Genomic DNA, 72,089 nt, shown 5'->3' with positions numbered 1-72,089 from the left:
TTTTATTTTTAACAAGTAATGCACAGAATGCCATATGATTATATATGGCAAATGTTTGCTTGCAACTTTTGCAATTTTAGTAAAACCACCATTATATCTACTCGACTAAACATTGTCCATACTGATAACTTGGGTTTGTGGGTATGGTCCTTCGCAAGGCAATCTGATAACAACAGAAAGCTGCATACACATCTCAGTTATAGCAATTAACCTCAAATGTATATTTTTGGAATGTGGGACAAAACTGAACAAATCCCATACATGCGCAGTCAAAACATGCAAAGTCCACATACAAAGGCTCCCAAGTTGAAATCTAGCTATGTGGGAATGCTAACGACCACAGTACACCTCTTCTTAATGTCTTATTGAGAATATATTTTAATTAAGGCAGTGTCTCCCAAGTAAACCACAAGTGAAATACAGCAAAACACATTGAATATAACTCTTACGCTGTATATATTCACTGTGGTTACATCCAGTCTTGTGTATATTTTGTGTTTCAATGTTTCTACTCGAGATGTTTCTTGGCAGAGCTGCTCAAACTTTATTTACACACATATGATACTCAAAATCCCAATTGAAATTGATACAGAGGAAACTATTTTAGATGACCCAACCTGGGGTATTGGGTGGTTGGGGGATACACAGATATCCTCTCATGGTGGTGGGCTGTGTATGTGTATATACTGTTTTATCAGTGACCCGTATCCTGTTTACCTGATAGAGGCAAAAGCTCAGTGTCGAAACTCCTTAAAAGTCAAAGCCAAAGGGGAGGGAGGGTGGAGGGGTGGAGGAGCGCATCCAAACGTATACCACATGTTGTCACGCACACACATGCACACAACACACACAGGAACACACATCGCGCCGACACGCACATGCATGCACACCCACACACACTCCAGCAGCCGCAGGGCGCCATGGTTACCTTGGAACTTTAACGTGGACCAGCTGGTGTACTTGGGTTGTGAAATTGCATTGCACATGCACGCACACCCGCGTGCGCGCGCACGCGCGCAGACACACACACACACACACACACGTACGTGCGCAGGATCAAAGGGAGTTGGAGCCCTGCACAGCAGCCCTTCTGCTCCTGCCCTTGGCTAAATGGACGACCAAACATTCCAGGCTGTCCAGCCCAGTAATATCTGGCCCGGAGCCTAATGAAGATGGACTGTGTTTATAATTCTCATGTTTGCTCTGATCACTAACATAATCCTTTCTATACACACAACACAGAGATAGAAAACACTCTCTCTGTTTTAAGTCACATTAAGTCAAAGTGCAGAAGAAGAAAAGAAAAATGAGAGAGGTGCATGAAAGCGAAATACAAGCCCCTGTTTCAGCAGACTTTGTAGCTCTTTGCATTTTCACACAGGGCATCACATGATCTCAAACAAAGGAGAAGGCACCAAGGGATGTTTTTCTGCCTGCTTGAGACTTTGACACCTGCCTCGCCGCAGCAAATTGGAATGGCTCACTCTCAAATGAGATTTCTGCCTGCCGCATGGGGAGAGGAAAAAAGGTCACCCATTACAACTATTCTACATGATTCACAGAGTTATCACATCTCTGTTCGCCTACCTTCCCTTTAATTAGCTTCGGGGACCTGGGCAAAGTGTGTGTGCACACCTTGTGTGTGTGTGTCTGTGTGTTTGTGTATGTGTGCATCTGAATGAAATGCATGAAGGCTCTGTTTCTGTCTTGATTTCTCTGCTGTCTGTGCTGTTGTCAAAATTAAAATCCTGTTTTGCTTTTCAGGGACATACTGTATTTCTTTCACAGCACATTTACTGACCCGTGAAATTTGCCCTTATTTAGCCCATGCTGCAAATCATAGATTATTCTTATCACTGAGATACATGCTACACTGACTAACTGCTGTTGTGGTGCAGTGTATTGCTTATATGAAGGTGGATTTTTATTTGTAGTAACTAAAGCGATCACAAGATAAATTCATTGATTGTCTTTTCTTTCTTTCTTTCTTTCTTTCTTTCTTTCTTTCTTTCTTTCTTTCTTTCTTTCTTTAGATATCCTTAGATCTCAATACCTCCAAAAATACTTGCATTTTATGCAACAAAGACTGAGCAAACTAGCAAAAAGCTTTGTTTTGATTTTTGACTTCCAACACAAAGATTGCACTTATACTTACTGATGAATACATAATGTAAAATGTTGAACGAGTAATGTTCAAGAGATACTGTATATAGCGTGAGCTATGGTAGAAGAGGACAGTGAGTCCCTTTCTGTTTCACATTGACGTTTGTTAAATGTTGAAACCCAGCAGAGTGAATAATTCTGTTGTAGGCAAGTAATTAGAAATAGCAAAATTGAATTTTGTTTTGCATTAAAATCTCTGTATGAAATGTCATACATTCTCCATATCAATAATTTATAGTGACAAATAATGGTGCCAGTTTTGTGGACATGACGGTTTTCTTCTTCTCATTTTCATGCATATACATCAATGTCAATCTAAAATAGCTGAGGTCATATTCAGTATTCCTTCATACGTAAATAACCAAACAACGCGTCAGTTTGAAGAGAACAACAAGTATGTTGTGTGCATAAGTTAATATTGCAATATTTGGTCACTTCACGGTTAATGATGTATATTTTCTACCAATTAATACACACTCAATATCACTTTTTTATCATTTTGTAACTATACACCTTTTTTTCCCTGACGTTCAATCTCCTTACTTTCAATTTTATTGTTCTTCTCCATACATACAAAAACCTGCACTGCTTTTACTACCATTACTAAATCTATTATTACTGCTTGTCCTGCTATAATATTGATGACAAAAGCATTAAGTCACCAAGCACAACTTGGCAGTCAATGTCACTGTCAGAGCCAAGTGTGTTTGAAATTCTGCTTCAGGAGTGACGGCTAATATACTGACTGGCTTAGCATTGATTGGGGAAAGGGAGAAGTGTGGTGAGGAGAACAGAGAGCCGGGTGAATGTGACTTGACTTAAGGCGAGATAAACCCTGAGCTTGAAGGCCCTGCGTCCACGATCCTCCAGTCAGGGTTCTAGATCACACGGCACTGACGCTGCGGCTTTCTGTAATGCCTTTATCAATGAATGAATGCATGCATGTACACAAACTGTCTTTGCCGTCTCGGCCGTACACTTTCTGCCTCTCACTAACACTCGCACACACTCGCAGCCCCAGCGCATCAATACCAAAAGGGTTTAATCAACTCTCGGAGGAAGACATCATTGCATTTAGAATCAAACCTTTGGAATCGATAGCTGTGTTACACTTAAAATGACAAAGTGCTTAGGCAGTGCTCATGCAGTCACACAGCCCCAGGGTGAGTTTTGAATGTATAGATGGATGTGCAGATCGTTTATGGTTGTGATTTTGGTTGTGCGATAGATCCCGGCAAATCTCAGCCCCTCGGGCATTGAGATTTCCACTAGTGAAATATTGGAAGCCCAACAAACAAACACGATACAATGACTGAAGTAGGCTCCTCTGAAATAATGCACCACAGACATTTGCAGCCCATCCAGCTGCTCGTGGGATGCAATTAAATCACCAGTGATGTGATCAATCTATTTGTGCGTGCTGATATTACGTTTTGGATTTTAATTACTTTACGCTATTTCTATATATTATGGCCAACCTGAAAAAGTCAATGTAATTGCTATTTTACAAAACCTATCAGCAGAGCACTTCGCTTTGAATTAGAAAAAGGCAACTCAATAATGAAAAGGACAAGTTCACACAAAATAATTTTTTTTGTAGGGTTTGTGAATTTAATAATATATACATTAACTCTTCAGCTGTCCTCATTTTGTTGTATGTTACTGGTGATTACGCCTCCATATCTAGCAATTTAGTTTGCCTCATCTCTGAATATTCCCCATAGGAGCATATTATTCAAATAGAGTGAAATGCAGTTAAAACTTTATTCATACAGGTAGCAGATACTGAATTTCTATGTTGTGTATGCTCACATAAAATGGATAATAGGTAGGCAGACATACATGGATATAATAAAAGCAATTTGAAAGGAAAAAATGCAATATTGTTAAAATTGAATATAATAAAAGAGAGATACAATATGACATGGCCTGATTTTATGAGAAAACCAAAGACATATTTCCATTTTATGGATTCTTAAGTTTTTGTATGTGCAACAGTATATACCTTTTGAACAAGAATGAATTGTGCTTCAACTGAATAGACAAAATATATATGGAAAATAGTGCAGAAAAATGTCCTTAAACCCTGTATACATTGTATTCTTTTATACTAAAATGAGTGGGCTGCCTCTGATGTCGACTGTTTGAAAGTTCACCTTGATCCAGAAGGAAATAATTGTAGTCGTTGAAGAAAAAACAGTGAACACAATCTCAGGAAACAAAATTGAAACTGAACTATTGAAAGTACGCCTGCAAATTATGCTTTTCCTATGCACCTCTCCATCACATTACCAATTTAATAATGAACTTTTGACTTAAGTGGTGTGCAAGTATGACGTCAGGGGACCTTTACTTTAAGTCAATATGTCAATATCAACTTAAGTGAGGTAGTGGCTTGAAAGCTAACCACAGAATCAGACTAAGTGTGAATTTCCATTTCTCTGGCGTGGTTAGTAATTACAGCTGCACTCCTTTATCCTCATTCACTCAAACTATCTCTGCTCGCTGTGTGTGCACATGTAAGTATGTATAAGACAGAGAAAGGGGGGCAGAGAGGGAGAGAGCAGGAGAATGAGCCTTATATATTATTTCAGTCACGCTGGCCACGTCTGAAAACATTTCACAGGCAGTGCAAAGGAAATGTAAATCTGAGTTTGCTGAATCTAACACACACATGCCCACGCAAGGAGGGGAAAAAAAAAAAAAAGCCTCATCTCCCCTCTCTCCCTTATACACACATAATGCATTAAAATGGAAAACAGCTCACACTGGCCACAGCATTGAAGGGGGCCTTAATATTTGTTTTTCCCTCCCCTGTAGTGTCCTCATTGCCAATGACCAAATTTATAATAATCTCTGGCTCAGAGTCCGGTGCTGCTTTCAGAATCCATAATCACCTCTGCAATGGTTTCTTCAGCCTGGCCGTGGCCCGGCTACTAACCCCGTTCCCTCCAGCTTTGCTTCAGTGATGCTGCAGTGATTCTCAACCCCCTAAAACCTGCCTGGAGGTTAGATTGTCTAAATGTGTGGTCTGATTTCACAAGGACAATTTCAGTAAGGTATTGCATGCAGTTGTCTGGCTTATCACTGAGATTTACCTCGGTCACCCAAATAACAGCGGTATGACAGAGAGGACTATTTGCACACATGTGAGTGATCTGCTCATGGCCATCTCGCCACCTTGTTGCTCGGTTTGTATCTCAGAGCTAAACCACCTATCAGACAAGTTTGCAACCGGCTGGCCACAGTGCTTTAGTTAAGTGCAGAGAATAGCCTGTATGTACAGCGCCATCAAGTTCGGGGGTTTTTGACAGGGACAAGTGCATAAGCTCACCTGAATACACCACTGACCCTTATACTGTCCGTCAATGCATGTGCTCGAAGTTACAAACACAAACACTCATTTCATGCAATTAAGCGGACACAAAAATGGCTGTATGATGGCAGTTGAGAGAGGACTCGAACATTTGTTGTGTTACACACTGTAAGACTTCATTTAAAAGATACTACAGGGGAGTAGTTCTAGCCTCTATATATCCATCATCTGTATCGTTGTTATCCAACACAGGGTCGAGGGAAGGTAGAACCAATCTCAAGTGACTATAGGTGAAGGCAGAGCACACCCTGGACAGGCCACCAGTCCATCACAGGAGAAGCACACACACTCACAACTATTGGAGTCACCAATCTACCCTAAAACATGTTTTTTTTTGGAGCCAGACTTGCAGACAATCCATACAAAGGCAGGACAAGCTAACTACACACTGAAAGCACCCACAAGTCCAATCCAGACTCGAAGTGGGGACTTTCTCAGTATCAGTCAAGAGATTTACCGGCTGCCCATCCCAAACTCAAGCCAATGAGATTTTTGGGGGGAAACTGAGTTTTAGTCTCCAAGATATTGAACCACTGTTTTATTAAAATTGGTATTGCAGCAGCTCGCTTCCGGGATCACCCCAGTGGCTGATGTGAGCCGCATGTTTGATTTGGCACAAGTTTTATTTTTACACTGGATGCCCTTCCTGATGCAACCTGAGCTGTGAGGCGTTCAGGGAGTGGAGACCTACCTTCAGTGGGCTTCCAGCCAGAGAACTTCCACTCGCAACTTCACTTACCTAAACTCTCGGTTGGTTGCCTGCAATTTAATTTTTCTATTTATTGAAAATTCAATGAAAACTATTTCAGCTTTATAGCAAATAATATTTAATTTCATCTTACTTTGTTTGAGACTTTCTGTTTTATTGTGCATTTTGTGTTGTTTTTTGGCCACTATTTTGTCCTGGCATGTACAATTTATTTGTAAATAAAACTCTCTAAATTTCCTGATATTCATTGTTGCAATGATGTCAAGCTTGTAGGCGATGGCTATGGCTTGTAGGCTTTGTTACTCCACCACACACACACACACACACACACACACACACACACACACACACACACACACACACACACACACACACACACACACACACACACACACACACACACACACACACACACACACACGCACTTAAAGGTGCAATTTTTGTAGAATTTCTTGTGAACCTTTCTATGTTAGGGCCTGGCTCCCTTTCTGCTGTTTCTTTTTTCTTTTTTCTTTTTTTTACCAAACCTTCCTTGCTGCAAAGTTGCATCACCAAATCAGTTTTCCAGGAACAGACAGACACCCGCACGCCCATTCAGATTCAGACACATGATAAACACACACTGGTGTTTGCAATCTAAGCACATATACATATGAAGTACTCCCACATATGACCAGTCGTGATTGATCAATTGGCTAAAACAAATTTTCCTGACTCCTCCATGGGCGTCACCTCAGGCGTGGTACACTCTACATAAATCATAAATCAGACCAATCAGATGATTGCAGCAGTGATAGCCCCTGCCTTGGCTGGGTCTAATGCTACTTCCCTCCCTCAAAATGTATAATAACAGTAATGATAATAATAATTTGCATGTCAAGGCCTGCTCAATCTCACTCAATAGATGGTGCACATATATTGAAAAACTACTCTTACAAAGGGCAAGTGACTGCACAGTGCTTGTAGTAGGACAAGAGAGAACAACAAATGGACTTGTCTTCAGAAATAAGCTGAGGGACCCCTTATATGTCCGTTCTCCTCATTATGTTTGTGCGACTGTGTCCCTGCACATGTTTTTGTGTCCTCCGATTGTGCATGAGTGATGACTTCAAGCAACTGTGACCCCACACGTCACCTCTCCATGCATATGAAAACAGCCTCCTGCTTTAATATCCTCATTTAATGACTAGCCCCAGTGAAAGACCATTAAGGTAATGACATCACACAGGCTATGTCGTGTGCACGCGCACACACACACACACACACACACACACACACACACACACACACATGCACACGCGCACGCACGCACACACACACACACACACACACACACACACACACACACACACACACACACACACACACACACACACACACACACACACACACACACACAGTGGTGACATTCAGTTCCTTCACTAATGAACAATGAATTAGCTGGAGAAGTAAAATGTTTTTCAATATTATGCGTTTGTGAGTCCAGCCACCGCTATTTCGTAGCTTACAGCTAAATCTATACAATTGTTTGACTGGGCATAGGCTGCTATATCATTGTGTGTGTGTGTCTGTGTTGGAATTAGTCTGTGTGTAACTGCATAGTTTGAGGGGTTTGGGGGTGGGGTGGGGGCCCTGCAGTTTCATCTTATTAATTCAAGGACAGTTCCTAATCATGCAGAGTGAATACATGGAGACATTAAAGGGAACATATGCATTAACCTCGTGAATATTTACGTGACGGGTACACAAGCACGCAAACACTCACTCAACCACGTACGCTGGCTTCACACACAAGCAATTTGTAATATTGAATAGCTGACACAGTAAGATTTCATAATCTATTGACAGTGTCACAGCACAGTCATGCAAGGTGGTAGAGCTATTGATAAACACAGTATTGGCCTGTCACTCGTGTTCCTTAATCCGGTCTGATGTAAGTTAGTGCAAACAGCCCATCCAAGGCCACCACGGATGACGTCATCGCACCCATTAGTGTTGAGGACTTCCCCAAAGTCGAGCTTGTGCACTGTGTTCGAATACGTCAGCAAGTAATGAAAATATTATTGTAACACCACAAAATGACTCACAGAGATCAAGAAGGATATTAAACTATTTTTATTATACAGATAGGTAACAATTCATTTATTGCACATATGCAAAATTAAACAACATTGTTATTGAAACGTCTTTAAAAATGCATGAATGTTTGTTCCGAGAAAATAAAACAAGGAAAATTCACAGAAAATGATCTTATTATCAAAACTTTTGAAAAACTTTGGCATTATAAAGAAAGCTTTCACACTTATACATCAATTCTTAAAAGTGATACAGATTTTCCCGCAGCTAGCGATTCAAATGACGTCTTCTCAAAATGTCGAAGGTTGTGGTCATGCCATTCAGTGAAACAGAAAGATGAACTACTCCTTGCAATTACTACATTACATGGTTGACAGTTCGTAATCCTCATCAGTAAATTAATACAATATAATATGATATACTCTACCTGCGGGCGTAATTCCCACATTTATAGACGAAATTCTCGAGAACAACATCCCTCCACAAAGTCGCGCATCATCCATATTATTTTTGTTCCTCCAATTAGACTTTTTAATATCCTGTTCAGCGTTAATGGAGATTAATGGCCAATCGCTATGGTGAATTCCAATGTCATCTATTATCATTCCAGCCTTGGTCCCAGTCCGCTCTAATTACATCCTCAAAATGCCCTCTGCTCCACAACCCCCAGCATCCTAAGATCAATCAATAATTTTAATTTTCGGGTGCCCCCCAACCTCGCTCCAATCCCTACCCGCGTCCTTTGCGTTTGCTCCTTTCTTCCTTCTCCCCGTGTGTCGATTCGTTCCCCCCAAAAAATCAAATGCCGTGGAATAAAGCCTGATGGGGAATTAATTACCCATCTCGTCTTTAGCTCCCTTTAATTCCCTCGTTTGTTTGTCCGTTTGTTGGGCGCTCGTCCCCCTCGTTTCCTCTCGAGTCCGCCTTGTCTTTCCTCGCGCACCCTCTCTCTGTCTGGCGCTTGGGGGGCGCTTTCCACTCTTTCCCCACTTCTTGTCACATAATTAGCATGCAGATATGCATCGCCTGATTCGCAAGTCAAATCGCCTCGCTATTTCTCTCTCTCGGCGTCTGCGCTCCATTTCGGGGCTGTGATTGTTCTTATTCAAATAAGGTGTTTGATTTGGGTAGCCCCCCACCCCCATCTTCATCTCGTCAACTCAAACACAAACCTATGAACACACAGCAAATGATAACATTTGTCTTTATCTGCAGACGACAGCTTTGCCCAATCTCCTCCTCCACTGTCCACTGATGGTGATCATGCAAATCCAGTTTATAAAAAATTAAACAGATCTTCCAGTCTTATGAGCATTTCCTGACACCTTACATGTCCTACAACCTGTCTGAGCCCCTTTTTATGCATGTTCTCAGAGCACGCACCCATGGCAGGTTTCATTAGATGCATGCTTTTCTTTTTGGCATAAAAACATCTTCCTTCATTGGCACACTTTCACACCGACAAGAATACAGTGCAGTATGTGTTTTGCTCTCACCCCCACCCACAAAACACTACACAAGTACAACACTCCCCCTCCCTCCCTCCCTCTCTCCCTCACTTTCTCACACACACAGAGCATGTCTGCTGGCGCGGGAAGATGTTTGCTCAGCACATTTCAATATGAACATCATAATACTCTATCGAGCTGCCATCCATTTCCTTGTCATAAACCAACAAGAGCCAGCACTTTTCATTCCTGAACACTATGAGACAAAAGTGACAATGATTTTTCACTTAAATTCAATGTCATTATGAAAAAAACTAAAAACAAAAAGAAAAAAAAAAACATATATAGCTTTGGGTTGCTACATCAGTTTTTGATAGCTATGTTGAGGGAAAAAACTGTACAAAAGTCAATAGTTGACCTTTGCCATGTTGCATAGAGAGGGTTCAAATTGGCCGCCAGACCTTTCACACTCATTTTGCTTTAGGCTCTCATACATATTTAAGTATCTCATTCAGAGCATCATGCTGTGACCCATACCCAGACTTCACGGGTGCTGTTTGAGTCTATGGAGTAATAGTAAAATGGTCCAAAGTCCAGTCCAGGTTTGTGTGTATATATGATCCAAACAGATAAACACATCGACAGCAACAAGTGTCAGAGCAGTGTGTGTGTGGGGAGGGAGCTTCCCTGTTTAGTCATGTCTTGGTAGTGTTGGCACCAGGCCAGCTTTGCCGTCTGTCTCCTCTCCCCCCCCTTGCTGCCTCTGCTCCTCCTCTTCCAAGCCAATCTGCTCTACATTTGCCATCATTACGTGCCTGCCATTCTTATGGCATATCAGAGGCAGGCGCCCTTTACCCCTCTCTCTCTCCCCTCCTCCTCCTCCTCCTCCTTGCACCCCTCTCTTCACGCACCTCTTTCCGCGCCCACTTTGCCACAGAGTTCTCTGAAGGGTCCAGGTGGCATCTTGCCCTGCTTTCCTCTCAGAGTCAGGACAGAAGACAAAGAATCGCGGTGAATAGAACAAGAAAAGCCTTGAAATTAGGATATTCCATTCCATATCCTGCTGTGCTTCCTGTACCACCAGGCTTGGTGGTGTTCTGTTGTGTTGTTGTTGTAGTAGTTGATGTTGTTGTTGTTGTTGTTGTTGATCTCCATACTTCTTCTTCCTCTGGATGGTTGTTGCTGTTTGAGCAAAAGAAGTAAAGCCTCTTCACACCACGGAACTTCCCTGGCTTTGGTGCTATTGACGGGACCCTGGTACGTCTCATATGCCCACACATACACACACACACACACACACACACACACACACACACACACACACACACACACACACACACACACATAGGCATGTACGTAGATGCAGCAGAGTGTTTCTCTCAGAGCTCACTGCCACCTCGCCTGCCTGCTGCCTCGAAAGAACTGGGAATACAATGGGATCTACCAGAGACTCACTCACACGTACACACAGACACACGCCGGATTTAATACGCACGTGCACTCACCGGTCGTTTGAGGCTGCGGGAAAGTGAATAATCAATTAAGTATTGATTTCTTGTAAGATTTTGTAAATTTCAAAGGCAAAGACAAAGAGAGTAGCTTAAGGAGAGTCGCCGCGAGTGAGAGTCGCCGCAAATTAGCCAATAAACACAGACAGTGGAATAAACGAAGGCGAACGAACGAAGCGCTCGTCACTGCAATATGCTTCTGGTTTTTTTTTTTTTCTTCTTCTTGTTTCTTTATTGTTTTTACATCCCCCTCCAGATGAATTAATGCTGAACGCGACAATGGTTTTCTATGGAGACGAAGAGATGGCGAATGGGAGAACAAGGGTTAAAAGCAAAAGCTGCTGAGGAGAGAGAGTGACTGGAGGACTTGGTAATTAGGCAGTCGGCAACACACACTTCATCATTATGGGGAGTATGCAAATTAACCGGCTGGCTTTTTTTTTTTCCCCCTCCTTTTTGTCATGGATCAGAAGGCAAGCGCTGCGAAGAAGAATTAAGAGCTATTATTCTACCCAAGGAGAAGCTGATATATGCAAACGAGAGCGAAAGGGGGAGGAGGAGGAGAGCAAAGAACACTCTGTAACCACAGAGATATGCACAGGAGTCCACTGCTAAGGAGAGTCATATACAATCACACAAATACACCCTTATTCTCCCTCACACCGTGGGAGATTCTTGTACATTTGCGCTGGGAATAGCGAAAGAGAAAACGACAATCAGACATGCACCTTTATTCCCCATTATGCCTATCCGCGCATATTGATAGGCTGCTTCGTGGATGATAATTACCTTTTGGAATATCGAATCGCGAAATGAGCCCCGGAATGAAGGAACAAGAAGAAAGGACAGAAAAAAAGAAAAAAAGAGCGGAGGTATGCAAAGGCGCTAATGATATTCAGAGCACTGACTGCGTGTCATCTGCATGATGACAACGGCCAATTATAATGAACCATTGGCTCTCTGCCACAGATAAGTAGGAGAGAGAAGGATATGGCTGAAGAGGAGGGGTAAGCGAAAAGAACTTCCCCATCTCTTTCTTCTTAATTTGCCGCTGATATTTGCAGATTCTGCGTCATGTGGATTTACAGTAACGCAGTAATGATGCAAGTCCCCCCCCCCCCCAAAAAAAAGAAAAAAGAAAAAAAGACCACCTGTCCTCGCATTGTCCCTTAAGTGGAATAAAGGCCACGGAAGATGAGTGTCCCTCGCTGTAGGATTTATGACGGCTTGGACTGGTATTCCATTGCCACGTTGCTCAACTGGGATTTGGTTCTGATGGCACCCGCTCCTGTACCAACCGTCACTCTGACGAGCCAACGAATCGGTTGGAAAATACGTGCATACACACAAGCAGATGCACAGGCGGCAGCATCATCCGCAATGCCGCCCTCTCCCCTTCCTCATCACACTACAAAATGCCTCCCCATCACCGTTTTGCATATTTGCATGCCGCCCCGCCTGCCACAAAGGACTAAACAGCGTTATGCAAAACAGTCTGGTATCCCCACTTACATAGCAATGAGATGAACAGTGAAAGAAAGAGGGAAGGGTGGGAGGTGTGTGGGGGGTGGGGGGTGGGGGGGGGGGGGGGCGGAAGACATGAAGGTGGGGGGCTGTGAAGGGCCACAGGGGAGCTTGTTGGCACTAAAAAGGGGCACGTGCGGTGATACCACTCCTACTGCGTGATGACAGAAAGAGGCGGGCGTGGGAAAAAACAGAGTAGTGGAGGGGGATTGGGGGTGGCGAGATGGGGGATGGAGGGCATGTTGGCACGGAGAGGGGGCACGTGTTGCCGCGGGAGGAGGGGCGACTTGGGTGGGCGAGGTGCGGTGGGAGGTGCAGGGAAATGGGGGGTTAGATGGGGGCGCGACAGGGGGTGGCACTAAATGCAGATGAGTGTCTAAAGAGGAAGGGTTTTCAGATTGAGGGGCCACCTGCACTAAGGAGAAATATCATGCCATTAAAACACCAGACTCACACACACACATACACTCACACACCTGCAGCAATCAGATCTCAGGGGAATATGCCAGGGGGGGCGTGGTTGCCATGTCTGTGACGAAGCATCGTAACTTCGTCATGAGATACCCATGTGTGCTTGCTCAGACCTGCAGGGGTGCCAGTGATTTGTGTGCAATCACACTTGCAGACTTCTTTGCATACACAGATGCATCAGGATGCAGAGCCTTGACTGCAGATCTGGCACAAAGCCAAGAATGTACAATCAGTGTGTCTCAAATCCACTCGTATACTTTCCTCTGGCCTTTTTATATTCAGATTTCTGTGTCACTCTGAAGGAATCATTTTTGATTCTCTTGAAACATTTCATTCTTTTCCTTTTTTTCCCCTGTCTTTTCTGAGTTTTTGCCTGATACAGCATTGTGTGTAGGAGTTGAAGACCTTGAACGTTCAGCCACTAATAAAGTCCAGTATTGACTTAATACAACATATACATTGCTATACAATAAATGGTTGACCTTTGTATTTATATGTTTGTATTATGCAGTATGTTTTCAAGTTTAGTTCCTAATAATATAGCAAACACATTTCTTGCTTCAAATGTACTGTCATTTTATGTTTGATGTCACTGAATAAATCATTGTTCTGCTTCTTTTTTTTTTCTAAATGTGTAAGTAATCCGAGATGTCTTTTGATGGCTATTGAGGAACGTTGATTGTTCATTGACCAGGTCTGTCCTTGCTTACTGTCCACCCTTTGTGAATGGTAACTTATGGACGGATGTGAACTGCACCCACTCAGAATAAAGCTATAAATAAATAAAGCTGTGCTATATCATCACTATCTACTGTAGATCCAGAACTGGTTCGGGTGTGAGATCAATGTGTAGCTGAACCTTGACCTTGGTGACAAAACCATCAAATTGGTTTGACTCCAGTCAGAAGTTCACGTCCACCATCTCGAAGTCCTCCATTGGCAAGTCGATTTGATTATTTTCACATTCACTTCTAGTTTAAGAGCGATAGTAGTTTCACATGTCCTTCTTGAAATGCAAGCCTATAGCTTTTAGCCTCACTAAGTGAATCATCAGTGGCACTATCAAATTACCTTCAACAGAGACCAAAGGTTACTTAAAGGCCTTTTAGTCATCCACGCTGGCATGCCAGCTAATTTACAGCAGACTCATTAGACCAGCATTAAACACAATTTCCTGCCGACAAATTTCATTTGGTCGAAAAATCATTACCATGGCAATAATAAACAAGCTTATACAGTAGTGGCTAATGGCAATTTCAGTAACCTAATGTTGTTAGCAAACTCCAGAAATAGCAACAGTGTTTGAACGGCTATGATCAAAGCTCTGCTTAAGATAGATGTTGACATGATGTGTGTTAATATTACTTTGGAGTTTTTATTTCTTTCTGTTTTCTTTCTCTTTTTCTTTCTTAAGCTTTGTCTGGGGCCTGGACAATGACAGTGAAAATATAATGTTTCATAACTGTCAGTGCACAGGGTTGTGTGTAGCCTGGGGTTACTGTGCCGAACAATAAACCATAATTTGATAGATGAGAAATTACAGCGGTCCATCTACTGTGCAGGCCCTTCACCCCAGGCAACGCAATACCGCTTCAGATGATGTGTCACATTTCTCTGAGAAAGGGAGAAAAATGAAATTATTCTTTTATACTTTGTTAATAATGCCTGACTGTGTTTTTAATGTAGCATCCTTGTTTGTTTTATGTAGATAAACTAATGCAATAGACGGATGTGAGGTCTTCTTCTCAGCACCGCCAATTACTGAAGCTGCTCTATCCTTATAAAGCTCCATACATTGCAATGTAAGAGGTGCTGGAAGGAATAATTCCTCTGAGTTCATGTGGTGCATATATATTGTTGAGTACACTGATGATTTATATTTAACAGTCACTAAACACATACCTCCTCCTCCTCCTCCTCCTCTCCCCTGTATGTGGAGAATCACTGTTGATAAGAGATATGCATCACAGGTAGCTCGTCCACCTCTGTAAGCCAATGCATTTTCCATTAGCAAATGTATATCTCTCTGAGTGTAGCATGGATTTGCGGTGGAGCAGGTTGGAAATTATGTGTTTTCTCTGACATTGTGGCTGAGAACTACTCAGACCAACCATTAGTACCCCTAGAGCATGCTCCACTGCTGTATCATTTGTGTCAAGCATACAGGACTGATTTGACTTGGTCTCATGGCGAGTGACTGACAGCCATGTGAATAAACATAATGGTTGTGATCCCACTGGAAACCGGCGCTCAAGTGTAAATTAGTGGGCAGCACTAATAGCATGCATAAGAGGGAATGTTTTAAGTGCAAGTATTTAACTGGAAATGTACTGCGGTGTGCTGAGGCAGGTTTGTGGAGTGATGAGTAGCTATTTATCATCGCTGTTGTGTAAGCTGTTGCTTTGTGACTTCACCAGCAGGGTCACTGTGAGGCTTGTGTTAACTTTGTGCCCACATCTGACAAGAAAGAAATCCATTCAAATGTGCCTCAAGCAGACACATTTACTCTCTGATCATATATATAAACTATGTAGCAAGACAGTTACACTGTTAAGTACATTACACTTTTATTGCATGTTTCAAAAGCCACAGCCAATAGCAGGGATCCCACTTCTTTGTTCCTCTGCGTTGTACGTCTTGTCAGACAACAGCAGCACTGAAGTCGATGAAGGAAACATTTTGTCCTTTTTTTTTGAAGCTGCTGAAGCTCACATCCTCAGAAGGTGGTGATGTCATGTGAAATGAATGGCTTTTATTCTTCAGTAATTTTACGATCTTGGCATGAAACCTTATATCCTACCCCATTCTTATTAAGGAACACCATCCAACCCCACCACCCCCACCCCCACCCCAACATTTCTTTTTAACAAGAGCGATCTGATAGATGTACAGAAAGATGTTTCTTTCCCCCCCCCCCCCCCCCCCTTTGTTCTGGTCAGTGGGCTCATGCAATGTTTATTAGATTAAAAGTCAGTCACCGCAACGAGAGAAAAGGTGAAAAAATGCAAAACATGGAAGAGAAGCCTATCGCTTCCACAGGCAGGGCTTTTTCTGCTGGCCTTTTTATTACAAATTGAGACCAAATCAGTGTGGAAGGCACCCGAGAGCAGGGGTGGGGGGTAGATTTGTCTGTGATTTAAAGCAGCAGTATGTAGTACAGCATTTATGATCAGAACTGTGTCTGTGTCTGACAATTAACGTGACTCCAGTCGGTTTTATGGCCGGATTCAAACGGGGACTGCGTTTCATAGGAATGATAGAAGACAGAACAGACATAAATAAGAATATACATATGTGAAATCCATAAAGGGTTACCAAATGGTTTATATGGGAAAGGGAAGTTTGGGTGGAAGAGTTCATCCTCCACATCTGAATTGTCACAGCAGTTTTCATAATGCACAGCTTTGTGGGGGTTGGCATGTTCTGGTGCTTCGCATGTGTCTGGATTGTTCTAACAACTGTGTGTGACTGAAATGACTCACGCATACTAAAAGTCTGCTTTTTTATCCTCCTCTGACTGAGTGTATCTAATCGAGACAAATTCGCAAATGTACACCAATGGAGGGAAACAGCTGTGTTTTTCCAGTGATACTATTAAACCATTAGGCTGCGAGTAGGTTTGTTTTTTTATTGTCTTTGACAAGCCGAGTATGTATGTTAGTGCTATTATCACATAAAAAAGTGTGTAATTATTTGATTACGGGTCTAATTTGTCTTTTTTATGGAAATGGATATTTAACCAGTATTGATCATGGTTTCCCACTGTTTAGTGGTAGAAGTCATCCTGATAATTAAGATAAAATGGTGAATAAGTGACAACAGATTTGTCGTAAAGTCCTCATGATCCGGCCCTGTATGTTTTGTGAGAAATCTACAGTGTTAAACCTGAAGGAGAATTATCTTTAGATGAAAATCATCTTCACGTCTGGTCTCCTGTCTGCTTTTGTGATTCTCCCTCTAATCTTTTTCCTACAGCCTGAAAAAAAACATTGCAGGTCTTCTTCGATAAATGTTATTGTATAGAATAATGGAAGTACTCAATATTGCTGATCAGTACTAAAGTTCAGCATTTAAATGGTTTCACAAACCCCAAGCCAAACGCAGATTGTCACTGATGGTGAAAATGCTCGCCACTACCTCACTGTGCATGATTGACTCTCTGTGCAATGTTATGGTGGAACATAAGCAAAAAGTATTCCCGCCACAGCCATTGTCCAACTTTGAAACACCAGAAGATACCCCAAAATTCACATTGTAACAAAACTAAGCGTTATGTTCCTAAAAGTTGTCGCCTTATACATTATTTCTGTCTGGTTTGACAGCTCTCATCATCCCTTAGTATATCTTGCAACTTAATTGGAGCCAATGTTTTGTTTTTTATCTAATCAAAAAGACTAAAGATAGAAAACAAAATAGTTGTATCTATTCTTATAGCTGAGTATCTCATTATTTCAGCAAATAAATAAATGGTGGCGTAAGTATTGTATTTGAGAAAAATAGGGTGTGTTTGCATCAATGGTTTTGATAACTTAATAATAATAACAATCAATAATAATTTTCCCTTTAACTTTTCACACTGAATTCCAATAAAAGCTTGATATTGGTGTTGTTATTTATTTATTTATTTATTTTTTAATCCAAGTAAAAAAAACTACATGGCTGAACAACAGATTTACTAAAGCACGTTTTATCTTTTGTCATTTCTTGGTTGAACAGTTGTCCAATTATATAGGTGTGTGTTGCTTGAATTGTTGGATCCAATAAGTGTGTGCTGATTACTGGTTAAAAATAACTCTGTCAGATGTGTGACATTCATTAAGAGGGTTGTTGAATATCACAGATCAGCGATGACATACGTGCTGAAAGCCACGAATCCCATCAACACAGCACAATAACCATTGTTTTAGGTAGAACAGAAACATTTTCTATTGTTAAATATTCCACTAGTTTTTTGGGTGGAATAGTAGGTCCAACAGCCCCGTTTAATCAATTGCATTTTTCTTTCGTTCAAGTTCAGTTTGTGTGAGGATACAGTACATAATGTGTTGGACAATCAACACCGCAACTCTCTGCCTCTCTGTCCCTCCCTTTTTCTTCCCAACCATCAGCTGCATCATCCACCTTTCATCAGGCCAGACCATTGATCCTCCACCCAGCAGGGGGTCCTTTCAGTATGCAGCCTAATGTTCTCATTATGTGTCCTGCATGGTCCCTTTGCTGATGACTGTCTGATTACCATCTCATTAAGAGACATGGCCAGGCAGGGGAGAGAAGGACCTGTCACAGTTTAAGGAGCTCATCAGAGCACAGAAATAATACATGCTGGAGACTTGCTTCATGTCTAATGATACCTGAAGGGAAACCATTTCTTTATACCAGAAAATAGGAAGGAAGAACTTCCACTGTAACATGTGCGCATCCAATATTAGTGGCAAAAACCCTTCCGTCGCACAAACCAACCACTTTGACTGTTTTGGATTGTTGGTTCTGATTAAAATCAAGATCAGAACTTAAGTTTTGATGTATTCATTTTGTTTTATCACGCAGCCATCAGATAATTGCCTCAAAAAAAAGAAAAAAAAAATCTATCATCCAAAGATGAAGTAGCTCAGTTTTTTTTTCCCAGGCCACATGTGGAGACATGGACTCAGCCATTACTGATGTCAGCGTTTTACGTCCAAACTTTAAAGGCCATTTTCTTAATGTATTTTTCATGTGTGCACTTTAAAACATCTAATGCATTTACCACAAAACCATGATAAATTAACTAAACAATAACGGTGCACGTTATCTATCAGACATAGTATTTCTTTCTTTTTTTTTTTTTTTTTTTGTCAGCTGTAGCCTTGGTTCTTATTCGGAAATGTGTGTTTTAATGATGCACGATGATTCCAGTCGTCTCTTTCAAGGTTTTTGGACGGATTTCCTTTGACACGGGCGTGTTTGTGTGTCTGCCATAGCGCGACTGTATCTTTATTCCACCAACCAACGTGTGTTAAGGTGGGTGGGGTGGGGGGGACTGAAAATCCCAAGGTAATCTGAGGCACAAAGGCAATGTCATTATAGACATGGGAGGACATTATTCTAAAATGGCAAGTGATGCAGTGCTGAGACAGTAGATAAGGTGAGGTGAAAATGTGGAGGGAAGAGGAGAGGAGAGAGTGAATGCTTGAATTTGTCATGGACAGATAAAAACAGGCCAGGCCGGAGGATGCCACGCAAGGGGTGTTGTCTTACCCCCTCCCTCCACTCTTTCTTTCTTCTATCCCTCCCTGCCTCACTGACTATACCCTCCTCACTCCCTTTTTTTTTTTTTTTAGGTTTATCTGACAAACGATGAATGCAGCAATTTTATCTGAATAGACAAAGCAGCAGTGACATGCAGCCTCACTCTGACGATTGACCTTGAAGGAGCCGAAAAAAGGGAAGGAAAAAGGGGGGGAGGAGGGAAAGAAGAAAGGGAGAACAGGCCGAGGATGTTACTGCCTCTGTGTTTTAGTTGTGACCCGGTCTCAATGCAATCTTACAAATGCTGTCTTTGTCGCCCCAGCTAATGAGCGTTCGCAGGCTATTTCTACATTCAACTTAAAAGCAACACTGACATAGATGTAAGTGGTGGGTTTTTTTTCAGCTTCCTGAAAATGAGAAATCTCTGTAGAAGCCTGTCTCTTAATGACTCCAGGTTAAAAAAAAAAAAGGAAAAAAAAGTGAGACAATACAACCACACTAAATACAGTAATAGGAGCCTGTCTTAAATAACTTTATTTCACAATCTTGGGTAAATCTGGATCGTTTTTGCATAAGTGGCCAGATAGAAAAAGTGCTTGAGTCACGGGTACAACAGCTTCCTAGACTTGAATAAAATAACTTTTTTTGTAAACACAGTATTCAACGTAATTCCTGAAAACCTGAACAATCTGACATCCAACACAGAACACAACAACGTCTCACTGTACGTTTGAGAGAAATACCAGCTTTTATCAATGAAAGAATAGAAGAAAAAAGCTATCTTGCTCTTATTATTCCCATTGCTTGCTCTAATGCTGCCTCCGCCTACACATTAAACAAACATATAGATGCAACAAGTTCATACATGTTCTCTGGGGGCTGCTGTAAGCCGACTATTGCCATCTGATGTCAAGGTAAGCGAAAAAGGTAATTGGATGACACCTGCATCAAGAAGACAATTACTACATTTCATCTTAAAATAAAAACCAAGAACACAAACTAATGTGTGGATTTGTCTTCCTGCACATACTAAAATGCCCCCATATGTTTTTACTTTCTTTCTTTCTTTTTTTTTTTCAACGGGGCTCAGTTTCTCTTAATTTGCCAAATCTGTCAGATCCTTTTTGAGGCATTATTGATTCATGGTTTGTGAAATAACTGCAGGAATAGCAAGGCAACACCAACGGCGTTAATAGAGTGTCTTTTTGTCCAATGCAAAGCTCAGTCTTCCTGCTGTTGATGATTGTGTGTAACTAATGACATTTCTTTCCACTCCCATCTGTCACAGTTACACTAAAACTATCTACTGCCAATATACACTAATTAATTAGTCAATTAGTGGCTCTTTGGCTCACAGCCTGACATTAAACATAACTACAGACCCCAGCACAACAGATGAACACCAGAAGAAATATCAACACGCAAGAGTCCAAATGCACTTTTTAATTCTTTGTTCGGAGTTGACATAATGTTCTACGTCAACTCTTTTTTTTTTTTTTCTTATAGCGAAAGTATCGACAATGTCTGGCTTCTAGAACACTGCACCACACAAAAGATTGTAGCCAGAGGAACGCGTGCAGCATCAACCTTTACAACCTCTAAGGACTTTTAACCCAAGGTAGCAGCTGCCCGATGTCACCTGGAGTGCGTGTGTTGAGCTTAACACACTTTGGCACACTTAAACTTTGGAGTCTAGGGCTGCACATTGGAGTGGAACAGGGTTGTATGTGGCCCACAGCTGGCGTCTGCGCTCGCGATGGGACATTACCCGCAGCGCAGACCGGAGTTCTGACCAAGTCAATTAACAGATGTGTTCTGACATCGCTGCATAAACATCAGGTTACGGCTCAGCAATGATGTAAAAGACATGCTGAGAAAGTGGCACGGGTGGATTTGAACTTTGTTGAATTGTACGTCAGTAATTTTAAATGTCAGTGATTCTCTGTGCCACTGAGCTCAATATGAAACAGGAAATGGAGTTATTTAATTAATTTGACTGAAGATCAAATGTTATTTTATTGACAATGTGGAACATGTAGCGTGAGGTGAAAGACCAGAGGAAATGCTTCTGTCAAAGAACAAGACTTACAAGGAATGAACATGATATCACTTTGTGTTGCTTTAAGTCCACAGTATGTAAAGAATCCCTAAATTATAAATATAATATCCTCAACCTAGGATATCATAGAATAATTTGCTTCTGATTTATCATCATCGATAATCTCAAAGAGTTTATGTGCATTAGCTGTCATCCAGCCAAAGACCATTGTCAGTTTGTTATAATTTAGATTTTTAACACAATTTTAGCCTTATAAAAGATCAACATTTTATTGTGTTAAAGTCACTCACTAACATCTGAAGAAGCCGTAGGAAACATTATCAAAGAAACAACTTTATATATTAAAAGTACTGGAGTATTTTCTTGTCTAACAACTTCATAAAGTGAAGTAACACAAGATTCAGAAATGACATTTCACTTTTACAAATGCACTCATCAGTGTCTTTTTATTGGCAATAATTAAATAAGCAAGCAATTAACCCTTTTGGTAATTTACCAAAGTGAAGGTAGTTTAAATGGTTATAAACTACTCACCGAAAGTCAGGAAGTTGGCAATAAAGACTTATGTTAAATGTTTTGTTAAATAATCTGCTTTGGTGAGTAAATACACATTTCTTGCTAATGTGGGACCATTAAAAAGGGAAGTAATCAGTTATTTCTGCCAAAAAAATATGATTGCAAAAGAAGAAATTATTACAAAATATACATTTCCTGATTTCCTGTGTAGTTTTGTGAACTTATATGTCAATTCTCACTGAGCCCATTTAAAAAAAAAAAAAACTCCATGAAAGTGCACTCACTTAATTGTAATATTGGAATAATTGTAAGATATAAGTACTTATCGCCGATTTGTGCTGACACAATGGGAGGAAGAGTAACCAACTGGACACTTCATAAAAACAATAATGTTCCCAAGTTCTCCACTGATGAATCACACACACACACACACACACACACACACACACACACACACACACACACACACACACACACACACACACACACACACACACACACACACACACACACACACACACATACACGGGTGAGGCTTGGGTCGCACATGTTGGATGTGAAAATGTCACCGTTTGGACGGTTTTGGATCATTGAGAAAATGTCAATTTTTTTCCCCCCTGCTTCCTTCATGTATCTTTAACTTCACGCTTTTGAAGAGCAAAGTATGAAATGGGTGGGTGGCGTCTTTCCTCGTCCGGATAAAGTAAACTTTCTGAATTTAGCCTTTACCTGGATCTCTGGCGAGATCAAAAATGTTGTTGCATTAACATCTGAGCAGCCAGGAAAAACCATCAAATATCTTGAAATTCACATCTCACCACATTTGAATGAACGCTTCAAACTTAACCACACACCCCTGTTACAAGACATAAAAGATCATCTGGATGGATTGCCATTACTCCCCTTATCTCTAATTTGCAGAATTTCCTCAGTTAAAATGAGCACCCTCCCAAAAACACTCCTTTTTCTCTATGACACCAGTTACCATCTCAACATCCACATTTGTCCCTTCTATGTCAAAATCTAATCACTCATACCACATAAAACTCTTTTATAAATATGCAAACTACTGGCCTATTAAGGACAGCACCATATCAACCTCCCATCAGGTTTTAACTGGAATATTCAGTTCAACAACACCTTCTCCATGACCTGCAGATATAAAACAGCCCATTCAATATAAAATCGTACACAGAACACACCTCACAACCCACAAACTGTACCGCAGGGTCTTTTGCTAAACTGAAAACTGTATTTACCGCCCCACAATTATTTCAAGTCATTTTAGCTTTGCCAACACACCCAAACCTTTTGGTCAGAGGTCTAGAGGAGACTCTCAGAGATGCTTGACCTCAGAATTCCCAGCGTTACATCTGCCTCATCATTTAAAACCTTTTTTTCTTTTTATTACTCGCGTCGATATCTATTGACAATATTGTAAAACTGGAAAGATAAACTCAAGATATCCTCAATGCAATGGCGAAATCTGCTAATCATCATTTAAACTTCGAAAAAATTACAGCATTCTACAACGACAACTCTGAATCCTAGGGGGAAAAAAAAGTCTTTCATACAACAACTACAACGCTGAACCCTCTTGACATCCACAGAACTCCAGCAAATCACAACATTGTCCCGGACCGTTGTAGTCACTATTATATATAACTTTGTACCATGTCACTTTGTGTCTTTATTGTCACTTTTGTACCAAAAAATTGAATAAAGAGACCAAGGATTATCAACTGATTCTCTGAGATCTTGTTTAGATGGAATCTTAACCAAGAAAAAACAGAGGTGATTGTTTGTGTTCCCAAGGAGGAAAGGTTAAAGGTTAGCGCTCATCTTGACTCCACATCACTTAGGACGTCAAATCAAGCCAGAAATCTGGAAAAAGAGAGAGAAAAAAATCGGGGGAGCCAGGTGACGGATATTCTGAGCACACTTTCAGACACTCCTCATGTTAATAGGCCTCTGATGTAGTCTCTTTATTAATTTAGATATTTTCCATCCCAAAATGTAGTGTAGCAGGTGATCTAGTAAGCCTTATTTGAATATATTTACATTTCTAAATGAATACAACTGCATATGTGGCTAATGTCAAGAAGTGACCCTCGTATTAGACAAACAACATCCTGTCCCACTAATTGACCAATCACATGTGATGTCCAAAATGTGACGAGGCCTCCTTCCTAACAGGTGTGACTCCATCCAGACAGTGATCTTTTAATCTGCTAATGTGAAGGGAAGAATAATCCCACATCTGGAAGTTTTACTACTCTGTAATTGCGGATCTGTAGTGAGCGGCCCCCTGAGCCCGGGAGAGAAAGAATGGCCTGCATTCAGCTCCGCACACAGACAGACGCGATAACATTTAGAGGGGATGAAATTTGTGTTAATTTCACATGACTTGCCTTTTCCAAACCAATTTGGGTTTCGCTCTGTTTGTTGATGTTGCTTTTAATGTGACGACTGTGACATGCATTTCCACAACAGATGGATTAATGTTTTTCTTTGCTCTGTGTATTTTTTCCCCTTTTTTTTCATTCTCCTCTCTCTTTCTCTCTCTCTCTTTCTCTGTCTTTCTGCTTCTGTTGCTTGCAGGATTTCATCTAGACAGGTGCTTCCTGTCCCGGACTTTGACATAAAATTAAACACAAGTCCAGATGTGAAGTGTGCGTCTCCGTAAGTATGTGCATGTGTGTGTATGTGTCTCGGGCAGAGAGGAAAAGCATGTTTCTCGTGCACGGCCTGGTCATTTCATTGCAGTTGAAAGGAGCAGAAATGAAAAGGAATAAAATAAGGCAGCCAGAAGAAAAGAGAGACAGGGGGTAATAAAAAGTGTGGCCATGAAAGAAAAATTGTGACAAATGCTACGAACACGTTAACTTTCCGCGAACTTACAATCAAACACAGCATAGGGACACAAACCATCTCTTATTTGATTTAATTTGCATTTCCAGAAGGTATTTGCACATGCACATGAAATTAAAATTTTCAGTAGAGCAGTTTAGTGCAAAGCGACGCACATGCAAGTATCTCTGCGACGTCATGTTCACGACCAGTTCGTCCCTTTTTTAACTTAAGATTCCAGGTTTATAGCAACACAATGCAGCCGAGGGAGCAATTAAATACAGTTGTCTCAAGGATGCACTTTTCTGTTCCTCCTTTGCTTCTGCTGTCCTTGTCCAGAACAGAGAGAAACGAAACGAGGAAAGAGAAGGAGAGGGAGAAATGGAAAGGTCATGAGTGATGGATGCTTTGTGTGTGTCTGTCATTCCCAATTACTGAACTTTGCCTTTTAAAGCGTCGCTCAGATGCATTTCTCATTTCTGCCTTTCTGACTGATGAAGAGCAGGCTCTGACTGGGGGGCACTGTGTGTTTTAAACACCGCCTCACTAGTCATTCACTATTTACTTCAGATACAATACACCGCGGCAGCCACTCAGGCTCTGCAGAGCACTTCCAGTACAACTTTCTTGATTTGTATTCATTCTCATCTTCCGTTATCAAATGTATAGTTTCCCCCTGCTCAGGTCTGTTATGGTGCAATGCAATGAAAAATGAGATTACATATCATGTTTTTTTAAAAGAAGTGTTCAAAGCTACAGAAATACACCACGGGGAACAGACTGTTTGGGGGGGGGGTTGATTCTAAGCAGAGCAGATGAATACAATACCTACGGCCGGCGCTTCAAGCACACACCTAAACATGCAGCGTATCGGAATCAAAGTTATTAATTTCTCCCTTTTTTAAAAGGCTGTTTCAAGTGCTTTTGCCTCATGACCAACTTTTTAAAAACTCTAGAAAGTGTGCAGCATTGAGATATGGCTCTACTGAAGCATTAAATAGTTTAAAATTGAACAGCATTTTGCATCGCTTGATCCATATGTCCATCTTCCTGTTTTATCAATCTCAGATTCGAGGGATGCTGGAGCCAAGCTCAGTATAATTAGTATGACATGTGTTGCTAAAATGTTGATATTGCAGGGTTTTTTTTTTTGTAGTATCTCTCCATTCCACTGCAATCTCATTTTATCTTTTTTTTCTTAACATATCAGATCAATAATTCAGTTTGAAAAGATTCTTCTGCACTATAGTTAACACTACGTGACCTATACAGCCATCTCGTGTTGTCTTCTGTGTTATTTTTACCAGAATAGAAAGAATAGAGGGACAGGTGCTATGGCAGGCAGCTAGGTTAATCTCCTCTGTGCTCCGTCAGCCTCCTCGCCAAACTTTAAAAAGTGTCATGTTGGCTGGCTCGAACACATTGACACTCCACAGACAGAGGAAGAAGATGTGGGAGAGAGGAAGGGAGGGAAGAAGCAGAGATTGAGACAGAGCAGGAGCCATGCACGAACGAGGGGATGGAAAGAAAAGTGTTGACAAAAAAAAATACAATCCAAATATACAGCACACAGCGAAAACAGCAGAATCCTCCACGCCTCCCTCCTTCCTGCTTTTTTGCACCCACTGACTATATTAAAATCATTCCCTGTTAATACATCTATTTTGTGCTCGTGAAAACCTCCCTACGTGTCACGATAAAGGTAGAGGTGGTTTGTGAGGTCGGCCTGAGGAGAGCTTTACGAGACAAGCTGCTCTGATATATGGCTCACGGAGACTCCATTAAAACCCTGGACCTGCGCCATTTGGGAAAATGGAGGTCATTCATGCTCGGGTCATGTGACATCTATAAAATCAAACTTTTTCTTAATATCTGGTCATATATCACCTTTTTCCCCCCTTTTTTTGCCTTTTTTTTCTCTCCCGCCACCAACACTTGAATCTTAAACAATAGGTCCAGGGTCGAGGATGATCGTTTTTCAAGAGGTGGAAGTGGGGGCTGCGGTGTGTGTGTGTGTGTGTGTGTGTGTGTGTGTGTGTGTGTGTGTGTGTGTGTGTGTGTGTGTGTGTGTGTGTGTGTGTGTGTGTGTGTGTGTGTGTGTGTGTGTGTGTGTGTGTGTGTGTGTGTGTGTGTGTGTGTGTGTGAGAGAGAAGGGGTTGGCAGAGTGAGCAGGGTGATGCTCAGTTTTTGATAAATGTACCATATCAGATCTGCAGAGGAGCATAAGAGGAACAATCTGCAGTTGGTAATCTTGGAAAGACGGGAACAGGTGTGTAAAGGCATGGTTGGAAGTCTTTTTTTCCCCTTCTGTATCATGTCTCTCTCTCTCCCTCTCCTCCATCACTCGCTTCTCAGCTGTTTGTCATGCTCAGCTTCTCATTTTGTCCTTCTCTGCAGGTAACCTAATTAAAGTGACTTCACGCTTTCTCCCTCGCTCACCTTACACGTATAATTGTCTCCAGCCCTTGCACCTTCGACTTTTCCATTTTTTTGTCTTCTGACACTCTTTGTAGAGTCCTAAACTTATCTTAAACTTATGTCTTTGTCTTTTTTTCTCCAGCTCCTGTCTCTCCTCTTACTGTATACCCTTAAAACTCAAGAAACATGTCATTTCCCATCTCTTCCCCCCTCTTCCTCTCTGGTTCTCCTTTCCCTTATCTTCATGTCTCTTTAAGCCAGAGTATGTGTCCTGTCTGTCTACCCGTGGCTCCCAGCTCCCTAGGGCAGCATTTCCAGGCTTCATTTGTTTGAGGGCTTTCTAATCTGGGGACTGGGACAACCTCAGTCCACCGTGCCCTCGTCAATCATCCCCGTAGAGGAGCAGAGAGAAGGTGAAGAAGGAGTAGAGAGGAGGAAGAAGACTGGAGGTGATGGCATGATTAGTTATCTGTCCTCGCTCTCGCCCACCCGCCCCATCGCCAGCCACTACCACTCCCTCCATCTTTCCCATCTCTAACTCACTCACTCCTTCTACCTTTCCCTATCTCTCTCCTTCACTGTCTCTCCATCCATCTTACCTTCTTATCTGGCTCTCCTTTCTCCCCTCTCCTGCATCCTGAGTACCAGCCTGTAGCGCCAGCCATCGCTCTGTCCGTCTGTCTATTTATCTGTCTGTCTGATTGTCTGACCTCAGCCCCGACGGTGGTCCCTTTTGTGTCTGCGGACAAATGAGGATGACCTTTTATTGTAAAACAGACACCTATTGGGAAGGATGAAACCGCCAGTGTTTAAATTAACAACAGAGAGAAGAGAAGGATAGGGAGGCCGTTTCAAACAGAGAGAGGGAGTCGCAGAGATGGGGAGAGAGTGTAAAGTTTTTGAAGTTGTAATAATTATAGAACAGTGTTTGCGTCAAACTAGCATGGCCACTGTTCAATAATAAAGTCCCCTACCTGGCTGGCAGCTATTGATGAACAGTGGTGGAACAGTGAGGAGCGGACCTCTTGAACGTGCCCTGGACCCATCAGTGTGGGTGCATGAATTATAAATGGCATTGACAGTGGAGGCCATAAGAGTAGACAGAGTATTATTGCACATGAAGGTCCATTCTGATTTTGATTATTTTTATTCCAGGGGGCTCACAAAAGGCCAGGAGACCGTTGGTGAATATTCTAAAAGGGCACGGGGCTGAGATGGGCTTGATGGCAGGCTTTGATTTCTGGCTAATAGTCACTTCAAACAGGCTGGGCTGGCTCTGAGACAGGGGAGGAAGATGACACTGGGGCTAAAGGACAGAAGGACACGGGACACACACAAATGGACGCCACACAAACCACTTACACCCACACACACAAAAGACATTTTACAGTCTCGGTGTTTAGCTCACATTCAGATCTACAAGTTCAACTTAACAGGCGTGATAAATTGCATCAACATAAATGTGGACTATTTTTAAGTGAAGGAATCTTCTACAGATTCAACATTGACTGTTATTGTGTGTTAAATCAAAAATATATGACGGTTTTAAAGAGAATCAGTCATGCTTGTTCACTGATACTTTTCATATTGTGATGCTATATGCTAAAGTAACTATTGATGTTTCACACCTAAAAATCGTACTCTGGCCTTTTAAATGTCTTTTACCTTTTGCTCTGTGTATGTGTCCATCCACATGGAATGAAGGTCTTTCACACAGGCTTTGAGTTCTTCTGATGTTAAAAAAACAAGCTTTTTAGGTTTCTGTTTCCTACCCAATACCCCTACCCTATCTCCAACAAATTGCACTTATCTTAATTGTAAGCATCAAGTGTTTGTAGTTTCGCACCAGCTTCCAATTATGTGCCGTATCTGCGGCAGCTGACCAGATAAATGAACTCATGGCAAACGGGTGAGCTGAATGCTTACTGTTGGTTTGACATGCGGTTGACCTCTTTATCTCGATACAAGCGCCAAACGCTGTACTGCTGCATGTGACAGAAAGACATGGCAGGTTTCTTTTAATGGTTGCTGGTCTTTCATATGGTACATAAGGATAGATATTATTTACTGTAAGAAAGTACTTGTGTGTGATTTATTGTGAATGCAGCTGCTTTTATTCACATATAAGCCGCAGTTTGTCATAACACTTTTCATTTCAAAGTGGGAGAATTTCATTCATACATCAGATGCAACCAGTTAGGAGCAATTTGAAATAAATAATACCAGGCACAAGTTTATCTCATAATATGATTAAAGACAGATATCTGTGTGTTGTGGGACATTTTAGTATGCTTTGTATGCTTAGTTCGGTTTTGGACATCTAGGATGTGTTTTTTAGGACTTCATCATCACATGTGATCACAGTCTTGTTTACAAAAACCTCATCAAATATATTATCCTGTTGCCTCAGTGATGCTGATATTTGATCTAAGAGCTTATATGCAGGGAGACAAAAGCCTGGACAGTAGGCTAAATTCAATATAATAAAATTAATCTACCCCATTGCAACAAACTCACATCATTTTATACACACACACACACACACACACACACACACACACACACACACACACACACACACACACACACACACACACACACACACACACACACACACACACACACACACACACACACAAACAAGTACACAGTATAAATCTTCCTTAAGGTCCAGCTCCACCCCCTCTTCATCATAACTGCCTCTCATTCATTAGCCACACAGAAGCGTACCAATATATATGCTTACACACAAATACACACGAGCTGGGATTGCCACACAACTGAGATAGCCCCCATACCACAGTCCCTCTCTCTCTCTCTCTTTTAATTACAAAGAATGGACCTGGGTAGGTCACACAAAACAAATCAATACCTCTAAAAGAAATATTCAAATGTGACCTAGAAAACAGAGCTTGTGCCCCCATTTTAACATTGATTTTTGATGCAAGGCGATTTAGTTTTGAGAGATTTTTTTTCTTCTTCTTCTTTTTTTTTTTGCTTCATGCCAAACAGCACATAAATATTTACTCCAAAGATAAAGCAGATAGAATGAATATTGAATTTGGAGGTAAGCATGTGTGTATGATCCAATATCCATCCTACGAGAGGCTGTACATTGTCTCAGTCAGAAAGGCAATATAAATATAAGCATATTTGTTAGAGGCAGGGTCAATATCATAAGGTGGATATGGTTTGCGCCTCTGAGGCTGCTTACAGAGATAGTTTGAAATCAATGGGGTGTCTGGCACCCAGCTCAATGTCTGATCACTGCCGTGTTTCTTACAGCCACCATATTAATTCAGTCTTTAGATTTAACGAAGACGAAACATCAGCGCTCTGTTTTTTGCTTCACGGTTTTGTTTTGATTTGTTTCATGGTGTTGTCAAACGATTACCAAATGATTGAAGTCTTGTTCTTAAAATTTTGTTTATATATATTTTTTAAAGGCAAAAAAAGTTTAATAAAGGCATGTTTACTGCTGCTGGTCATATCACCAGAATTGCATGCAAATCAATGGAATTGGAGACTTTTTTTGCACCCATTTCTGTATGGTTTGATCTCTTATCTGGCCTCTTTGGGCAGTTTGCATGTTCTAACCCACATGCATCAGGTCATTAAAGCAATGACCAGCATTGGTGATCGTTTAAAGGATGTTTTACAGCAGGAATACACAGATTTCTCACTGTACGTTGACATAGCTGCAAACTCAGCCGTTTGTGATGGCTTTTACTCTGGGCTGGCTTCTCCTGGTCTTCGTCCTCAGAAGCTCTGGGCTCATCTGTGTGTTTTTGTCTGGAAGTGTGTGTGTGTGTGTGTGTGTGTGTGTGTGTGTGTGTGTGTGTGTGTGTGTGTGTGTGTGTGTGTGTGTGTGTGTGTGTGTGTGTGTGTGTGTGTGTGTGTGTGTGTGTGTGTGTGTGTGTGTGTGTGTGTGTGTGTGTGTGTGTGTGTGTGGTGGGCTAGAACTAGGTGTGTGTGCACATTTTTTGTGAGTTAGGAGATGAAGAGGATATAAGCCTGGATTAAGTTCAGAGGATGATTTTTATCCTTGTAGGGGGTCTCTAAACGGTAAGAGATGGATGCAAGGTGACCCTGTCTGGACACACACACACACACACACACACACACACACACACTAAAAGAAACATGCAATCATCACGCACCTACCAATGAATGCACGCATGCACAAACACACAAAGGCAGGACGGAAGAGAGCAGATGAGACATGCAATCATCACGCACACACCCACACCCACACCCACACAACACACACGAACATACAGGTGTGTCATGATCCACAAATAGGGATTATATAGTGCTGATGTTAGAAGTGAATGAAAGAAAAGACAGCTCTGCCAAAGCTTCTCTTCATTGTCACGGCGATAACACTAACAGCATTGAGAGTGGATAGAATCACACCTTCAATAACGTCTACTTCCTTTCTATCCTTTATCCTTTCTTTTTTTTTTTTTTTTTTTTATATTTTAGCCTCCAACTTTTATTATGTATCTATTTAAGTTGTGCTTAGAGTGTGAGTGTGTACTGTGCTGTGTACTGTGTGCTGAAACAACTGACAATAAACATGGAAGCTCAGTTAATTGGAAGGACTTCTAATATTGCATGATTTCTTCTCCTGTCCCCTTGTGTTTGGAGGGAAGAAAACAGGTGAGCAATGGAAAAGGGAAGAACATACTGTCATTTCATCGTTCTTTCCCTCATACAAGTGACAGCAGTGTTTGATGGTGAAGCGGATTCTGGTGGGGTTTCCTTTTGTTCTCAGCCATTAGAGCCTGAGATAAGCAGCAGACAAGCAAAATGGATTTGTCTCATTCAGATCTTCTCCTCCTTCACTTCCCTCTCCGTGGCTTCCTCCTTTCTTTTTGTCCTCCTCTGCTCCTTTCGCTTTCTTTTCCTCATCATTTTCCAGCTTTGTATCCACGTCTAAAGCGCTGATCAGATTTGGCCCTTGGAAATGAGATTTCAAGGGAGTCAGTTCATCCCACAATGCCGAGCATGACCTTTGCTTTGTTTCTGTCTTTCTGTGTCTCGCTGTCGGTCTTGTGACATTTCTACAGCATGCACACACAGGTGCAGACGCCACACGCTCAGGTCTACTTACACACACACACACACACACACACACACACACACACACACACACACACACACACACACACACACACACACACACACACACACACACACACACACACACACACACACACACACACACACACACACGCGCGCACACGCGCGGGTGTGCACATTACTCACCTTTATAGTGCATTTGACACAAACTCTTGACACACTTTAATAAGAATGAAAACAATGTGGGAACAAAACAATAAAAGAAACAAAGATGACAGAACATGGTTGAAATGGGCCAGCCTAGTGTAAACTGGGTGTTTGCTTTTGGAAGACGGGGCCTCTGGGTCTTGACTTGGTTTTTGAGGAGGAAGTGTGGGTGTTTGGTTTGGTCTTAAGACCTTAAACACACCGAGATTCTTTCAAATGCGTCTGCATTTTGTTAAATTATATGAACAATGTGAAAAGCTATATTTCTGTGACCTATTTTTCTAAATGAAGGTGCTAGCAAGGGGCACATTAGATAATTCATTCATTCTTTATAACCCCATCTGCCCTTTTGCCTCCATGTGATTTTTGCTTTTTCCCTCCTTTTGGGGCCCTTCTCCGCTCATCTACCTTTCTGTTCAGCTGCTAATATTAAAAAGCCCCCCCAAACCCTGATGCTTCACCTTGAAGAACAACCCCCCCTCTACAGGACCATTCCAAACAACTATTTCATTCAGGAATGGTAATCAGACAGGCAGCTACACACACACACACACACACACACACACACACACACACACACACACACACACACACACACACACACACACGGTAATGGCAGCAAGTGATTAGGTTCACAGATGAGGGATCATTTTTGTCCATTTTCTGGGAAACGGTGATTGCTCCCAGCATTCATTAGCAAATCACAGAGGTCAAATGATTCAGAGGCAGCTCTCGCTCTTTTAAAACCACCTTGCACAGTTCAAGACGAATAAAATGAGACCACAAATTAATAGACATACCACTAAACTAGTCCCACAGGACACATTGTTATTTTGTCCTTGATATCTCTGGGAAGTTTAGAGAAATATTTAAAATAGCCAAACTTCATTTCATTGTTAATTATCCACAAAAAAACAGTTGCATTTTAACAGGAATATCTGTTTGCTGTACACTCAGAGCAGCGAGAATACAGCGGCAAGAGGCTATTTGAATGGCACCGTGTGTGAATGTATCATTGAAATGTGTAATCCCCGAGCAGCTGGGGAGCTGTGTGTGATGGAGAGAGCTGGGCTTCATCATAGCCTCCACAGGAGACTAGATGAGTCCAGAGTGAGAGAGACAGACAGAGACACAGAGACCGAGGGAGAGGAGGAGGGAGGAGGGAGGAGCAGAGACACCATACTGACAGTATGAATGATACATCATATGATTGTCTTGGACAGAGCTGTTCTCTCTGACTGCCTATACTGCACTCTCCTCCTGTCCTCCATTTCACAAGCCCTGTTGGACTGATTTATTACACTCAACAAAACTGCTATAGACTCGACTCACTGTTGCTGCCCATAAGTTTCCAAACTTTTCCACAAGAGGATAGTCCTAGACTATGTTTTGTTTTGGGTTTTTTTTTTGTATTTTATTATTGTGTTTTTCTCCTCAATTATTTCTCAAAATCTTAGTGGTGAATGACTCATAGACATATTTTTTTTAAACAAAGCTGAGTCATCAGCTTTGGCATGTTAATCAAGCATCAACTCAAATGTTTTCAATTATCCACAATGACAGTCGCTGTAAAAGTTGGAGCCTTTGAGGTTGAGAGATGCTTTGTGTATGTCTGCCATTCAGGAGCAAAATCAAACTAAAGTGGCATATCGAGACGTGTTTGAAGTTGATGTGCCTGAAATGCACTTTTGTTTTATCTACTATCAACGTGTCAATAGTAATCAATAGTCTTTGAAGAGCCAAGTCTCTTCTTTCTTTTTGTCCGATTGCTCAACAAGCAAAGAAGGCTGGAAATAAACACGTGTCATCATTGGGATAACAAGAATGGCATGTTTGTGGGATGTAGGTTACATTTCAAAGGTTTGAAAGGCCAGAGAAAGCTACTGTCTGTGAATTATTGAAGAGATAAGGGATAGGATGGCGAATATGAGTGAGTAGCATTTAGAGTTCAGAAGAGAGAAAGAGAGAGACGGCTCGCTCACAGTGCACTTCTGTGTATGACTGGGATGGGAAATCTATACACCCTAACCTTTCTTTGTCTGTAGTTTTATTGAAATTGACTGGTCCGGGGGACAGTATTTCACCAGAATAGTGTGGAGTGAATCCAGTCACTCTCAATTCCAGACCTCCTTCACTCCTCAACTTACAAACTGCAGTTGCTTTCTATGTGGATGATGAAACCGTGTTATATGAGAAATTCCACTTCCCAGTTGTGTCTGGGCCACAAACCGGGCCTCTGTTCTTGACTTTTCAATGTGATTGTGATTCACACTCCTACAGCTGTGTCATTGTGCAACTTCCGTACCAACACTCCAGTAGTGTTATGCAATTTTACTTTAATAAAACACTTTTTTTCTGTGTTTTCCGATGATAATACCAAAGTTCGCACTGTCTAGATATTGAAGTATCACACAGTATGGCCATAGGACGTCTGAACGCCTATGGGATTACGCTTGTTTTTGGACAAAAAGATATCACATTTTTGCTGGAATTTTGCACCCATTTTCTAAATTTGCCAATTTACCATAAATACAGACAATCATCAGAAATGACAACATATGGAATTGCAAAGAGGATTAGGCATAAACATCTCCCATATCTCCACCAGCCACCCCGTTGAGGGAGGGCAGGTTGGCAAATAGGCTTTTCACATTTCAGACACCACAATGTCACTCCATCTCATTGCGGCATCCATTACGTGCTACCTTGGGAATGAGGAGAGGTCCATGCTGAGAATCAGGGCAGAAAATGGCCGCCCGCTAGGAGGGGTAAAATGGCCAGCGATATTATTCTGACTCCCCCCAGGGGGAATTGGCCTGAATATAGATATGCAACATTATAAAACCAGGTTATTATCTGGGTGCAGGGTAACGGCCTCTCGCCTGTCTCTCCCCGATGAGACACACACTCGCACACAGACACACACTGCCTGATAAACACACACTGCACACATGGCCTGCACACATATTATAAAACCAGGGTAATGGAGCATACTGTGATGATTGTAGCCTTTCTGGTGATTGAGGGATGTTTACCATCCAGATTGTTGGCATTTTTCTACCTTCAACGTGCGTCATTGTTTTTCTTTGCGATTGTTTTCTTTTGTCTTTCATTTACAGAAAATTAAGCGTCCTTCTGTTTCTCTGTCCCTCTCTCTCAGTCTACATAATGTCATTTTATGGTGCAATGATATTTCCGATTTCAGTAATGCAGGCGGCCGCTTCGTATCACTGAGCATTATTCACTTATGGTCTCGTTGCTTTAAAGCATATTATTTCTTTGGTAATAAAATTATTTTTGGACTCAATACATCTCTCTCTCTATTGTTTGTGTGTAGCGGCAGGATAGTGTGCAGGTTTTACTGACTCTACCCGCCAAGTTAAGCCATGTGTAGACATACACTACTGCGATGATCTAGCTCAGTTTATATATATATAGATAGATTGATAGATAGATATAGATATAGATATATATATATATAGATATGTATGTACATACATACATACATGGACAAATGAACTTTTAATGTTATCACCACTTGCAGTGCAAGATTGACATAGGCAATTTAAATTAGGTGGCTTCCCTCTCTCTTTCTGATTTTGCATGTTGTCTTTTTTCTATTTATGTTATCTTCCTCTCCTCTTCTGCATCTTCTTCTCTGTTCTATCTTCTCCCTTCTGTTCTTGTTCTAAATGTCCCCCCTTTTCTGTTGATCTCCACTGATTATACTGCCCGTCTGCAGATTTGCCCTTACCCTCCAATGTTTTTTCATACAATTTAATAGCTCACTTTCTCTTTTCTTCCTCCACCTCTCTCTATCTGTCTATCTGACTTCTCCAGGTCCGCTCTAATTCCCTCCTTTATTCATGAACCTAACCCTGCTGGGTTGGCTTGGTGTGTGTGTGGGTGTGTGTGTATGAGAGTGTGCGCTTGTGTGTATGCACACGCAAAAGGAGAGGCAGACAGTAAATAGGAATATGAATCTTTAAGGGCCTGCTGCTACTGTGGCTGAAATGACTTTTCAGAGCCGCAGTGATTTTCCAAGAAGGATGTTGATGAGGGCCGGATTGCAGGAGACGTGTGTGTGTGTGTGTGTGTGTGTGTGTGTGTGTGTGTGTGTGTGTGTGTGTGTGTGTGTGTGTGTGTGGTGTGTGTGTGTGTGTGTGTGTGTGTGTGCGTGTGCGTGTGTGTGTGTGTGCGTGTGCATGTGTGTGTGTTTTGTCTCCATGAATATGAGAGAACAGAAACACAAGAAAGCCGTCTCAGACGTCCCATCACCAAAGCGCCTTTAGAAATTTGCAATCCTTTTAACCTTATAATCCATCTTTTCAAGCAAAAACAATATTTGTTCAGTCTTTTGTTTCTTCTAATGCATTCATACTCAATTTGGTGAAGTTGAATTGACTTTATTAAGTGTTTCACTTAACAATCTGCATTTTGAGATGTTCCGGTCTCCCAAAAAGACCACTGTAAGTGACACATTTACATTTCACTAAGTGTTGTACAATTTCCTTTAAGGTTTTCTGGGTCCTTGTTTATAAATTCAGAAACTCCACTAGTATTTCGGTGGTTTCATTTTATTCATTTACTAAACCGGAGCTCACAAGCTCCAATCTCTTCTGTGGGTGTTGAGCTAAATGGCTGTTTGACGACAAGAGCCATGTGTCTCGAGCCCCAAAATGTCAAGTTGATTACTCTCTGCTGACCATGATGAGTCAGCAATAATTCATTAGAGGCCTGAGAGCATGGTTGGGATAACAGCTGGGGGTCAGGGTTAGGACTGGAGGTCATGTGGGAGGTCCTGCTTGCTGAATAAAAATTAGTGGCTGGCCTTGTGGTGTGCACTATCAAAATATTTGCCATTTGTCGAAAATCAATAGGGACACGAAATGCCAGATGTCAATTAAAACAATGCACAGTCTAAATATATTACATACCTTGCGATCTTATTTGTTTGTAATTTGCCGTTAATAATCTGAATAATAATTATAAAATCTGAACTACTCAGCTACTGAACTTCAATATGTGAGCTTGTGTTTTATACTGTAGCTTTGCCATACCTTTGAAATACAAAATTTGGCTTATATTCCTCATTTTATCCATATATAGATGACCCCAAAAAAAAACATTTTCGTATGACGTATGCTTTAGTTTTCAATTGCACTTGCCTCCTTAAAGCTCATCAGGCCTCAGACGGTTGGCTCGTAGGCTACAACTGTTTTTATTAGATTAGATTTACCTCTTGATGGAAAGCCTCGAAAGGTCAGTGGGTGAGATACTCCTGTTTCGTAGGATAATCAAAGCTGACAACCCCATCAAAAAGGTCCAAGTAACTGCTGACAGCTTCTAAAAAATTTTTAGACTTGCAGCTCTGTGTTTGCGTGTGAATGTACATTCACACGTGTGTGTGTGTGTGTGTGTGTGTGTGTGTGTGTGTGTGTGTGTGTGTGTGTGTGTGTGTGTGTGTGTGTGTGTGTGTGTGTGTGTGTGTGTGTGTGTGTGTGTGTGTGTGTGTGTGCGTGTGCGTGTGCGTGTGCGTATGCGCGTTTGCGGGATCTATGGCTGTACCTGCTAGAGTGTGCCTGCAACACCAAGCTGTCTGTCAGCAGCCTCCATCACATTACCATAGAGCCATGACATCTCTGCCAGCCTCCTGAAGCCTCAAATCTGATAAAAACAGAGATAAATCTGATCTCTGATCTTCCTGATGAATATGATAAGACCTGCCCCAGGTTAATGGACCTTGACACCTATCAGGGCCCCGGGAACTAGTGATCCCGGCTCAGAGGTGGAAGAGATGGTGGAGGTGGAGTAAGAGGGAGTAAGACCCAGGGGGGGTTAGTGGAAGCTGCCCTAGAGAGGTGCTTGCAGACTGGGCTTGGATGACAGCCATGGCTGGGTGACGGTCCAAAGCTCCATGCAAAGCTCTCCTCATTCTCATTCACACACACACACACACACATGCACACACACACAAACACACGCACACGCATCTATCTTCTCACACACTCAAGTTTCTGTCTCGCTTTTCCTGTTTTTAATTCTCCCCTGCTATCTCCCTTCTCTTCTCCTCTCCCTCTCTTGTAGACTCTCCTCCTTCTATTTCTGTTTTTTCTCTCTCACACATACACACTAACACGCAGGGATCTGGGGGATATATAGGGGTGTGGTAGAGCTCGTGATGGGGCTCTGCTTTGATGCCCAGTGGGAGATTACAGGGCCAAGAAGCAGAGATAAAAGTACAACCAAAACACAGGTATCTGCTCTTGCTTATGCCTTACAAACACATTCACACGTACACTTACACACATCATAACACATGTTGAGAGCAGACCAAGGATTCACACACACACGCACACACACACACACACACACACACACACACACACACACACACACACACACACACACACACACACACACACACACACACACACACACACACACACACACACAGACAGAGACACATACCTACATACACACTAACATCTAATGGCTAGTCAGTGACACTGAGGTCTTAGCCCCTGTCTGCCAGTCCTCATTTGTTTCCCAGCCCCTCCTATGTGTGTGTAGCAGTAGCACTTGCTACTGGGTGTCTTGTTACTCCTCAGAAGGTCTATTGATTTAACTCTTGCCACAATCTATAACACTATTGTCTTGCCTTAAGTGTCTCATCTGTACAATTCACTGGCAGGAGTCTATACATCAAAAACCCCGCCTGCTTAAGGATATTGGTATTCTGCAACATGCTGGGAATACTTTTTTTTTTTTTTCTCTCAGCGAATTTCACATTTCTTGCACACTCAACCTTACTTTTTTTTTTTAAAGCTAAGTACGCTTGCAGCTAGGCATAACACGGGCTGGTGCAGGTTTATTTTTACTACTGTTGTGTTTATGAAGTCAATATTTCATTTCACAATATCATATAGCAGTGGTGTAGAGCAGAAGTTATATTTTAGATTCTACCATCTATTGGGACATAGATGAAATATTCAGTCTTGTTGTGGCATTTTGAAGAAATGTCACCCTCTGGTTAAAATATACATCTGTGGGCCTCGGGTGGAGAACCTGTGAATGTTTCAGCAATGTTGATGTGTTTGCTTCGAGGTTTCAGGTTTTGGCCTCGGAAGATGGAAGTATATTTCTTGATCTTTTTTCTTTTAGGAATCCTAAATACTTTCATTCCAGTGCTACTCTGGGAATACAGATACTCTATGTATGTAATTGGTAGTAAAACTGATCGCGCAAATCGCTCTGGTATTGTGATAGAAAAAGGCAATCACCTTTCTGTGGCATGTTTTTTACTTGCAGCAAACAGACTCTGAATGTTTGGTCTATGTTTGTTTGTTCCTTTCAGAAGCAATAGAAGATCTTTGAAGAATATGGGTGCTTATGTAGTGATTCAAGTAAATGTAATATTTCATGAGTTTTAGCCCACAGTGCACAATCTCAAGGTTACCTTTCAGAATCCAACAAGAGTTTACCATTGATTACCCTCAAGTGGCACCTCGATACAAATCTTTAACAAGGGACTTTGCCCTCTTTTGAGCCATTTTAATTGATCTTGCAAGTCTGTTTAGAAAAACAAGGATGAGTAGCTGAGCAAGTGAATAGTTCTGAAGCTGAATAGTAAAATTTTAAGATGATGCCATTTTCTTACCTTTGCAGGGATGCATGCGTCTTTGAAGATCCATATTTTTTTTGTATTACAAAGTTAAATGGTTCCAATGTTGTCAAGTTCTCCAGAAATACTTTAAAAGGATTTTTTTTTTTTAGGTTTGTGTTGATGTTTGGCCCGCAAAATTGGAAGCTTATAGCTGTACGAAGGTTTTGAAGAACACAGTGGTGGTTACTTGACCTTGCTCGCACAAAAGCTGAGCCTGAAAAAGGGAAAGAAAAGCCATTATAATGCATGGATAAAGCTCCCAATTCCAGTGTAACCAATTTGAAGATCAGCAAGAGTTACATAGTTGTAGGATTTTGGCTCAGTTGTGTTTGATTTTTTTTTAGTGAAGAAACTGTAAGTGAGGCAACCGTTTACGTTACAATAAACTTTATACTAAAAACTGTGAGATTATAAAATTGGATTGAATTTCAGAGAGACTGAATTATGTTTTGAACATGAGGATTTGGCTACTTATAAGGAATGTGTAAGAAAATGCTTTTAGATAATTGTAGCAAGCATAAAATATTATAGAGTTGATGAATTTTATGAAAAACAAACATTCACTTGAACTCAATTTTGATAGTACACCTTTGCTTTTGTTTGAGATTGTAATTTTGGAGCCACTACAACATCTTTGCTAAGATTGCCGACAATGGAGCACAGCTCACCGGTTAGGTTGTGTATCCATAAATCATCCCGCGTTATTCATTTTGTTTGCTTGGGCTCTCAATCCGTATTCCTACAGTGACCGTCCCTTCTTTCCATACAGAATTAGTCTTCTGGCTTTCCTTGATATTTCGGGGTTCCTGGTGTGTTCTACTGCTGATCTCCATCTGCCAGTCTATCTATCTCACCACATCTATCTGTCAGGGATGTGCTTGTCACGGTGAGGGCCTGTGTGACCGTTGAGACATCAGCGGTGTTATCCGCGGGAGGTACATGTACCTCATCCTAGTTACCGCCGTTGGGCTCGGCAGGATATGACACGGGCCCAGCAGGAAGAGGTGGTGATTAGAGTGGGACCAGGTTATGGAGATGCCATTACACCGGGAAATGATAAGAGGTGCTCATTAGGAGCCACTTAGACACAACCGTCGCTTTTTCAACATCTATGTACAAACTGCTCTGATATTCTAGTACAATTTTTCAAGCATTTATCTATTCTATATCTATCTATTTCTTTATGTATCTATCTGTCTATCTGCCTGTCTGTCTGGTCTGTCTGTCTGTCTCTTCAAATAAATCATTCAATCTCTGCATTGGTCCAGAATATTTACACTGGAAATCAAATTCTGTTGTTGTTTGTGGTGCAGGCATGAATAAAAACATGAGGGTGATTTTCCAAGGCAGAATAATGTGCCATTGGCGCCTTTTCCTCTGGAGTTCCATTGCCCTAAAATGAGGGCCGGTCAGACGGGGAGTGATGGCGTTCCATGATGGTATTATATGATCACTACCTACCCTCACGCTTCCGTCACCCTCTCCTGTGCTCCCTCTCTCTTCCACCGTATCCCTTCTGCATCACTTTGGCCTCACCTCGGTGTCCAAATGCTAAAAAGCAGCCATTTTGGATTCGCCTCACTTTTGTTCCATTGTGAATGGAAAGAGCGAGCATGCTCGCACATGTGCGAAAACCACAAACGTGTATGGAGTAATGTACCCATGGTCACACATGACATTGTTTCACATCCGTAAATACAATTCCAAATATCAAACCATACTAAAGATGTTGTAGATATGGGAGAAATATATTGTCGTTGCTACATGCTGACTGGGACCCAGCATTATAGCAGCTCTGAATTTCCGTGCACAGCACAGCTGGAGGGAAACGTGGAATACTGTGACTCCACAGATCTATTTCAGTGGTGGCCTAAGTGGACAGATACTTCACACAAAGAAAGCACATATTGGTGGCCCATAAATATATCTTTTGACTTGACCACTGGCACCATAGCTGAAATAGATACATAGTGTAACCGCTATCCAAATTATGTGTTGCATTCTCGTATTGCACGCTGTGTCATTGGCCCTGTTGTCCTTGAAACATGTCAGAACCTCTTTTATTCATCTGTGGCACTATCAGTATGTATCACTCAGCTTTTAACTACCTTCTATTCCTGCGCTTTGGCCATTATAGTTATTCTAATTATTATTTTATCTATGAAAAGGCAGCACATCCGAGGCAGATTGTTCATTTATCCATGCCTAAGTTTCCTATTGAATGTTAAAGCCCTCCTACGCAAAGTAATGTTCATAGCAGGAACTTGATCCTTGGATGATGGCTGTGTTAAGATGGCAGATAGGAAAAGAAATCCCTCCCCAGCAGTGCCTTCAACTTTGATATGCAGGCCATACTCACATATGGCTCCCTCTATTAATATTTCACGTGTTTGTTTATATATATTTACACACACATTTTTATTAGAGGGAATTATGTCTCGGAAATGTCAAGGTTCATTTCCTGGTGCGGGAGGGGGCAGAGTGAGACAAGGTGGCCGCAGTAAAGGGAGGAATGTGTGTGTGTGTGTGTGTGTGTGTGTGTGTGTGTGTGTGTGTGTGTGTGTGTGTGTGTGTGTGTGTGTGTGTGTGTGTGTGTGTGTGTGTGTGTGTGTGTGTGCGCGCGTGCGTGCGTGCGTGCGTGCGTGTGTGCGTGTGTGCGTGAGGTGCAAGTGTACATTCAACCATGCAAGAGAGAGGGACTGTAGCCCATGAAAAAAAAGACAGAAATCTTTATTCACGTATCTGCACTCATATATGTGTTACAGCAAGAATTTTATTAACATTTTTTCAGAATTAGGAGTGAAAAAGTAAAAAAAGACAGAAAAGAAAATGTGTAAACCAAGGATCAGGAGAGAAAAATAGTTCATAGAGAGAGTATATACAGTTGATAATTTCATCCATTTTAGCTCAGACTCCATTTCCATAGAGGAAAGAAAGGACACACAGGTGACGCACAAAAGCAAATATTTATTTTAACAAAATTTAATATGCTCACTGTGTAAAAACAATCTTACATAAGCACATTTTTTCCCTCATGCTGTCACGCACAGAAAAGCTAAGTAAACTGATTACTCAGATGATAATGTAGTAATTTCACTGGCGAAGACCTTGGATGTGCACACAACTGTGTGGGCAAGAGCGCAGCTGTCACGAGAACGTCTCTGTCAGTCGCACTGATGGCAGTGAAAGTTTAGACACCTCAGAGCAGAGCACGGGGGGGGAAAAAAATAAGCAAAAGGTGAGGTAGACACAATAGTTAGCATTCAGTCAAAAATAAAATATCACTGTACTTTGACATACACAAACAAACAATAAAGTGCATGTTTCATTCTGTGCCCCGTGCCTTCCATCCAATTTACTCTCTTTCTTTCTGTTTCGTGAGACATTTCCCCCCCCCTGCTACAAAGCCAACGTCATGTTCAGAGCATTTCTACATAAGTGTTTCATGTCACTCCTTTTCCTCTAAAGCACACTTGCCTATTCTGTGTGTTCCTGGTTTTATATTTGGGTTTGAGAGTGGATAGGTAACATTAAAGAGCTATCACTTTCTCTCTGTGTCATTCCCCTCCTTCATCCGCCATTTGATCTGAAGCGAGATATGGCTTTTAGATGTAGACGGACGGACACACACACACACACACACACACACACACACACACACACACACACACACACACACACACACACACACACACACATGCAAACACAAGCATCAGCGCAGACAATGTGCACCCACACTGACTGACAGATAAACAATTTGAGGGAAACACACTCAAACATGTGCAAAAACACACCTTTTTTTTGCAACACTTTTATTTTTTTGTATTTCCTCCCAGCCTAACATCAAAAGGCGAATACCATTTCACTTCACACAAACAAACATCAATATTACAATCTTCGGCACTCGACGATGCCATTTTAAAATACCCCGCCCTTGACAACTTGTGGAATGGGTTGAAGGAATAGAGCATTCAAACAAACAGACATAAATACACAACAAATACCACCTACAGCCAATAAAATATGCATGGCAGAGGGCGAGTGCCTAAAACAGACTACTGTCAGAATTAATAACATGCAAGAAAAACACAGTACCATTGACTGTTTCCCACAGGTGTGTGTGTCTTCATAGTCTATCCATGTTCTATTTTTGCCATTACGTCCGCATGCTCCTGAGCTCAGATATAATGCATCGCAACATGAAGAAGTCCCGAGAATCCCACTGTGGATTATTGAGTTGCAAAAAAAATTCAAGGAGACAAAAAATAAAATAAAATGAAAATAAATAAAAGTTCTTAGTTTTATACACATTTTTATGACATGCATACAAAATGGCCTGAACTACATCAAATGTTCCTGTGTAAATCCTTTCAAGAACAGAAGAAAATTGTGGGACTCTACAGTACTGTCAAACTATTCAAGTACAAAATGTTCCAAAAGTCAAAATTAATGCACTCAGATTTTTTAAGGAGTGCAAAGCCTTGATATATTATATCCCAATAACTCATCTTTTCCTTTACTCCTGCCTTTGTTCACTCTCTTTCTGATCTGTAATTGAAAAAGCATTCCATTTTTTATTTTTCTCTGCTATCCAAAGGCTAAATCCAAAACACCAGCCAAGAGGTTAGTCTGGTCACCTGGCACCCACAGTCTCTCTCTCTCTCTCTCTCTCTCTCTCTCTCTATCTCTCTCTCTCTCTCTCTCTCTCTCTCTCTCTCTCTCTCTCACGCACACACCTGACTGCTGTGCTTCAATAAACTGTAAATTCCTCCTCTGCGCCCACCGTACCCAAGCTAACCCTTTAAAAGTCACCCGCCTCCACCTTGTAATGCATGAACACACACACACACACACACACACACACACACACACACACACACACACACACACACACACACACACACACACACACACACACACACACACACACACACACACACACACACACACACATACACACGCAGACGAACCCAAGCACACAAAAAAACAATGTGGCTTAGTGGATGGTATCAAATTTAGTGGCCACGGGGATCTGGCTGGGGTCATAAATCTATATCTAACATGTGAGAAAATCTCTACATGAATATCTGGAGACACAGAGGGAGAGGGTGATGGAGAGACAGACAGCAGGATACAAAGGGAGAAAGACAAAGGGAAAAGAGCAGAAAGCAAAGTAAGAGTCTTGTAGAGAGGAGGAGAGCCGCAGACAAACAGCACCAGTAGGCGACAGGAAGCTGAGCGAGGTATAGAAAGAAATAAACAAACACATGCACGATGGTCGGGAAACGGAGTGAGAGAGTGGGCGACAAAGCACAGCGGAGGAGAGAACGAATAAGTGAGGGAGATAAAGATAAACTAGCAGAGGGAGAAATAGAAAAGACAGACGGAGCAAGAGAGTCACAGACGAAGACTTGTGACAGTGAGAGATATTTGGGCGGAGAGACAAAGCGGGAGAGGAAAGGAGGGCCGAGAGAGAAAGAGAGAGGGAGAGAGGGCTGGAGACAGACAGAGCGATAGACAGACAGAGCGAGAGAGATACATGACCCCTCTCTCTCTCTAACAATGGCTCTTCATGTGGTGCCCAGCTTAGCAGGCGAGCCGTTGGAATCAGGAATGTGGAATGTGGGATTTCAGGCTTGGAAGTGATAGCTACTGTCTGTGTGTAATATTTAGGGCCGACACAGGGAGCCTCTGGCACGCCATGAAACACATGGACGGCACCGCTTTCCCTGCTGCAAGCCAGTGTATATGTCTCGAAGGCCTTTGCACACAAACGGATGTAGAAAAGTGTGGAAACAAAACGCTCAATTTATCTATAGTAATCATAGATATATATATTTTTTTTAAATGTGTAACAGAAACAGGACTGTGCTTCTCCCCACAATGAAAAGTGAGTTTTATTGTAATTTTATTATTAATTGTTATGAATAAATTGCATCAAATGAGAAGCTTTAACTTTTATATGTAAAAACATAACTACACCTGCATGAGACATCTGGCTGAAAACTCTTTACACTAAAGCATGATGAAAATATAATATTCATCATACTAATTATTGTAAATAATTGAAACATTATTATCAAATAATACTTCTGTTTTTTTATGCATTAGTCTAATTTAAACCTTAAAGTCCTCTATATTCCATCTAATAAATGTATCTATAATAAAGCACACATTATATTTCTTGATTAAGTGCTTGACATTTTATGTTATAGATGGATAGTGTGAAATATTTTTGAATTATTAAACAAAAATCCTATCAATGCACACATTCTGTACAATACCAGGTAAAGGTGCAATACTTAGATGTATCGAGTTACTCCACTGTGATTATATAAGATACATGCATATAGAGGCCTTGTGAAAAATCCAAACTTGGCCAAACAAATAAAAAAGTTGTGCACAACCTGTTCAGGTGGTTGTAATCATGACGAGTTTCCCCCCGCATACCCCAAAAAAGTTGCGTGTGTACACACACATGCTGTGTGTTGTCACTCCTTGTCTGGTTCTCTCACTCTTTCTCATGGAGCTAACGCGCACACGGCTACCAACACAGGAGACAGTTGTTGCTGGACGCCCCAATGCCTGTCATGGCTGTCAGGCCAAATCCCACGAATTATGGCTGTTCCAGATGTAAGAGATTTCTAAGCTGCCTCCAATGGCCTGCGGTCTGTGGTGAGAGAGAGAGAGAGAGAGAGAGAGAGAGAGAGAGAGAGAGAGAGAGAGAGAGGTGGGGGGAACAAAGAGAGAGATTTAGGTTTATGCAGTGTCATCCAAAAATCCATCTTCCTTTCTTCATCCCTCATCTTTATTATCATTCCTTATTCTCTCAGTATTCTCAAAAAAAAACAAAAAAAAAAACACAGCATTACCTCGATTACCTTTGGATAAGAATATTATTTTATGCATTGCACATTTGGAATTTCTCACGACTTTGGTCTGTAAGAAAGAGTGACTACCTGCCGCGCTCGTATTTTTCAAAAAGGCAGCTGGAAAAATTGATATTTTTGCAGGGATATATTTTTCCAACCGGGTGGCGTTGTTGGTGTGAAACCGAATCATGACACACTCTACATTTTCTATTTCTTTTTTTTTTATTACCTGTTGCTACCTGTGGCTGTATCGTCAGTGGGAAAGTGTCGGCACGGCGAACTTGTATTTGCATGTTTGTCATTAATCAGCCGACATCAAACATTTAACAGAAGTCATAAATAAGAGAAAGCGCACAAGTTGCTGCAGATTTATTGACACCCGGATCATTTTGTCTGACCAATACATCATTTCCCCGTATGCGCGTCAACACTTAAAATTCAACCCTCGTGATTCTCTGACTTCTTTTGGTCTGCTCTCACTCTTTCTCTCATTAGTACTTTGTAACCAGACAGTTTATTTGAAATTATGAAAGCATTACACTCTCTGATGTAGCAGTTTAAAAATCAATAGTTGAAACTCTAGCTGCCTCACTTAAGCCCTCTCCTATGGCAAAGGGGATGTCTCTTTCTCCCTCTCTCTTAAATGGTAATTTCATTTGCAGTCACTAAGACCTCACCGATAATTACCAATGCCCTGAGAGAGAAAGGCGAGTGAAAAAGAGAGGGGAGAGATGGGAGACAGGAGAGGGAAAGAGGAGAGATGGATTAAGAAAGGAGAGTGAATGCCAGTCATTAGAAAAGCTTTCCTCTCTCCCTGCTTTGATCAGAGTTAAGAACACATTGCCTTCGCTCTATCGCTCCCTGACACCAACCTCTGAAAAGAAAAGATGGAGCACGGGAGGAGGGGGTGGTTGTGGTGGTGGTGGTGGTGGGGGGGGGGGGGGTGCGAGTGGGTGAGGAAGAGGCCGACAAAAAAATGATCCCTGAAGTCTTAAATAGCAGGCCTTAATTTTGACATTGAACCCGCTGTGTTCTTGGGTTACACCGGGGCCGTCCATTTTCAGAGCGCCACCATCCACTCCCCCCCCCCACCTCTTTTTCATCTTTCAAATGAACTAATCAGAAAGAGGAATATGAAGTGTCCTGCAGGATCCATTTCTCTGGAAGCATATGGCAATGATTGATGGGGGACAACTTTGACTTTCCCAGGTCATCCTCCTCGCACACATCTGGGAGCATGCAATAATTCTCTTAATTTTAGACCAGGTCTCTTCCTCCTGTTCCGTCTTTTTCTGTGTTTTTTTTTCTCTACCCCCGCCCCTCAGAACTTCAATTTCACCCGGGCCAAAAAAGAGCCTCCTCTCAGTCTATCCCTCTTCGTTCTTCATCACTTTTTCAAGGCTAACGCAACCAGTCATTTTGGCTGAAATAAAGGTACCGTAGTGGTTACCAGATGTTTATAAGGACTGTTGGGGCAATCCCCTTGTTTTTTTATGGCTCCCAAGATTTTTCTTTCTTGCTTAAAAAAGTCTTAAGAACCACTTATGTCATATGGCTCCGGTCACTGAATTTACCATATGTGTGATGGCGAGTTGATATTTCATCATGACAAATACTGTAAAAAAGCCACAAGGAATATGAGTTACCTGTGTTTATTGCTTTTGAATGGATTTCAGTGTGATGGTAGGTCCTTTCACAAAAAGCTGGAGATTTATCCAAATGAAGATACATTTGATTCCTTTTATCTATTAATTCAAATTAAATGTGAATAAGCTGTAACTCAAATTATTTCAATTATTATTTGAAGCCATATGTAATTTCAAAAGGCTTAAACTTTTTTTTTGTGTGTGTGAGAGGGGGAGGGAGGGAGAGCGAGAGAGACAAGCGTCTCAAACCTCTCCGACAGCAACTGGGCCTTGTTAGCCGTGCATTGAAATCATTTTTGACTCTGGGTTTACAATAACAGAGAGGAACTTCGACCACTAAATGCTTTCGGGAAACCCTCCCGTCCTCCTGCTGCCATGTGATGATCCCACCTCTGAAATATTCAGCACCATTAACATTCCGATGGGTATCATCCCCTTTCAGACACAATTCGCTCTGCTCCTCAGACCTGTGGGCCAAGGCAGGGAGAGGCCTGGAGCAGATGTTATCTTCCCTCATTCTTCACAAGATCTCTTCTGCTCCACATGCACCGTGAGTGTTGCGTTGAGCGCACAGGAAACTCGTGAGCCCGATTCTATTAATAAATTATCTCAGCGATCTAACTTTAATTTAATTCCACGGAGGTTTAATTGTGTGTTTACATCAGCTTGCTTTACCTCAATTTTCTTTTTCTTTTTTTTTGTCTTCTTCGAATGTTCAACCATTAAAAGCATCCATCATTTTCTATTGGCCAATAAAGTCGAAATATGTTTGATCTTAATGGCTAATGATGTGACTATACGGGTAAATTGTTTTTCCAATCAAACCGCGTGTTCTCTCCAATACTTACAAATGCTTTCATGTTGTCAAGCCTCGCAGCTGAGCTTCCCCACAATTAGCTGGTTGCTTTTGTGCGTCTGTGTGTGTGTGTGTGATTCCACACGTGTATGCCATTTGTAATCGCGTGTGATCATGTGAGAGACAGAGCACTACACTTTGAGCACAATTAGCCAGGCATTTAGGCATCTTAATTGGTGACATTCGATCTCAGGCACTTGCTGATGAACCACTTAGCAGCAGACTTATGGATTAGCACCACGGCAAAGCTCTCTCTTCTCAGATGTAACTAACAGGTCAGGAATTAGTGCTCTTAACACTGCCTTACAAATGAAGACAGCTGTATTGACTCGCACAGAAACCTGCTTTCGCCGTCAGTTTGCTTCTGGTTTTTTTTCCCCTCCTATATTTAGTCCCCTCCTGAAGTCTTACTTCTGCTCTCTCTCTCCTCTTATCACCTCATGTCATGTTTTCTCTCTCTTATCAGCGGAAGAGAGTTTTTGTTTAAATTTTGCTTTGTTCACTCCTGGACAATTTCAAACTCCGCGTTGGCTGCGGGCCACTCACATTTGGCCGTGACAGTATTTGGCGTTTTGTTGTCATGGTGCTGAAGCCGGGGCTCGTGGGAGCCTCATAAATGTCACGTATCGACGGAACCGCTCGGGAGAGCAGGAAGTCCTTGCCAAAAAGAAGATAGATAGAGCGCCACTGGTGTTGGGGATGCCATGTTGCGTTAAATCATTTGTGCGCCGTGCATACAAATACGGTGACACTTGTCAACACCCGTGTTTGTGGGAGTAGCTTTGCATGCGCTGATCACCGACAAAGAACACACCGACTTTACAGACGTGAAAAGAAACTCTGCTTTGCCTTTCATTCTTCAAAATAACCCGAGTTCCAGTGTCCCGTTCAGCAGCCACCCTCCCGACCTCCTGTAGGTGTGTCACACTGTAAAGACACTTTCCCGTCCTCAGGTCACTGTCATGTGCCTGGACCCACTGAGCAAGAGAGGCTTTAAACAGGAGAGACAGCACTTGTCCCTTAGATTAGCATGTCCCCGACGTCACATGCCTTCGCCTGCACACGTCACCACTTGTCTGGAGGTGCCTGTCGGGGTTCATTAGAAAATGCCCAGATTTAAGGAGCGGGGAAATTTTGTCGAAAGGTAGGCAAAAAAATGTCCGTGATGCATGTAATGTGTTTCCCCTGGATATGGGGACGTACATTTGATGTGATGTTATATGTTGTGTCAATGCCAGGATGAAAATAGGACACTTTTATTAATAAAAAGTACCTTTTAAGTTTTTTCTTTCTCAGATCAAAAATAAATATTCCTGACCCTCCGTCGTTATTATTCAGCTCAAAACACATATTCCAACCAACAAAGCAACTCCAGTCCGAGGCAAGGGCCAGTCGGCATTTCAAACGCCCCTGAGATTCCAGATATTCTAATACCGTGGGACCTCCTCTCATATTTATTGTGGGAATCAGAATTTATGATGAGTAAATTGGGCTTCTTCATCTGTGTGCCGGGGGGGTTGCAACATGCGGCCGAGATGGCTTGACTTATTGATTACAGGGAGCAGTATGCCCCATTTCAAAGGGAAGGAGAGCCCCCGCCACGCAACTTCTGAGAATTAATTTGCCCGGCATGGGCCTTCATGAGAAACACATGTCCATACACACAGAAATGCAGGCATAGACACAAACAAGCGCACGGAAAACCAGAGCCTGCAGGTAAAGAATTCACACTCAAAAGAAATGTCTACACCTACACATGCATGCAGCCCCTTCTGCCCCTTCTGCCCCATCGACGCCCGCGCACACACACACACGCACACACACACACGCACACACACACACACACACACACACACACACACACACACACACACACACACACACACACACACACACACACACACACACACACACACACACACACGAAACCAATTCTTACACTGCTTCAGGTATTGTTGTAACCAAAGATTGTGCAAAGATTGTGACTGTTCTCACTGGTTCTGGAATAAACACACTCATTTCAAATACTCTCTCACTATTTGATCAAAAAATGAGCTCAAAAGGTTTTCTACCATTGTTTTATTTTTCAAACTGGTTTTTTTTGTGTTTGTTTTTATTGCTCATGCATGTTTTTCTCTTTGTTATGTCTGGAGGGTTTTTTTTGTCTTTTGCTCACATATATTTTGAAATATTTGGTACATTTTCCACCATTTTCCATTTCACATTTGAATGACATGATAAAACTTCAAAAAAGAAGAAAAAAAAAGAAATACAACCCATGACTGCAAAGTGATTAAATAATCATTTTTGGCTGTCAGCCTTTCACTTGAAGTACCGTCCAGTGACATTGTTACTGTATTGGACACGAATCTGATTCCAACACAGCCCCATTCAAAGTGATTCTCCAGACCGAGTCACAGCTGAACTATCAGTGGTTCATCCCTGGCATTGTCCACTGGATCGCCCTCTGCACTCAGACACCAGCTCCTATTTCACCAGCAGCACCCGCGCTAATTTATCATCATGGTCATGACAGACAACACATCTGTGTGTGAACGGATTGAATGAGGAAGGAGAGGACGAAAGGAGGGACAACACAGTGTGAGGGAAGCGCATGAAGCAGGGAAGAGTAGGAGGAAATATGGTAGCGAGGAGGATTCGGGTTGGACAATTGAGGCTTTTTAAGGGTCATATTGTGTTTGAAGGGCCCCATCCTATCCTTCACTCGACCTCTCTCTATCCCTTCTGCCTCCACGCTCATAACACACTGTCAGCTAACCCCCTCGGCAACTGGACAGCTCATTGTCTTGGGCTATCTTATATTACAGCCCATATACTGCAAGTGTGATATGGAAAAGAATTAAAGAGCTTAAGGAGGGAATTGAGAATGTAGACCTGGGGAGGTTTATACTGCCACATAAAACTGTAGCTTTGCAGGCAATGAAAGGCCACGTCCATGACGACCAGCTTTCTGATGACTGCCCTGTGTGAAACACTCTTTTTTAAATATTTATTGGTTGAATGACACCGCTGTTTGTCAGCGTGGCGGCGATCAGATTGATGGGCGGATAGGTTGAAATACGAATGGACAACCGATGAGGATCCGGACGCTCACGCACACATGTCTCGTGTTCACAAGTCCTTATGCTGATATTCACACAGTGTTTGTGTGTGGCTGTGCGTACATGCATGCATACATGCAGAGACAGCAGGTGTGCACATACAGGCATTCTCATGTGTGTGTTCAAGCAAGCATATCTGTTTACTTTTGCTCTCCAAAACCCACTCACATTTGAATGCAGGAGACAGGACACATCTCTCTGCTCTGTGAGCCGCTAGACAGCTCAGTCAGAATATTTTAGAGTACGCACACATAGTACCCCCCCTGTACCCACACATACACATAGACACACACACACACACACCGCCTCCCTGGGGTACCCCATATGCGGCGCCTGGGGAGTGCAAAATGGAACTTTTTAAAAGCCAAAAACACTTCTACCGAACAAACTAGTCTCGCTTAATAATACCACACTCATGTTTCTCTCTCCTCTCTCACGACAGGCCGTCATTATCTACAAGGGGTGGGTGTTTCAGCGGCGTTTTAGGGAAAGGTCGTAGTTGTTGTTTTGGTATCTGAAAGCTTCGCTACATGACAGATGGCAAATAGACTATAAACTATTTGGAATCTTTGCATCAACAAATACATTTGGGTATGGAAATGAAAGGAGGAAAGAGTTTGGGAATTGTGGATTTACCGTGAAGGTGGCAACACTCCCAAAACTCCCGAGACGCTCCGTTGAGTGAATTGCACATTTTGGAGCAACAGTACATGTGGCAAGAGTTTGAAGTGCATCATATTGAGGAATCAAAAGAAATCTATGTTGTTGAGCTTTTTTAGATACAGCGTGACAACAGCAGAGCTATTTTTTTTTCTTCAGGTGAGGTAAATTAACTGATGTACACACAGACACACAAAAGCAAACACACACAAAGTCCGGGCACACAACCAGTACGTATACAGACAAACAAATATGCACCTTCTGCTCTTATGAAGATAAATGTGGCAAGGGTTAGATTTTCACTCGCACCCACTGAACAGGACACACACATTCATCTTTACTGTATTTGGTGTTTTGGGGGTGAGTGTGTGTGCGTGTGTGTATCTGATAGCGGGGGTGGTTGCATATTGGGGATACAGCAGCAAGGGTGTGTGCACCTCACTGCTTTTTCAATGTATGGAAATGTATGTGCATTTTTAAAGTAGGGGGGCTAAATTTATTTCTCTCCCCCCGTGTACCCTTCGCCCCTTCCTCTCTCTCTCCACACCTCATTCCCGAAGCTGATAGACCTATGGATGCATGATAGATGGAGAAAGAGAGGGGGAGAGAGAGAGAGACAGAGAGATGGAGGGGGTCTCTGCATGGATGCATACATGCATGCATGGATGTATATACAACCCACTCCCCCCTTTTTCTCTCAAACACGCTATAAAGTCACTAACATGCACACATGCATACAAACACACACCTCTGAATGCAGGATTCATGCGCATACCAAACGTAATCCATAGTTTTACATAATGGGGAGGAGGGAGGGGGGAGGCAAGACGACTCCTGTAGCAGGGTGATAAAGATAATATGAATCATCTGACTCTTTCTCTTTCTCTCTGTATGTATACACATTCACCTAGGGAGATGCTGATATGCTATAGGGGAATATAATGAGATATGGAGAAGGTCCCCCCTGATCGTCAAGAACACATGTGGGTCATATGTGTGCTTTGTGCAATTTTCACAATGTGTAAGGATTATGGTTCACGGTATGCAGAGATTTAAGGAAATTGCTCCAAGTGCAAGTCATATGCGTGTGGAATGGCAAAGCTATTGCACTATTTGCACATACTGCATAAAGGCAATTGCACTGGGAACACATAACTGAGTGCAATGTTTTGATATGCAATTGATGGATTTTCCGCACATTTGAATAGTGATATAGAGTTTGTTGTCACTGAAATTAATTAAGCAAACTGTATGCAACACACTCTACACAAACAAAAGTGGGAGTCACTGTTAATTATGCAGAGAAAGTTAATTTTTATTTTGGAATATAATTAAAAGGCATTTAACCATCAGGGACAGAGTGAGATCAAAGATGTATATTTGATGTCATGCAGATAGCATTTTTAAATTAGCAAACCCTCTTAACTTTATAATTATCTTTGGTGTGAGAACTGAGGCAGGAAGTTCTTTTGTGTTAATTCTGGGACTGAAATAGTCTCCTAAGAATTAGATGAAATTAATTAGAAATAATTGTAGATAGACATGCCGATTGCATTAACAATGCAAATAAGTCTTAGCAGAGCAGAACTAAAGTTTATTTTCTGTTACTATTATTCAGTAAAAACACGAAAAGTACTTCTAATAATCATGTGAATATACTTTACAGGGGAAACACAGAAACAATAGGATTTATGATGTTTTTTGTATAACCAAGGTATTCCTATATTTTAATTCTTTTGGTCAACGCGACAAAATTCCCCTTTCCTGTTTCTGAGAGTGGCTGCATATTTTTGGATGTGCGTGTGTCACAAACACTCTTTACCTCCTCTCCCCATGTTTCTGCTGAGGCTGACACACACAGTAATGTCCAGATACATCAAAAAAGAGAAATAGAAAGAGGGCGTGGTGTGTGTGTGTGTGTGTGTGTGTGTGTGTGTGTGTGTGTGTGTGTGTGTGTGTGTGTGTGTGTGTGTGTGTGTGTGTGTGTGTGTGTGTGTGTGTGTGTGTGTGTGTGTGTGTGTGTGACTGAGGGATGAGGGCTGAGGGAGAATGGAGGGGGGGGGGGATCCTATCTCCCAGTATCAGCAGCCCGATGGAAAAAAAAAAAAAATACAATTGTTTCCTCCATATTAGGAATCAAAGCTAAGCCCGGTGTTATTGTGTCCACCATTTTGACTGCAGTCAGCAGACCTTGAGGAAGCAGGTGCACCAGGATGAGTGTGTAGGTGTCTGTTTGTTTTATTTATTTTTTCTCTTTTTATAATTTTTGTCGGTCCAAAGCGCATGTGTCCGTGAATGTTTCTCCCCCCCCCCCCGAACTGTTGAATATTTTTAAGTGCCTGCCTTTTATCGGGTATCCGCGTGGCTTTCTATGTGGCGGATGTGGGTGAGCGTGTTTGGGTGTGCGGCCGGTGCACAAGCATTTACGCCTGCAGGTGTCTGTGCCGCGTGCATTTATAGTCACAGGGAACTATTGACCTCATCCATCGGCCCCCCCCCCCCCCCCCACAACCACCCTGTGTGTTTCTGGGAGACCCTTGAACTTGACCATGGAGGGAGAGGGGTGATGAGACTGGAAGCTCAGACTTAAAACAAACCACTCTGATGGACAACAAAGACACGGGGGGTGGTGGGAGGGGGAGGGGGGTGTTGTTGGCTTGGGCTGGGGGGATGCACAAAGGTTGAAAATCCAGGCGGAAGGTCCCCAGGGAGCATGTGTGTTTGGGCTGTGGTGTTAGTGTGTCTATAGGTGGTTTATCAGGTCCTACGCATGTGTTGCTTTATTTAGTCATTCAGTCTTTGACCTTTATATTAAACACCTTCACAAGACTGAAGGAAATAATCCTGCCAATAAAGTATTTTAATAGCAAGTCCAGTGTTGCTATAATAAATTAGTATGATATAGTTGTAAAGTTAGCTTCTATAAGCAAGGCAATCCATCCCGTGTGTGTCCTGATGCAAATACATGTGTAATATTGCTCCACCCCTTCCAGCCATCTGAATAGTCAACGGGCCACTGATCTGATGAAGAAAACTAAACAAAAAATAATTGTATGTAATTGTTTTTAGTATTATTCATATCCACAATTTCTTAAACCAAACATGTGAAGTGGAAATTATAGTCTTGCATCGTAAAAATGTGTGTGAGAAAGAAATGAATATTCTAAATAGATGTGGCAAAGCTGAGTTTAAGTAAGGAGCTGCTTGACGTGAAAGGAGTCAGACAAGTGAGGTGGAGGCAGATGGGGAGGATGGCAGTTTGTAAATGAAGATGGAGGGAAGTGTTGAAGAGAAGGGAAGGTCTGCATGGAGGTAGAGGAAGGAAGGAGAGAAGGAAGGAAGGGGAAGATTAAAGCGGAGGAGGATTAAGTGGGGGAAAGGAGGAGAGGGAAAATGTTTGGGAGGAGGTGAAGAATAGGCTGGGGGGAACAGGCAGAGGTGGTGGTGGTGGTGGTGGTGGTGTTGAAAGAGGTCAAGGAGCATAGCGTCTTTTGGAAAGGAAAATGAAGGTGCATGTGTGTGCGTCTTCCTAATTGTGAGCGGAAGGTGAGGGGTGAGGTCTAGGCACGCTTCTCGCAGAAAATAGCAGATAGAGATGGACAGTCGGAGGCAGCGCTTCGCCGTGCGCGTGCATACGTGTGTGTACTTGCTCTGCGTGTGTGTGCAAGCGTGCACCTACAAGTGTGTGTTTTAATAGCCACAGTCAGAGAGCCTCTGTCAGACGGTCAGCTAATTGGCCATCTTACAAGTACAGAGGAGGCTGCTCGCAAATTGGCAAAAAGGGCAACCGGCTTCAATCTGATACCAAACTCCTTTCTGTCACGCTGCTGTCCATTAGACAACAGCTTAAGTCAGGGAAATGGAACAAAAATAAAGAAAAACAGAATACAAAACAGGGGGAAAATAGTGGCGTAATTGTGCTTTGGAGACTCGTGTTGTTGTGCTCGACCCGTGTGTAGCGAGACAATGGGGATCATGCCAGACTTAGCGTAAATAAAAATTTGGGAAAAACGTTGCCTACTCATTGGGCTGCTGCGTTTTTTATTTTTGCTGTCCGTGTGTGTGTGTGTGTGTGTGTGTGTGTGTGTGTGTGTGTGTGTGTGTGTGTGTGTGTGTGTGTGTGTGTGTGTGTGTGTGTGTGTGTGTGTGTGTGTGTGTGTGTGTGTGTGTGTGTGTGTGTGTTTTTTTTTTCTGTTGCAGAAGCCTCATGTATTTTAATCCATGTAAAGTCCCAACTGGGTTCCAATTAGGAACAGGTTTCCTAACGCCCTGTGGGGAAACTGATAATTATGCTGTTGACTGTGGTTGTGAGTTACAGTGTTTGTGTATTTGTGCGCGCGTGTGTTTGTGTGTGTGAAGTGCACAGGGACTTAACACAGTGTATGATATTCTTTTTTATCTTTCAGTAATGTTTACAATGCTGACATTGTTAGCTGGATCAAATGATCCTTCATAATTAGACACAATACAGAGATTCAAATCCTCTTATCTCAGTTGTTTATCATAAGTAGTGAACTTAAAACGCACGCATACACACAAACACACACACACACACTTGTAAATTATATTTTGGACTCGTTCTTGGCTTGCAGGCACAACAGAATAACAGTCTAGCAGTTTCTGAGTATTCTTGGCCCTTGATTATTAGTCTGATGTTCCATCACTTGTGTGCATTTTTAGGGTGCTGCACAGTGAATGGGAGCTACATTCGTTTTGATCTTTCTGTAATGTTTACTCTGTTGATGATCTTAACCGTTTCAAATGATGCTCCATAATTGGATATGATGCTCATGTATAAATCCTCTTAGTGCACTTGTTTACGTGTTACTTTTAGGTTTAAAGTACGCCCATGAAAGCACAGGGACAAAGATAATATTGTAAATGAAAATACAATTGTTGCATTGTTTTGCATGTCTGATTCTGTGTGTGTGTGTGTGTGTGTGTGTGTGTGTGTGTGTGTGTGTGTGTGTGTGTGTGTGTGTGTGTGTGTGTGTGTGTGTGTGTGTGTGTGTGTGTGTGTGTGTGTGTGTGTGTGTGTGAGTGAGACTTTTGGGTGTGCAGGAGTATGTTGGTGCTACTTTGAGTGACACAGGTTGCTGTGCCCACACACTCTGAGAACTCCACAGCTGCCATCTAACCTTGGAAAAAAAACAGAGAGAGAGAGAGAGAGAGAGAGAGAGAGAGAGAGACGCTGATGTAGTGGACAGTGTACCTCCCATATCTAAACTTAAATGCTGAAAAATGTCCCCTCAGATAAAATGGATGACCCAGCTGAAGAACCCATTGGTATAAATACATTGTTTTGCAAGGCTGAGCTAACAAGTGAGCAAGAAAATGTTGATTTTTTTCCCTCTCTTCTCCTGCGTGGTTTTCTTCAATTTGAAAAGCTTTGCTATTGCGGCAAAAAAAAAAAAAGCAGTTGTGTGTTTATTTTCAGCACTGCAGTGTTTCGGGGATGCTAAGGCCCTACTTGCTGTGTATTCATGAACTCTTATTGTTGTTTCCACTATTTCCCTACCGTGTCGACTCCAAAAAAAAAAAAAAAAAGCCTCACGGAAGGGAATTGAATATGAGATATTTACAGCGTTTTCCTTAATCCGTACAGATGGCCAAGCGAGAGTGTGCACGTTTTGCTGTAAACTGGTGTAGACTTAGTCATATCAGTAGAGGTTCTGGGAGGGGGTTAAAAATCCAGCCCCAATTTACAAATCTCAGATAATTTCATACTCCCCTCTGAAGATTTTTTACATGGAAATGAAGGCAGTCGGGGGGCTGAGCGGGGCACAAGGAATCTTTTGAGACTGCAAAACAGCATAATTGTTTTGCTATCCAATCGGGTGTTATACTACACATAATATATGGTTATTTCATACAGCCTCCAGACTGCCAAGATGTTTTCAATTTGGCACGGCCCTGCGATCATGATATCACAGAGAAAAGAGAGAGAGAGAGAGAGAGAGAGAGAGAGGGAAAGAGGGAGAGCTTCCAGTCTGGGATGGCCAGAGCAGTGAGAAGGGGTGATCATTTTGCCAAACTCAAAGGCTCTCTCTCTCTCCCTCTCTCTCTCTCTCTCTCTCTCTCTCTCTCTCTCTGGGACGAATAATTCCACAGTTGCTGAGGCACTGAAAAAGCAATCTGCGGAATACCCCAGGGTCATGTCTGTGGCCGGATGATTTGTGTGAAATGTCATACATTAAATATAAGTTTAACATTCAGCTGGGTGCACTGTAAAACTGCCCTGTCGTTGCCACAGTCCGCCATTTCCCCCCGTGCAGGGAGGGTTCGGGTTCAGGAAAGCGGTCACAGAGGAGTTGGACACACAAATACACGCAGACATAGACACAAGCACATACACAGACTCGCACTCGCACTCACACCACCCCCTGTGTCTGCCCAATCTTAGTGGGAGTAGGAGTAAGGGGGGGGGGGGGGGGGGGGTACGGACAGCAGGGAGTTGTGAGGCCATTCGATCTACAGCTGCATTTCATTTAGAATGCGCGAGCACTAACTTTTTTTTCTTGAAAAATATATCTATATAATTTTTTTCAATTTCATCTTGTACTTTCTTTTTCAGGGAGCTTTTGGGCCAGACAGGAATGGAGAAAAGGGGAAGGAGGGGAGAGGCAAACAGACAGATGGACGGAGAGACGGACGGTCTTGAGGCAGGTGTTGAATTCACGTCCAGGCTGAGATGAGAAAGTAAGAGAAGAGGTGAGGAAGGAAGAAAGGGTTGTAACTAATTCATAAAGTTTCAGGAAAATAGCAGCCACTGTGAGGAAGAGAGAGAGAGAGGAGAAGCAAGAGACAGCGGAAAAAGGTGTCTCCAGGGACTTCAGTGAAGCAGTCATCCCAGAGAAAGAGAGGGAGAGAGAGAGAGAGGGGAGATTCTGTCCATCCGAGCAGATGAGAAAGAAATGACAGAGGGTACAAAGGATGTCATCTGCCAGATGGACAACTGATGAGTTTCCTCCCTTTTCTCTTTGTCTTTCTCATTTCCCCTCCTTTCCTGGCTTGTTTGTTTGCGAGTCGTCTGAGCCTCTAGAAAGTTTCTGTCTGAATGACTACAATAAGATCGCGTGTTTGATATGTAAAGGGGAGACGTTGTGGATATCTCAAAAACACGTGAAATTCATTGAAGATGGCCAACTTTGGTGATGATCAAAGGGTAAACACTGGATGTGTTGAGTACGGAAAGTATGAAACACTATATCAGCCCTGATTAAGCTGTGCCAGACGCAGGTGGATATTGTTCATGAATGTAATTATGTACCTCTCTGCTTTTTCAATATAGTCTTATCTGCTTGGCACAGTTCAATTTAGTTTTCACCTGGTGGTGTTTGACAGCATTTGCATCTAAAAAAAAAAATACAAATCCATGCACCCTTTCTACAAATTCTGCTTATTATTGCCATGAAAGAGCTTACCACCAGATTTATCAATTTCACCTTGAAGGTGTTGTACTTGCCAGTGCATTTGTAAGCAAGCTGGGACTCTTTGAAGACAAACACAGTATCGCACAATCTGTACCCCCCCCTTTTTCCCACCCTTCTCCTCCCTTCCCATTCCCTACTTCAAAGCAGAAAGGCAGAGATGAAGGTTTGGAAAGAAATGGAAAACAAATTGTTCATTTGTATCTGGGAGGAGACCAGACACTTGAGCAAATGCTCTCTGCGTTCTCTCTTTTACGCGCGCCACGGTAAAGTTATCTTAAGGTGGGGTGCAGAGGAGCCCGGAAGAGGCAAGGCCGTAGCAATTGCAGTTTTAAAGTCTCGCTCAGGCAATCAAATGTGTAAATGAGAGTGATGCTGGCGAGTGATTACCTTCAGGAGAAATCTACAGAGATAAATGCATACGAGGGGAATACATTTTTCGGCACTTTTCTGTCAAAGACGGGCTGTATTGATGCATTATCTGTAGAGCAGTAGGCGAGGAGCTGCTTCAGCAGCAGCCGTGTTTGAATTCTATGTCACATTTCTTAAGATGATTAAATATTAATAGGAATTTCATGATTGTTTTACATGCAATTTGTAATGTTGTGTCATGATCTTACTAAGCAAAAAAAACAACAACATAAAAAGCAAAAATAGAGTGAGATCCTTAATGATGATGAATGAAAAAAAATCAAAAACATAAAGGCAGATAGATACTAATGTCTCGCTGAAGCCTGAGCATATGTCATTTACCTATGTACGCATAACACAACAAAGTGCGCACTCTTTTAACACTCATGAAAGACCCATTTTCATGCAGCATATTACAGAAAAGAGCCTTGTGGCTTTGATCATGCAGACGAAGATGATCCTCTTTCATTGACAAAATGAGAGAGTGTGTTTGATGTCAAAGGGCATGCTTGACTTCGGTAAAAGAGACCATGCAGAGTTAAATAGGTGCATCGTACTAAAGAATCACAGGAGCATTCAAATAACATGCATATCATCTGCGTCTCTCTCTTAGGTGACGTTGGTCTATTGAAAAACAAGATGAAGAGGAGACCGCTCTCCACTTTTAAGTCAACTCTACCTCAATTTATTCTGCCAGTCTTTGATTGATTAGATGAAGGACCACAAGGGCCAACACAATTGTAAATGCCACTTCTTTGTATTACCAAACCTCCAGTCAAGCTTCGGTCCAGAACGTCTGGGGAATTAACACCCATGTGTTTGATGCATGAACTGAATACTGGAATCAGTGGTGTGCTATAGGCCGAGAAATAGTTTGTATGACAATATCTTCACCTGAAATGCATCCCTCCCCTTCAAGTATGACGCTGAGGAAGAGGGACTCTATACCATGAGAGTATATCACATAATTTTCTATATGTTTTCAGCTTCAGACTCATGATAAGGATAAATGGGTTGGTGGTAGAAGTCCAGACTGTGGCTCCTCGGCCATTATCCACAGGCAGGCAAATCAAGCCAGCAAATCAGGAACAATGGAGCCCTCAAAGAGCAGAGTGGGGATCAAAGCAGCGCTAACTGGCCATTGCAATCCAATTGAAATATTCACTTTGCATCTCTCCAAAGGTAATGGATGTGGAGAGTGGGAGGTGAAAAGAAAGGGATGCCCGCTCACATTTGACGTAAAATTATGGAAGGTAGGGAGAGAAAAAAAGGAGGAAAATGCACGTGACAGGCCTGGCCTTCTCGAGTCATCTACTGTAGAAGCTTCATAATGTCCCTTGGTTATTTTGACTTTGAATTCGCAAAGTCCCATTTTTTTCACCCACTTTTTTTTTTTTTTTATCTTCCTTTGAACCTTCCAACGGTAACATTATGATGATATATGAGATGCTGTTCTCTGGCCCTTGTGCATGTGGTGTAGGATTGAGACAGGCTATTCCTTAAAGTGTCCTCTCTCACTCTCATTCCCTCTGTCTTCCTATATGTCTCTCCCTCTTTTCCTCCCTTTGTCTCCCCCATCACCCTCTCTCTCTCTGTCTCTCTCTCTCTTTCTCTCTCTCGCTCTCTCTCTCTCGCTCTCTCTCTCTCTCTCTCTCTCTTTCCATCTCTCCATTTGAATGTGTTGATCACCTGGGGAGATGCTGCATTAATGCTGACGCCCAGTAAAAAGCAAAATCTCCTCTTTATTTATCTGCACTAAAATTCCTCCCAATCTTTCCAGCACATTTCACTCAATCACGCAACTCAGGCCATTCCATTAGCCACACAGGGGCGTTTTACCCCATTGAGCACAACACGCCCCGCACTTCTATGAATATAGATTCCCCTAAATTATGTATAATGGGAGTGCTCAGATTTTAGCATTTTTACTAAGAGGGTTTGAGGGTGTATGAGTTGTTTCTGCCGCTTTTTAAGTGCATCTTGAAATTCGCAGTGCGCGAGGCATACTCGAGATGGTGTTTGCTTCCTTTTGAGTTTGTATATTGCAAATGGAGTGTGGATGTGTACGATCATATAAAGTTGTCAATAGGTTACAGAAGGGTTGACAAACGACGGCGTGCGAAAGGATGAAAAGTTAAACCAAGATGTACACATGTTAGAGAGCACATTCATCTCTTTTTTTCGTCTTCTGAAAAATCCTTGTCAGCGACAGTAATTCATAGAGAGGCAGGTATGGTAGAGATGGAGCTGCACAGTGTTTCTCTGGTTGCATCTAATAAGCAACTGAGGTCATCGTCTGGGAGGTCTGGATTTGATCTCTTGTTGTGTTGAACATTTTCACCTCCGAGTGTGAGTAGTGTGACTAATTGGATGGTAAGTAATTTTAATTCACATGTTGGCAGTCGGTGTCCATGTAGCTCAGCAGGAGGGAGGGACACAGCTGAGATATATCAACAAACAGACCAGCAATTCTACAATGAGAACAAAAAAAAAATCAACATCCTCATTACTGACTCCGAGCTGCTGCCTACATCAAAAAAGGCTTCAAAACTCTTTCCCCTTGTTTTCAGGGAGTGATTATGTTTAGTGTCAGGCCAGACATATCAACTTCCCCCCCCCCCCCCCCTCTCTCCACACTGAGACATGCTCACCAGAATGCTAACAATCTATTGGGGGAGTAAAGTTAGCTATGTTTTAATCACTTTCATATTTTGGGTGTTTATTTTATGTGTATGCTGTAATAATGTTGTAACATCTCTTGGATTTATTCTTGCAGCGAGTGCAAACATGCCAATTAAAATTGAGCTTAATTGTTTCACGGCGTCTGGTGTGAAAGTGTTAACTGAAAGAAATACAGGATGTCACAACAAGTGTGAACGCAGATGGCATGTTTTTATTCTGTGCTCAGGAGCTCTGCCGGACTGTTAATCAGCGCATCCAAAATATTGTTGCCATGAACATGTTTTCATTTTTTGTGATCACTTGTTTTTAGCAGTGATAAACATTTAGTTGATGTGTGTACACTGCAGTATTTACAGTAGTCAAATTCTGCATGATACAAATGAAACTAAGCAGAAGTTGTATTTGTTTTGGAAGTAGTCGCCCACTTTTTTTTTAGACAATATCATTAACTTCCCTCACATTCTCCTGTTGCTTACAAATAACCTCACCAGCATTTTTTTTTCACTTTAAATAACCGCAATTCTTTGCGTTCAGTAGGTTAAAAAAAAATCAAAGTCTCTGAACTGTATGTGTAAACCAGGATAAATAATTATCTGCTTAAGCAGCTGGCATTATTGCATCTCCCCTAAAGATGCAGAGATTAGAACAAGCTTGTATCAGATGAGTGCAACCACCAGGCAATGGACAAGAGGTGGACGTCATGCAGCCCGGCTGCACTAGCAGCCCTCACTCAGCTGTCATATTTGATCACAGGGTAATGCTCCGTAATATATTCTATATTATCACATGACTGTGCATTTTATTTGCCCGTGGCTAAGCTTGGCAGAAACCAGCAAAAAGTAAAGGCCAATAGGTTGAAGGTTCCCAAGGCCTTCTGCATGTTTCATGAACATTGCACCCATGACACCTATTGAAATTATGCCGTCGAAATTCAAACATGTTGAAATCCTTTTTTTTTTTTTTTTTTTTTCGATCCAATTCTTGGGGATACAGCAGCAGCAGCACAGGTATGCAGATGAGTGCCAGATGAGGCTGTCAGAGCCTGTCTTGGGTTGAACCGGGCCTGGAAGCTGGCTGTCTCTGTTGTTAGAGTGTAATGGACGTGTCACCCCAGAGGAAAAGCTGCGAGCGGCTTGGGTCACCATGCCCTTCAGCACATGACACACACACATGTCACCGGCGTGACAGGAACATGCAAAAAAGCATGCGGACACCATGGCAACTGAATGCGTGTATGTGTGTACCTGTGCACACAAGTGTGTGTTTACGTGCGTTTATTGATCCCAGTGTGTTGCCTAAACTGTATTATTGACCTAAATGTTGTTTCTAACATCTAATCTGTTCTAGCTCAGATGTAATTTTATAAAGAATTTAGAAACACTTGTTAGCTTCACTTAAGAAATTGTCGGCTGATGGGAATTTATCGCCGCAATTCAGATGGATTGCTTTCATAAAACCTGATGTTGCATTGAGGGAGCCAAATATAGTAAGTGTTCCAGTAACTGTATGGTGCCTCAACAACACACACACACACACACACACACACACACACACACACACACACACACACACACACACACACACACACACACACACACACACACACACACACACACACACACACAAATAAACATACGACAAACACTCTCACATATACAGACACACGCACTCTTGTTATCGATCTGCAGCTTAGCTCATGCCAGCAGGTAGTCCAACTCACCGGTTATTCTGAGGAATTGCTTTCAGTAGCTCCGTCCACGCACACACGCACTCACGCATGCACGCACGCACATATACACACACTTACATGATTGTTACCAATGGCTAAATCTACACAATTTGTACACAACCAACTCTTAAGTCACCATCACCTCCTCTTCACAGATCAAGGGCTGAGTTTGCCAATACCACACACATGCACATACTTGTCCGGCTTATATCTGAATTGGGTTTAATGCCTTAAGACTATCAAGTTGAATACTGTTGCATAGTTTCCGATCTCTCAGCCATCCACATCTGCCTGTTCCTCCTCTAAATATTGCTTTTCCTCCTTCTTTGTCGTAGTCATGCTATCTGGATTCTCCTTTCAGCCGGTAACACAGTTTTGGGTGTAAAAGATACAGGATTAAAGCATGATGTGCGAGAGTGTATGAATGAGTTGGGCATTCTTGTGGGCATGCGCCCGTTGTGCTTGTTGTGATCCCAAACAGCGTGGGCCCTGCCTCCACCACTGTGTCCCCTCTTTCAATCTAATTTGAAAACAAGTAAGAGGAGCACAAAGTTAAGTTTGTAAAACCAACATTTGGTACAATGGAATGGTTCTCATTAAAGTCAATCAGCCAGCAGACAACAAAAGGACCTTTCACTGAAGAATATGAAGTGAAAATAAAAAACAGGGCACTGCTTTCGCTGGCACCGCTCTGCTTGTAATATGTTGTGTGTGCAGCCTCCTCCTCTCCCAAAATCGGCCTCTCTTGCTTGAAACAGATCAAATTAAGATGTTCAAGGATTTTCGTGCCCCCCCTCCCTTCCCGCTCTTCTGTAAGGTCATAAGTCTAATGTAATTATGGCACATAACTGCGGTGTGGGGAAACACATGCCAAGAGATGATATGAACATACAAGCTGTAAACTGCAACTTTCTCTTCGCGAAGCAGAATGTTGCTTTTTATGACTGAATCAATATACTTAAGTAAGGCATGTAAAGGAGCCCAGTTCGACTTGTTTTTTAGGATTACCTCTGTGTGACCTCTCCCAACTCTGCCTTGACTTGCCCTGCATGGGAACAGAAGGAAGCCCTGGATAAGAACCAGACGGCATTGCGTACTGTATATTAAAATTGTCCGAGTGTGATAGATTTTAAAACAGGCATTTATAAAAAAAAGAAAGAAAGAAAAAAAAAAGGTTATGATGTATTTACTGTTCTCTGACAGTGACAGAACTGAATTCCTAATTTAAACTGCTCCCTTGTTAATTTATTTTAGGTATTCAGCGAAAGTGAGGCATTTAAGCTGTAATAAAAGCAATAATCAAAAGCAAATTGAGCACTATTCAATGTAAATTCAATGTAAATATAAAGTGACTTTTGATTTAAAATCTTCAAATATTATATTCAATTTCGGAAGTGTTATTTGATAGCTATGTAGAAGCTCTATGATCTCAATAGGATTTATGATACAAACCATCTCAAACCAATATTAGAAGGATGGGAGTTTTTTTTTCTTTTCTTTTTTTAAATATAGTTTTCACACCGTGGCTCAAACTTGTGCATTCCCCTGCCTCCTGGCCCTGAGAGTCCCGTCGGACAGCTGTGACACGCAAGGTGAAGTCATGTGACCGAGGAGGGTAGCCAAGTTAGCATCACTGCTACAAAAATATCTCACAGACCCCTGAGGTCGAATGTTTGGCAAAGTGTTTTGTTTTTGAAAATATTACAATGGACACATCCAGTTGGCAATTGTTTTTAGAAAATGCTCCTCATCTTTCATCCATCCATCTTCTATACCGCTTTCCTCCGACTCAGGGCCGCGTGGTGCTGGAGCCCGATTCCAGCTGACTCTAGGTGAAGGCAGGATACACACAAACAAACCAACAGATTGCAAATGTAAATTAAACTGTTGTTTTTTTTTTCGAATGTTGAAACAAGTGCAATCAGAGAAAAAGCATGCATGCACGTTGAGAGCATGCAAACGCCACAGAAAGGTCCAAGTAGGAAACCTGGCATTTGCAGTGTTATGGAAAAAATAGCAGATATAGATTGAGGCCTTTAATGGTATGTTTGGGATTGTTCAAAACGTGACTCTGACTGCACATTCGTAGTATCAAAACAGAACATATTTGCATAATCAAACAATTAAATTATCATGTAAAAGTTTTATAAGAAAAATGATAGACACGAGCCTGCTGAGAACTGTAACCCACACTTTGCAAGATTTAAAGTCTCTATGAAAAACGAGCATGATCTTTCAGAAAAGTATATTGACCACATGTGTTTGCATCTGTGCGTCTTAGTTTATCTCTCAGTCAGTTATTGTCATAATGCTGACAAACAAAAAAATCAATTAAAGTAAAAAAAAAACAAAAAAACTACTCATTTGGTATTAATCTGTCCAATTGAAATTTAAGTACCGTATTTCAACCAAGCAAACAAGCAAAATTGTTTCATAAACACCACTAAGTTTGTTCCTACTTAACTTTAGTGTTACCTGCCTACCTGGACATGCATAAGCATGCAGCTCCTTGCCTGTGTGTGTGTGTGTGTGTGTGTGTGTGTGTGTGTGTGTGTGTGTGTGTGTGTGTGTGTGTGTGTGTGTGTGTGTGTGTGTGTGTGTGTGTGTGTGTGTGTGTGTGTAGGAGGACGGAGGTGGCAGCATGAGCATGCTCTCTCTGCTATTTGCTCGACTGGTAATCAGCCAAACACACTACAAGCCTCCTGCTATGATTTGCCCCCCCAGTGTGTCTCCAGTCTGAACGCCTGTGAGTAAGTCAGTGTTTCCTTCTGCAGACATGTGCATGTATTTATATAGTATCCAGTCAATTATATATATCTGCTCATGTCACAGTGTTTGCATGGGATTCTGCCTGTGCCCGAGTGTACCGCGTGTCCATACAGCCGTGTGTTTCAGAATATGTGTGTGTTTCCTGTGCCGTCCCCCTGCTGAGAGGTATAGTCTGTCTGAGGTTTACAGGTTGGTGTGTGCGCATGTGTGCGTGCAGTCTTACATGCTCACAGATGTGTGTCTTTGCCGGATGGGAATACAACTCCGAGGACATTTAATCTCGGTGGAATTTCACGCTAGTTACTGCTTGTCATCAAACGTTTCTAGCGTAAAGTACTGCAGCGATCTTTTATTGGCGGATGTTTGGGACGAATCCACCGTCAGACCCCGGGGTGCCCCACTGCCCTCCAGATAGACAGAAAGTGTATGCGTTTTAGGAAGTAGGAAAAATAAGACTAATATGATGCAAAGTTGGATGCTTTTCAGTTGAGACAAATGAATCTAAACCTTGAGTGTGTGTGACAAACTTAAAGTCCAACTTCAAACTTTTGAATGCAAATACATTGACATGAGGGCATCTTTCTGGACATACCCTCTCTTACTTTCCCTCTTTCTTTCCTTCTCTTTCTCTCACACTCGGATCTGATCTCAAGCTCAGGGGAAGACCGATCCAGTATATCAACAGTCGTATGTGTTCACTTAGCAAGACACAGCTGCTAGCACTATTACAATGATTTCCTGTGTGCGTATGTCTCTCTGTCTATCTGCCCCCTCAACAGACGCACATCTAAGGGTCCTTTCCAAATGGGGTTTAGCAGGACACATATTTTACACCCGCCCAAGTCCCTCTGATGTTCAGGTGCTTCGCTGTAAAATGTGACCCAGGTTGTCTTCTAATGCATATCACAGCCTAAAAAAAAAAAATACATATTCCCTGCACCCCTTCAAAAAGAGGAGAAAAAACAAAGGAAGGAACTCATAACCTCAACTTTAAAAGTCTGAACAAAGGAAACCCTAATAGCTTTTTTGTGCCTCCATATTAAAAATGTTCAATATTTAAGTGGGCAGCAAAAAAAGAAAAAGAAAAAGAAACAAAAGACACATTTGTTTAATAGAAAAATCCTTTCTGTATTTGAGACGACTCCAAAGCTTTCAAATTTGAGCCTTAATGTTTCGACAAGCTGTTCAATCAGTTGTTTTTTGAGGACATTGCAAATGGCAGGCTGTCTCTGAAATACTATTGCTTGTTTTACCTGACCCACTTTTCTCTCACTGTGTGTGCACGCGTGCTTTCGTGCACGTGAGCGCGCGAGTTTGCTCTGTCCCTCTTTGCTCAGAAGGTTGTAAATGTAATCTTAGACACATGTTACTTCGGCTGATGTTTTTCAGATTGATGTCAGTTGCGATTAGCATATCTCCTGCCAAGACACAGGAGTGCTCTTTAGAGTCTGGCCTCATACACACACAGACACATACACACACATGCGCGCACGCACGCACACACACACACACACACACACACACACACACACACACACATACACGCATATGCAAACCATTGGGTAAACATAGCTCGGCTGCCATTTTGAATGATTACACAATGATTATTTGATGCAGTGATTTATTTTGAACTCGGCCTGTAAGTAAACTGAAGCAGGAAAAGATGAGAAATCTGACTGACAAGCACCACAACAAAATTCTACCCCAAGAGAGTCTCCTGACACTCCTTTTCCCAGTAACGTATCATTACACACTGCCCCCAAAAATGCATTTTAACTCTCCCTGGTCTCCAACTTTAATGTCATCTCCTGTGTGTGTGTGTGTGTGTGTGTGTGTGTGTGTGTGTGTGTGTGTGTGTGTGTGTGTGTGTGTGTGTGTGTGTGTGTGTGTGTGTGTGTGTGTGTGTGTGTGTGTGTGTGTGTGTGTGTGTGTGTGTGTGTGTGTGTGTGTGTGTGTGTGTGTGTGTGTGTGTTCAAATGCCGTCTGCAAAATGCAGTCATGTAAATGCAGCTGTGACCAACCCACTCTGTGTCGAAACTGTTTCATTTACATTCATCTTGTGCTTGGGAATGGAGAATTCCTTCTGCAATGCAAGACAGCAGGGAAACTGTGCAAAACGAATTTCTCCCCCATCTCTGGAGAGCAAACAATATAGGGATTCAGAACACACCCTTCAGACAATGAAAGAGGTAGGGGTCTTGTTTTTTTTCTCTCCTCTCTCCCCTCTTTTCCCCGTCTCTCTCCACACCTCCCTGACCCTGCTTCCCCTCAACCTGCCTGGCAGAGTGAGAGAATAAGTGCCATGCCAACAGGGTGGGAGGGTGGCTCGGAGGGAGACGGAGAGAAAGTCAGATAAAAGTAGTTAAAAGAAGGAGAAACAGAGAGGCGTGAGGAGGGGTGCAGGTGGGGGAAACAACAGGAGAGTGACTGACCCAATACTCAGCGACAGACCGAGAGAGGAAGACAAATGCAGAGAGGGAGAGAAAGGGGGGCGGGGGGGGGGGGGGGGGGGGGCAGAGATGAGAATATATATGCGGTGGCCAGTGTTGTGAGACAAGGCAGGTTGCTGTCACTTTAAAAATGACTGTAATAAAAGTGACCGTCGGAAGATGGATCTGGTGATTTTGGCTTGCTAATCAGTCATCTGTGAAGAGGACCACAGCCCAGATTCAGCGGCCGCCTGACACCTCTTGATTGATGCCTGTGCCCGATAAAAAAAGGCCCATTAACTGTCCCCCTATTAAACTGGGTGAAATGGCAAAAAATGCTCCCCTCTCCCACTCTCCTCCTCTGATCTCTCTTTCATTTAAACCATATATCCTTTTATATTTCTTGCCCTTTCCCTTATCAGTTCCGTCTTCTCCGTTAGCATAGTCTGTTCTTCTCACAGTTATTATTGAGATGGTGGGAGAGATGTTAATCAGTGAGGCCCATACTTTTGTTTGCATGTGTGCACTACTTCAGTGTCACGCCGTGTGTTTGAGTACAGTCATCCCTGTAAAATCAATGGATCAATATGTGGCCTTAACATAGTCAGCAAGTTGGGTGGTGTGTCACTTATTTTAGTAAAGTATGCAAACGAGGCCTGCATCATCAGTGACATCACACAGTGTATGACTTCCAACCTCATTTTTGCCTGCTGACATACCTCAGAAAAAAAAAATAATGACCCCATGACTGAATCTCATATCTCCTCATCTCTTCTTCTCTTAGACACATACACAAACACACTCTCTTTCTCTCTCCCTCACCCACACACACACACGCACACACACACACACACACACACACACACACACACACACACACACACACACACACACACACACACACACACACACACACACACACAAGATTGCCTGCAATAATAATAACCCCACAGACGACAGCTTCAGCCCCCTCCTCCCCATCCCCACATCCCCCCCCCCCCCCATCACCACCACCACCACATACAATCAAACAAAGCCTCTCTCTTACCTTGCGCATGACCAATCCTTCCATCTCTCCCTCTTTTTTCCCCTCCACCATTCTATCTATGCATGCTCGTCCCTCTCTGTAAACCCAACCACACCTAACAGCAACACCTTGCACTCTCCCGACCATCCCAC

The sequence above is a fragment of the Blennius ocellaris genome, assembly GCF_963422515.1.
Source record: "Blennius ocellaris genome assembly, chromosome: 19".
NCBI classification, from domain to species: Eukaryota; Metazoa; Chordata; class Actinopteri; order Blenniiformes; family Blenniidae; genus Blennius; species Blennius ocellaris.
Note: the sequence above shows the minus strand (reverse complement) of the source record.